This window comes from Ascaphus truei, chromosome 9, assembly GCF_040206685.1.
Source record: "Ascaphus truei isolate aAscTru1 chromosome 9, aAscTru1.hap1, whole genome shotgun sequence".
In the NCBI taxonomy this organism is placed as follows: domain Eukaryota; kingdom Metazoa; phylum Chordata; class Amphibia; order Anura; family Ascaphidae; genus Ascaphus; species Ascaphus truei.
This window is the reverse complement of record NC_134491.1, coordinates 40069295-40141383: the sequence shown is the minus strand read 5'-3', so window position 1 is coordinate 40141383 and position 72089 is coordinate 40069295. Positions and strand designations below refer to the sequence as shown.

The 72089-nt window shown below is 43.3% G+C and overlaps 1 protein-coding gene across 1 annotated transcript; it reads left to right on the top strand.

The window, feature by feature from the left end:
- Positions 1 to 38717: 38717 nt before the first annotated feature.
- Positions 38718 to 48593, top strand: LOC142503233 (uncharacterized). The gene is made up of 4 exons (XM_075615393.1): positions 38718 to 38766; positions 39130 to 39537; positions 41727 to 41975; positions 48589 to 48593. Exons 1-4 carry the CDS (start codon positions 38718 to 38720, stop codon positions 48591 to 48593), a joined length of 711 nt encoding a protein of 236 aa, XP_075471508.1.
- Positions 48594 to 72089: the final 23496 nt, after the last annotated feature.

Sequence of the window (72089 nt, the reverse complement as noted above, 5' to 3'; positions counted from 1 at the left end):
CAGCAAAATGTATTGTTTCTCACACATGACACAACTGTGCAAAGAACAAATAGAGCCGTGCATCATAACACACGCCCCTGAACCCCCCTGCACATCCTTCACTCCCCTGCACCCCCTTCACCCCCCTGCACTGCCTACTCCCCTGCACTCCCCTGCACCGCCCTGCACTCCCCTGCGCCCCCTTCACCCCCTGCACCGCCTGCGCCCACGTGCACTCCTCTGCAACCCCCTGCACCCCCTGCATTTATACACAGATACTCGAGCATGAACAACATTTACCTTTTGTTTCTGTTTTTTCTTTGTAATGTAGCTTGGAAAGACCCTTTTGTGAGGTCACTGATTTCAGTGAAGTGGAAATTAAACGAGCATATTGTTACATAAAACGGTTTGCCTGGGACTCCAGCTCCTGTAATCATTAGGACTATTATTCCTAACCAACAGGTAGCCTGTGTATAAAGTGTGTCAAACAAAGGTAAATGCCAGGCATCAGAAATATAATGAAGTCTTGATAGAACTATCAACAAAAACTAAAATATTGCCAGAAGAGACAAAAACATTATACATAAGTGAAACCCTTGGATGCCATTATTAAGTGATAATTAGTAACATACAGTCAGGTGTAGACTTGTAAATTCTGTTGACAACACTTCAATTTGCCAAGTCGCTAACAAATTCATCCATTTATTTTTATGTGATATTAAAAAAAAGGGGTAGGTGAATTCCTGACATGTCGTTCTAGTTTGTTGGGGAACACTCATAATGAAACTGATAAATGATTTATATCTGTGTGGTTCCTGCAATGTTGCCTAATTTTATACAAAAATATTATTATTATTAGTTTTTTTATTTTTAAGGGAATACTCAGAAAAACATAAATATATTAAATGAGAATAAGTTTGGTCCGCATAAAATGTTGGGGTTTTGTTTTTTATACTTAAAAGTATTCTTCAGGTATATTAAAAGAAACAGTTAAAATGGAGGATTTGTGGGCTCCCAATTTTAACAGTTAAAGAATAGAAATATATATAGAGTGTTAAAATGCTACTCACTGTGTCCTACGCACAAAGTGGATTGATAAATAAGGGAGATCTATATAACGTCTTTAAATGCTAACACTACACTGTCTACTGTATGTGTATATGTCTAAAGGATAAATGCCCCAGAAGTAACACTATAATATAAACTCAAATGAGGATAGAATCCATCATCTGGAGATCTGATGCAGCTGATTGGTAGAAATGAGCTCTTCCACTTCAACGATTCCTAGAACAGAAACACAAGCTGCTAACAAGGCCTCTGTATTGTAGTATGCTTTAAGGATGTAATAAAGTAAAAAAAACAATGCTCAACTACTCACAAACATTGGTATTCAAAGCTGTGTGTTAGTATCTAATCTTATCTCTCAGCACCAGCGCCTTCCGTATCGTGGCTTCCGCGTGGCTGTCTTGGCATTTGCGGCTTCTGACTCGTCAGTAATAAATATAAAAGAAATAAGTCAAAACCAATGTGGCTAAATAAACAGGTAAGGGATGAAATGGACAAGAAGAGGAAGGCGTTTAGATACTTTAAGTCAGAAGGGACGGAGACATTGTATCAGAATTATAAGGAATGTAACAAAAACTTGCAAAGGGGCAATCAAATTAGCAAAAATGGATAATGATAAAAGATTGCAATAAAAAAGTAAGGTCAACCCTAAAAAGTTCTTTAAGTACCATAATAACAAACAAAATCAGAAAATAAAATATAGGACTTTCAGTGTGAGATGGGCAGGCAGATTAATGAAGATAAAGAAAAAGCAGAGGTATTAAACCTGCAGTACAAGCAATATCCTGCATGTTTGTTTTTTTTTTTAATAAATCAGTTTTGTAGTAAGAAAAAATACTTTTAACATTTTCTGTTTTAAAAACAACAACTTTGAAAGACCAATTTTCTTGTATTCTATTTTAACAAGCATGCTTGTTCCTATAGCAACCATTTACATTCCCCAGATCTAAAGATGTCGCCAAACTTCGCCAATCAATAGACGGAGAACGAATTGATCGGCAGCTATGCAGTTGTTTAGGTAAGTAGAGATTGCACACATGAAACTATTAAAGTAAAAACAACAACTAAAAAAAAAAAAAACGGGAGCTTGAACTTGAGCTTTAAACAAATTATTTGCCTCTGTGTTTACCAGGGAGGAATCAATTGCAAAAATTGTGCCACAAGAGGAAGCCACAACCTCTATTTTAATGAACAATTGGTTAACTGAGGAAGCAGTTCATAGGCGGCTTAATAAAATTCAAGTAAATAAAGCACCTGTCCCTGATGGCATACATTGAAGAGTTCTTAAAGAGCTAAGTTCAGTAATTGCTAAACCATTACATTTAATATTCAAGGACTCAATTTCCACAGGCTCAGTACCACAAGATTGTCTTAAAGCAGACGTAGTGCCTATATTTAAAAAGGGAGCTAAATCACAACTGGGGAATTACAGACCTGCAAGCCTGACTTCAATAGTGGGAAAGCTACTTGAAGGTTTAATACAGGATAATATTCAGGAATACCTAATGGAAAACTAAATTATTAGTAATAGTCAACATGGATTTATGAAGGACAGATCATGCCAAACTAATCTTATTATTTTCTTTGAGGAGGTAAGTTGGAATTTAGATCAGGGTATGGCTGCGCCAAAACAAATGCATGGGTCGCGATCTCTGGAAGTCATTTCAATTAGATTTTTCCAGTGACTGCAGCCTGGCGTCACCAGCACTACAAGCGCGGCCTAATGCTTATGATGTGGTCAACTTAGTGCTTTTTAACTTGTTTATTAATGACCTTTAATTAAATGGGGATAAATTGGGGGAATCCTTGACGGAGAAGGATTTAGGAGTGCTTGTAGATAGCAGGCTAGCAATAGTGCCCAAAGTCATGCAGTATCTGCAAAGGCAAACGAGATCTTATCTTACATTAAGCGGGGAATGGATGGAAGGGAAGTAAACATAATTATGCCCCTTTACAAAGCATTAGTAAGACCATACCTTGAATATGGAGTACAATTTTCGGCACCACTTCATAAAAAAGACATTATGGAACTAGAGAAAGTGCAGAGAAAAGTCACCAAATTAATAAAGGGGATGGAAAATCTGATTTATTAAGAGAGGTTAGCTAAATTAAATTGGTTTACATTAGAAAAGAGACAGCGGACAATACAAGGAGCTTTCGAAATAACTATTCATTTCAAGGACAGTACAAATGATAAAGGGGCAGCCTTTAAGGTTGGAGGAAAGAAGATTTCACCAGCAACAAAGGAAAGGGTTCTCTACAGTAAGGGCAGTTACAATGTGGAATTCATTACCCATGGAGACTGTGATGGCAGATACAATAAATATCTTCAAAAAAAGGTTAGACATCTTTTTAGAAAGGAAAGGTTATACAGGGATAAACCAAATATGTAAACATGGGAAGGATGTTGATCTGGGGTGTAATCTGATTGCCAATTATTAGAGTCAGGAAGGAATTTATTTTTCCCCTTACGAGATATCATTGGATGATGTCACTGGGGTTTTTAATTGCCTTCCTTTGGATCAATATACTGTAAGTACGGATATAGGATACAGTATTTGTCATCTAAATGTACACTGGCGACACACTTTATTCGAGCTTGGCTAGTCCCACGAATTCGGGTATACCCGGGTGTATTGAGGTTTGTGACTGTTTTCTGCCCGAGTGCATTGAGTTATTTTCCAAGCAGGGATTGAAGCATTTTATTCCCGCTGGCTGCAATACTGCACAGTATATATATATATACTGCATTACAATTCATGAATTTATGCCATCTGGTAGACACGCGAAGCATTGCAGCCTATTAAATCCTAATCATTATCATTTAACAGATCAGCCGCCCATCAGCCAGGCATGAACCCAGGCTGGGAAGGCAAATGCAACGGGGCTTGTCAGAGGTGAGGAGCGGCGCATTCCAGGTATCTGCCAGGTACATACTGGGTATTTGCTCGAATAAAGTGTGTCGGTGCAGTAGCACACAGTAGGTTGAACTTGATGTATGTATGTCTTTTTTCAACCTCATTTACTATGAAGCTATATGTAACGGGTATTCCCTGTGAATACAGACCCTACTGGTCCTCATTTACCTGTGTGGCCCTCAGGAGCCTAAGCCTCTGCATGGAGAGCCTGGGGTACATATATATCACAATATCTCGTGGTGCAACGCCTCCACCTGGGAGGGATCCCGACGGAGCGGGAGAGTCCCTCTCAGGACCTAACACAATAACACTCACTGGTATAATCAGAATGGTCTTTATGGAACACAAGCAAATATATACTTACACTCTATATGAATCACAACAATACTTGCTCTCGTTGAAAGTATTATCCTACCCAACCACCGTGTACCCCCACACCGTGTCCAACTGTACTATACAGGACCCTTGGCCACTCTACCACGTAAGTGTCCCCAAGTGATACCCCTGCCCTTTAGGCATGCTTCTTGCATTGCTGTACAGTGTTGGTGCACTTGTAGAATGATACCTGCCCGGGCCTCCGACCCCGGGTTCTGCAGACTACGACAGGGATTCCGTCCAGTCCGACGTCATCATCCTCCACCACGTGGGGTGAATTCCGGCGTGGATAATATCACCATAAGTCTCTGTGTCTTTGGTGGTGTTCTGAGCCCAGAACCCACCTTGCAGGGCTGCACTGCTTAGCACTGTGTCCCTGACTATCAAACAGATAATGGGGCAGAGTCCCTACCTAGGGCCTGTCCCCATAGCACAACATGCTGTTAATGTGGCTCAGGACCTAACTGGGGCCTAGGATGCTGCAGGCCTAATGCAGTGGGCCACAGACCCCTGCACTCACCTCCTACCCCTTGCTCTTCCTGGTCCTGACTAACGTGGGCTCTGCGAGCAAAATGTATCAATCCCTGAGAGCAGGGACATACTCCAGCCCTATTGGCCCCCTGGCGTCATGTGGTGCGCTCCTGGGCGCATGGGACATGTAGTCCCTTCCAAGAGCCTTCCCTGGTAGGCTAGTGTGGAACGCACGATCACTGCGCATGCGCAATGCGTCTGATCGCCGCCGCATCTCCTTCTGCACTGCGCATGCGCGAAGTACAACATGGCGGCGCCCTGCACTGCCGGGCCGCCGCGGAGCCTCCGGAGCACCGGAGCGCTTCCTGTTCGGCCCCCACTCTCCAGAAGTGCCGGCAGGTCCGCCACTTGGCTCCGGCGGCACTCGCCCTTGCTCCGGAGAGCGGAGGTAACGGGGGTCCAGGACTAAACACTCCCCCTGTAAAAAATCCCAACGACCTCGCTTGTGCCACAACTTAAGCAACTATATACAGAAGTTATATAATAAAAATGCATATCAATAAGAATACAACTTAACACATCGAATGGCTTTAAACGATGTTACACAGTTCTGTGAGCATTACAATTACAGATTGTATTTTGCTACGAGACCACTGCTGAGCCTCATAGTGGGGTGCCCCAACTTGATCATAGGTTACCCGATTTGGAGGGTACCTAACTCTTTGGCTCCTTTGGAGCTGTTCTTCAGCAATTCCCTCTGGGGAGTAATATGTACAGTCCTGAGGCTCAGCCTCTTCCCTTGAGGGGAGAAATGTCTCTGAACAGTTTCTGTTTGGCATAAAGCACGGGCTTTGTGGATCCAAAGGCTGGCCCGTTGGAGCCACCTTAGTAGGTGTTGGCCTACGGGGCTCTTTATCCGTAGCTCCTCTGGGAGATGCCCCTTTAGTGGGAGAGTCCCTTTGATAGGGCCCTTCCAAAGGATCCTCAGGAATTTCAGCATTGGTATTATTAGGTACAGTCTCTTGACCAATCTCTGATGAATCTGGCTCACCGTTCTGCGGTGTGGCCAGTATTTCTGCTTCATCGTCTCCCACTTGTGGAATGGGGAGAAGATGATTACGATGCCAGACCTTTACCGGCCTTCAGTGTCTTTGATTCGATAGACCGGGAGGCCAGGCATCTGTGACTCTACCTCATATACACCATCTCTCCAACGGTCAGCCAATTTATGTTTCCCTGGGACTCCCAGATTGCGAAGCAACACAGCGTCCCCAGGAAAAGCTCCCGATATTTGACCTTATGGTCGTATTGTCTTTTATTGTCGGCATTCAGCTTAGCTGTAGATTTCTCAGCCTGTTGGTAAGCCTGTTGCAAACTGTCCTTAAGTCTCTGCACATATTTGAAATGGGTAGCAGTGTGTATCCCATCCGTCGAGACTCAAAGACGTACATCCACTGGCAGTCTCGCCTCTCGTCCAAACATAAGGAAGTATGGAGAGAATCCAGTTGACTCGTGGCGGGAACAATTGTATGCGTGGACCAGGGCCTCCACGTGTTGACTCCATTCAGTCTTCTGAGCACCCTGTAGTGTTCCAAGCATGTCCAATAAGGTCCGATTAAATAATTCTGGCAAAGCGTCTCCTTCGGGATGATATGGAGTCGTCCGTGAATTAGCAATGTTCAGCATTTTTAGCAATTCCCGTATCAGAGTGCTCTCAAAATCTCGACCTTGGTCTGAGTGAAGTCGGTGCGGAAGACCGTAGTGGACGAAGTACTTCGGCAATCTGTAAGCGGCAGATCATTCACCTAGCAGAGCCTCCCTTACTTGGGGTTTTTTTTTCTGGGTCGTCTTTCTCGGGGCATTCCCTGGAGAAATGGCCCTTCTGTCCGCAGCCATAGAATACAACATCCGGGAGGTCGAATCGTCCTTTGTACGTGGGTGACGGTCTCTCGAATGTACGGCCCTTCCCGGCAGGCGACTTGTGTGTCACCTCCTCATCCCTGTTGGAAGATTTCTTACCCTTTGGGGTTGAGGCGACGGGGGTGTCACTCTTGAGGGATTCCTTGGTCTTTTTGGCATCATGAAAATGTAGCTGCACCTCATGTCTTCTGATATGCCGCAGTAATTCCATGTAGCTAGGTGGTAAAGCAGTGATCGGGGCGGCCCACATCACTATAGCTATGGGGTGGCTAGGCAACGAACCCTTTAGTAGCTGTTTGAGTTGGTACCGGTCCACTTCAGTGACTGAAACAATGTTTTTGCACAGGAGGTTCCCCAACGACAGCTGTATTTTGTGGACGAAGGCAGACAAATCCTCTCCTTCTTTTTGGCGAAGAGCCTTGAACTGTGCCATCAGCTCATCCTCGTCGTCTTCTCCCGTATAGGACTGGGTGAGCATTTCCACCAGCTCCTGTGCTGTAACTTCTCCTTCCACTTCACGATGTGTCCGTACCAGTTGGAAGGCTGGGGCTCGGAAACACTCAACCAATCTCTGTCTTTTGCTGGCTTCGGAGCATGACCACTCCGCTATTACTTGGAGGGTATGTTCCCGCCATGTCTCGATCCCTTCTTCTCCTGAAGGCGTCGGTAGAATTCCAGAAAAAACTTTTAGTTTCCGGTAGTTCTGTGATTGAGACGAGATGGTTATAGCTTCCACTAGTTGGGGTATAGTCATATTCAAGGATGGGGTAGCTCCCAGCCCAGCTGGTTGCTCCTACTAAAGCGATCGGGGTGAAGGAGACCTTGGGGAGGCCTACCCTGTAAGGAGTACTGCTCACCCTGTGGGCAGTAGATGGCCAAGTACTGGTGGACGGTTTGTCGGGAACCTGGGCATCGGGATATATCATGAGGCAGTCCTCTCCGGAGGGCTCTGGTAGGTTTAATACATGGGGAACAGTCTCTGAGCATATGTCACTTTCGGTGGCAGGAGGTAGGTAGTCCCCCTGCCATCAGCATCAAGTTTAAAGTCTACCACCCAGGCGGTGGCCAGTCACGGACAATTTCTTACTTGTCTGCGCACTGCAAATAAATCCGTGTCATTGGATACTCCCGCCACTGCAACCACGCGCCTTGGGGACATGCGGCACGCTAAGGCCAAGTCATTTACCTCTTGCTTTGATGGCACGTACATGATGGAAATTCGATCGGACAATTTAATACGGAATAGGGTACCCCAGGTCTGATCTCAGCAGTGCCTCAAAATGTAACAGGTATTTCCTTGTGAATACAAACGCTACTGGTGCTCATTTACCTGTGTGGCCCTCAGGAGCCTAAGCCTCTACATGGAGAGCCTGGGGTACATATATATATATCACAATATCTCGTGGTGCAATGCTTTCATGTGGGAGGGATCCCGATGGAGTGGGAGGAGTCCCTCTCAGGACCTAACACAATAACACTCACTGTTAAAAACAGAATGGTCTTTACTGAACACAAGCACATAAGAATACTTATACTCTATATGAATCACAACAATACTTGCTCTCGTTGAAAGTATTATCCTACCCAACCACCGTGTACCCCTACACCGTGTCCAACTGTACTATACAGGGCCCTTGGCCATTCTACCACGTAAGTGTCCCCAAGTAATACCCCCACCCTTTAGGCGTGCTTGTTGCGTTGCTGTACAGTGTTAGTGCACTTGTAGAATGATACCTGCCCTGGGCTCCGACCCCGGGTTCTGCAGACTACAATAGGGATTCCGTCCGGTCCGACGTCATCATCCGCCACCGCGTGGGGTGAATTCCGGCGTGGATAATATCACCATAAGTCTCTGTGTCTTTGATGGCGTTTTGAGCCCAGAACCCACCTCGCAGGGCTGCACTGCTTAACACTGTGTCCCTGACTATCAAACAGATAAGGGGGCAGAGTCCCTACCTAGGGCCTGTCCCTATAGCACAACAAGCTGTTTAGGTGGCTCAGGACCTAACTGGGGCCTAGGGGTCACAGACCCCTGCACTCACCTCCTACCCCTAGCTCTTCCTGGTCCTGACTAATGTGGGCTTCGCGCGTGAAATGTATCAATCCCTGAGAGCAGGGAGATACTCCAGCCCTATTGGCTCCCTGGTGTCATGTGGTGCGCTCCTGGGCTCATGGGACATGTAGTCCCTTCCAAGAGCCTTCCCTGGTAGGCTAGTGTGGCACGCGTGATCACTGCGCATGCGCAATGCCTCTGATCGCTGCCGCATCTCCTTCTGCACTGCGCATGCGCAAAGTACAACATGGCGGCGCCCTGCACTGCCGGGCTGCTGCAGAGCCTCCGGAGCACCGGTGCGCTCCCTGTTCGGCCCCCCCACCCTCCAGAAGTGCCGGCTAGTCCGCCGCTTGGCTCCGGCGGCACTCGCCCTTGCCCCGGAGAGCGGAGGTAACGGGGGTCCGGGGCTACATATATATCTATATAGAACCCTAATATTGGTCTCGAAAAAGTTATCAAAACCTACAAACAATCTAAAGTGGGAATACATACAGTATAATCCACATTCCTCTATCTGCTTTCTGAAACAATTATCCTGTTATGTTGAGTGAAAAGCTGCATTTCTCTATATTTCTATAGAAACATGATGCAATCTTTGCATTTTCTCAATCTGAGCCAGACTTTGTAAAAATCTGTTATAATTTGATAAATAGTTTTTTACCTATAATTCTTTCACTCTGATATTAACTTTAACTCTTTCAAAGCCAGAGAGGCCCGAAAAGTAATTAGTTGCTGGCCCCTCTGACAGCAAAGGGATTAAACGTTCTACTTCCTATCTGTCTTTCTGGGCAAGTCATCATAATACTCAGTGGCGGACTTCACTTTTTGCCGACCATAGTCTCAGAGGCGGCCCTCCTCCGCAGCGTAGCAACGTCATGACGTCACATTCTCATGTCAACACATCATCATGTGACATTGTGGCATCATTTAACGTCGGGTCGCCATGGCAACGCGACGCTGCAGGAGGAGGGCTGCTCTGGAGAAGGTAAGACACCCTCTCAACACACACACACACAAATTGCCTCTTCCCATAAATGCCTCTGTAGGCTATAGTGCCATCTGCCTGGTGGGAAATCCACCTCTGATCATACTGTAGTATAGGATAGAAATCATGGAATACATCATTAATTCAAATAAATATAAATTGGGATCTCAGTTTTCTTTTTTTCTTTTTTGTGTTTGTCTCCCATCTGTACCTGGGCTGCTTCAAGAGACGGGAATCGATAGGAAGCCATGCTTCATTTTAGTTTTGTATCGTTTTCATCCAAAAGTGCAAAATGATACATTTTGTGAATGCCTTTTGGACAGTTCTGCACATCTCTGCGAGAACATGGAACGTATCACTTTTTTCTTCCTCTCCTTCTCAGTAACTTTTATTTTTGGTCACGTCCCTTTTTACGTTCTCTTGTCTCCACACACTCTACAGAATAATATTTTAATAAGCAAGAGCGAGTTAACTGACTACATACCCCGTGCATACACGTCTGTTCTTAAACATTGCAGCTTTCACCTTAACAAGCACAGAATAAAAGGTTTCAGTGGTTTTTATGCCTTGTTAGGTCTATCATCTTTTTTAATTAATAGTGTTATTTTGAAGCCGTCTGAACTGTGTCATTCCCATTATCAAAAACCCATAGCCATTAATGAATCATTTTCATTTCTGATCCTTGATATCATTCTAGTTGATCTCCTCCTGTTTCCCTTGCCGGCGAATGATAGCATCATTTTCTGCCCACGATCAAACTTAATTTGGACTCTGATTATATTATGCTGTTGCGACTGAAGTGTCAATTTTTGTCAGGCAATTAGAAGCTATAACCTGTGAAGTTAAGTTTGATAGGCATTGTACTGTAATTGGATTGTTACAGTAATAGCGTGAAACGCTCCTTCTCCCCGCTCCACCCCCCTGCTTCTTTGAATCCTTATATATACTTTGGTTGTAGGAACAAAGTCCTTTTATTGTTATACAACTCTAGGATATTGACGAATACAAGAGGGTCCTGAGGTTTATCAAGAATTGATAGTTTGTATTTTGTAAACTTTAAACAAATTAGCATTTTCATTTGAATTCCTTGTCAACTTACAAGAGCAATTTTTAATGAAATACGGAAACGTTGTCTGCTAATATGTACTTAGAAAGTTAGAAATGTATATAGCGATATATACATAACTATATCTCTGAGTACTGTGTCCTTTCCCACATTCATTCATTCCACGTATAATATAGCAATGTATATTCAGAAAAAGTCAGAAAAAGAGTTAATCAACAAAGGATCATTCAATGATTATGTAGGAAAGATCAAAACAGATCCCCAAATATTGTAATCTGTGTTGTGCATTCAGTTTACAGATGCAACCGATTCCATTGGCAGTCGTGATAACGCAAGATATTGCATTATAACTTAGAACATCACAGATTTTCTATAAGATTTAATGTTAATGCTGGCAGTATATGGCAGTATATAGCAGTACATCCTCACACATCATGCCAAAATACAAAAATGCCTGCCTGCATGTGTACGGGACATGCTGTGCTTGTGAACTACACATGCTAAGAACATTCATTAGACCATCTAGAGATTCCAATTGTAAATGCCATTACAGTGCGAGAGATAAGTCAGGATGTAGTGCAGATGTAGTGTTTAGGTGTGTGTAATCATTATTCGGTTTAGTTTGTATTCTTCTGAGACATTATGACATCCTTTTTCACCTCCTGTATAATTCAGATTTTTCTACTGGAGGTGAAAAGATGCAGAGCAATGTACAATATATGTAGGAAACACAATACAATAATGGAACATGTTAATTAACATTATTGAATATGCTTATTGCTCAACACTGAAGAAATGGCTGATATACGGTTACATTATTTATGAATGAGGTAGTAGTACACTGAGAGAAAACTACCCTAGGTGAGAACAGTGATAGAGAGTGATGGAGAGTGCCACGGATCTGTTTTTTCAGTAATACCTATAACAAGTAATGAGAGATAGAACTTTGAATGTGCCGACTAGAGGCAAAGCTATCAAAACACTGTTAGTAAATGCGTAAGTAAGAACATCGGGGCCATTGCAGCACACAATAAATAAATATATCAGCGTTTACATTTTGGAATTATACTGTATAATGAATTCCATGGCCATATTTTATTGTGAAACAGATTCCAAGTGGAAGCAAGAGAGAAACGGTTAGTACGGATAGGAGGGGAGCGCATATGCAGTCTACTTAGGCTGAGGCCCCAGTACCTCCGCTGCACGCGCGCCCGCGAGACTGGCGGCGAGTGCAGCCGATTCCCCGGTCTGCAGTGAGCTGCAGGAAGAGAGACCGGGGGGCGGGGGGGGCGTGGCGGGGGAGTGACGGGGGCGCGGCCATGACGTCACCCGGCAGGTTCGCCCTCATTGGCTGAACCGCCGGGGGGCGTGGCTTAGCGCTCCGTCGCGAGTCCTGCTCTCAATAGAATTCTATTGAGAATATCTAGATATAGAATATCTATTCTATTGAGAGCAGGAGCAACTCTCGCCGCAGCGCTTCGGCCCCCCCCTCGCAGCGGGCCCAGCGCCATTGAGGGGAGGGCTCTCGTCCCTGCAGCGTCCGCCACAGCGGGCGCTGCAGTAGCCAGTGGGACCCAGCCCTTACCATGTACACGCTTCCACGTTAAAGAAGCAGTGGCCAAGAAGGTGGAACTATAAAAGAACATCCAGATATCACTTTGTCATTGGGGCAGGAGACTGCCTGTGTCATCACCCCCAACTAGAGGTGGGCAAACCCGTCCAAATCCATGTCCCAGAATTCTGCAGATTGTCTAGAACAAACCCGCCCCCCCAACCAAAATCCGTTTGCATATTGGGTACTAAAAAAGCAGAGCGGATTCATTCAGATACCTCATTGAATACAATCCGAATGGATTTTTAAGGATCAAAGCTCGGATTTCATATTGTTTGAGAGAGAGAATTTCCCAAAAATCCGAAATTATGGATTTGCCTTTTTGAGACTGATCTGTGGAAATCCGTGGATCAAAGGAACCGGCCGATCCGAGGCAGACCCAAATCCACACATTTATTCCGCCCTTCTCTACTCCCAGTCCCACCTCCCCTCAGCACCCGAATGTATCTACCTGGAGCTTCCTCAGTGATTCCCAGCTGGACAGGGTGGACAGCTGAGTGGACATGGAATTTTTAGTGCACTTTGCAGGGTGGGAGTATGGGAGTCCTCACTCAAGTCATTGGTTGTAACTTTGAATGCTATATAATGCATACTAACATATATATCCAAAAATCATAACAAAGATAAATCACATATAGATATGTACGGCACATCTGCTGTACCCATTGCATTGTCACCAAGAACAATATTTGCAACATTTCCATGATTTTCTCTTTATCAGTGTGTTTAGAACCACTGTTTCGTCACTGAGCTGGTCGTAGTGCAGTACCAATCTCGTTCAGCTCTGAAAACACCTAATGTTTCCAAGTTACAGGGTTTTTTCTGTTACTTTTACCATGCTGTCAAGTTAGAAATAGCGATCTTTTTTTCCCGCTGGGGGCGGAATTAGATGCTAGGAGACTGCAAAGTAATGCAAACATCAGAGATATTATCCCGAGTTCTGTCAGACATTTTATTTCAGCTATTACCAAAAGCTAAATAAAATTACATCTTTGTCATTTTTAAGTTATTAGCTTAGATTCATGTAAATATTTTGCTTGTCAACTGATTTATGCATTACAGAATTTGTATACATGTAATAATTAGAAGTGTATTTATGCATATCTGACATATCCCAGGCAGGTAGCACAATTGAGCTCAACTTATTTTTTTTTAGCTTCAAGAAAACGTTCGGCTCATTTATGCAGCGCGATGTAACCTGCGGTTTCTTGCTTTGCTTTGTAACAGTAACAGATGACAAAATGTCAGTATACAGTATATACAATTGAACAATGGAGCAATGCTATGTTTCTTAATGTATGTATGTCTTTATTTATATAGCGCCGTCTATGTACACAGCGCGTCACAGCGGCAATACACGAACATAATAATAATATAACATAACGGGAATACGCGCTTCAGACATAAAAGTAACACTAGAAACAGGAGTACCTGTCCCGAAGAGCTTACAATCTTAATATGAAATAAGTATTATATACTGTATGTATAAATACACCTATGTTTAAATATATAAGAAAAAATCAAAGCGCAACAATCCTTTAAATAAATAATATATAACTTTGTGACAGAGAAAAATTAGGTGAAAAATGATAATGTAAATAAATGATAAAACCCATGTTAAATTCTGGGGTGCTGCTCCATCAGAGAGACTTTCTTACAGGACTCCCCATATAGGGGAAACATAAATACAAAAAAACTCAAATTGTGCAATATGTACAAATCTTCTAAATGGAAGTGGAAAGTGGAGAATGGACGCAAAAATCCAGCTCATCCGTCAACCACAGGTCTGTTCAATGTCCAGGACGGGACTTTTTAAGCAGTTGCAGCTGGAACAGGTGATCTGTCTTCTTCCTCTTCTGTTTTCCCAAAACAACATCATTGGAAGTGACGCTGTGAGGAGAAACTCTGACGGGGAATGAAGGGCCCGTTGTCTGTTCACCCAGCCTTCGGGCGCCAATGCCTTTTAACTTTGATGTTTGTGAGTGTATCTGCTCTATTTTTTACTACAGTACATAAAATCTCTTGTATGGAATTATGCTCGGTTTCTACTTTATCTCTTTCATTCAAGATCTCTGAGAAGACCTGTGTTTGAATGATGAGCTTGATTTTTACATCCACTTTGTGAGTGCATCCCTTAAGAGCTGGATCTGCTGGGCAGTGGGTACAGGGAACTGCCTCAGTGTGGGCGATTAATTGGGAAGGAGACAGGTGCTGGGCAGTACCAGGTTAGGCGAGTGGATCACAGCTGGGTAGTATGAGGCAAGGGGATGGGGTCATAGCTGGGTGGTACCAGGTTAGGGGATGGGGCCAAAGCTGGGTGGTACCAGGCCTGGAGATGGGGTCTCAGCTGGGCATAACCAGGCTGGGGGATGGATCCACATCTGGGTGGTACGAAGCCAGGGGATGGGGCCACAGCTTGGTGGTACCAGGTTGGGGAATGGGGTCACAGCTGGGTGGTACCAGGCCGGGGGATAGGGTCCCAGCTGGGTGGTACCATGCTGGGAGATGGGGCCACAGCTGGGCGGTACCAGACAGGGGAATGGGGGTGACAGCTGGGCGGTACCAGACCGGGGAATGGGGGTGACAGCTGTGCGGTACCAGACCGGGGAATGGGGGTGACAGCTAGGCGGTACCAGACCAGGGAATGGGGGTGACAGCTGGGCGGTACCAGACCGGGGGATGAGGTCACAGCTAGGCGGTGCCAGGCCGGAGGATGGGGCAACACCTGGGGACTACCAGTCTGGAGGATGGGGTCACAGCTGGGCGGTACCAGGCCGGGGGAGTGGGTCACAGCTATGTGGTAACAGGTCGGGGGATGGGGCTAAAGCTGGGCGGTACCAGGTCTGGAGATGGGGCCACAGTTGAACGGTACCAGGCTAGGGGATGGGGTCACAGCTGGGCATAACCAGGTCGGGGGATGGGGGTCACAGCTGGGCGGTACCAGGCCAGGGATGGGGTCACATCTGGGCAGTACAAGGCCAGGGATGGGGTCACATCTGGGTGGTACCAGGCCAGGGGATGGGGTTACAGCTGGGTGATACCAGGTTGGGGGATAGGGTCACAGCTGGACGGTACCAGGCCGGGGGAGTGGGTCACATCTGGGTGGTACCAGGCTGGGGGATGGGGTCACAGCTGGGTGGTACCAGGCCGGGGGAGTGGGTCACAGCTTGGTGGTACCAGGCTGGGGGAGTGGGTCACAGCTGGGCGGTACCAGGCCGGGGGAGTGGGTTACAGCTGGGTGGTACCAGGACGGGTGATGGGTCACAGCTTGGTGGTACCAGGCTGGGGGAGTGGGTCACAGCTGGGCGGTACCAGGCCGGGGGAGTGGGTTACAGCTGGGTGGTACCAGGTCGGGTGATGGGGTCACAGCTTGGTGCTGTTGGTCTGTAAAAAGGTTTGAAGTCTGGCAGGTTAAGGTGGGGGTTACATGTATGTGTATAATATTATAGGTAATAAAGCTGTGTCTGCTTAACCTCCAGTTCAGTGTTTGTGCTTATCCCATATTAAGGGGGCACATTTTTGTTGGGAGGGAGAAGAATGGGGGGAGGGGGCTCGGGGCTACTAGTCAGGTACTGATCCCTGTACACTGCATTTTCTAACACAGGATCCGGAAGGCTTAGGAATGCTTTAAACTCTGTTCTTTCTAATAAAGAAATGCATCCTTCTTTGTAGCTCAAATTGCCCTTATATCTGTTAAGCTTTTATATCAGGTTGAGTACTTAAGTAATGAGTAACTATCTAGGATTGATTTAATAACTCCATGTATTTTACACAGCAGAAAAAAATCCACAGGAGGAAAATATGAGCTTGGATCAAACGATGTTATTCCGCACCTAATTCATCTTTCCCTGCTAAGCATCATGGGTTGGACACTTTTACACTCCGAGGGACACACATCTGTTATAGTGCGTTCCAGTACATGTTCTGTCCATTGCCCGATATCTGGCACCGAACATCTCTGTATCATTGAATATAATCCCGTGACATTTGATCCTGACGGTGGAGGATGTCCCATTGCACTTGCAGAATGATTTCTCTTTTATATACATCTATGTGTTTTCTGAGCATCCTGTGAAGCATGGAAAGTATTGATGCAAGATTAAAGCTTTCACATTGGGAACGTGTGTAAATTCACCTACACATGGTAAGTAGGCCAGACATTAAATGAGTTGTGACTTATGTGGAAATAAACACTTTTTATTACTATTCTACTTGGTTCTAATATTTTCATTTGTTGTTTAAGTTTAATAAAACTAAAGCGCAATCTATTTACCAATTATTTAGTATGTTTTGTTAACTAATATCTACTTGTGTTGACAGGAAAATTAGAAACGTATTTAGTACATAGATGATTATCTTCAAAAGTTTTAACTCTCTTTCCCCATCGTCGAATGAAAAGTGTGTAAAAGGATTTCATAGAGCCTTTTTCTCATTTTTCGTCGGAACATACTCCAGGAATGGATATTATATATTGTTTTACCAAAGCAATGCCATGTGCTAGCACAGTTTGCATTTCTGTGACCTGGACATTCTCTTTACAGTTACAACATTACGTTTCCCAACTAAAATATCAACTCTCCATCTATAAAAATATTTACAAGATGATGCAAAAAAGTATACAATTGCTTAGAGATTGACAATCACTTACAGTGACAATCACTTACAGTGACAATCACTTACAGTGACAATCACTTACAGTGACAATCACTTACAGCTGAGACAGATTTTATTGCTGAAATGTTGAGACTTGGACACAAAATCTTTTTGTTGCAAGGAGAACCTATAACAGGAGTGGCCAACTTCAGTCCTCAAGGGCAACCAACAGGTCAGGTTTTCAGGATATCCCTGCTTCAGCAGAGGTGGCTCAGTCATTATTACTGAGTCACTCATTGAGCCACCTTTGCTGAAGCAGGGATATCTTGTAAATCTGACCTGCTGGTGGCGCTTGAGGACAGGACGTGGTCACCCCTGCCCTATAAGTTCAAATAGCCCCCACTCCTGAGAGATGTGCTTAGGAGGTTTGTACCGTGGGGACTTATTTGCCCTCTTATTATTATTATTATTATTATTATTATTATTATTATTAGCTGTCTCCCAGTACAGATCCCCTCTCTGTCAGTGACATAAGACAGATGGTGGATCTGAGTTTCCTTGTAATAAGTTGACTACAGGGAAAATGTATTAAACTGTTAGCTCTTTAGACCAGTGTTTTACCCTACCTGCATTATCACACCGTATCACATGAATAAACATGACTACATATAACCCAAGCGTTTCCCATGATACCCATGTGCTGACGTCAGGATGATTCTTTCTTTTGACAATAATAAAAATTATTTTATTCGTGATGAAAAAAATGTTCCCTGGAAGAAAGAAATAACAGAGTTTTCCTAGTACCATTTATATAATGTACATGTAGGTACCATTTATATAATGTACATGTAGGTACCATTTATATAATGTACATGTAGGTACCATTTATATAATGTACATGTAGGTACCATTTATATAATGTACATGTAGGTACCATTTATATAATGTACATGTAGGTACCATTTATATAATGTACATGTAGGTACCATTTATATAATGTACATGTAGGTACCATTTATATAATGTACATGTAGGTACCATTTATATAATGTACATGTAGGTACCATTTATATAATGTACATGTAGGTACCATTTATATAATGTACATGTAGGTTCCATTTATATAATGTACATGTAGGCACCATTTATATAATGTACATGTAGGTACCATTTATATAATGTACATGTAGGCACCATTTATATAATGTACATGTAGGTAGAAGCAGGTTCCGTGTTGCCCGCTATATACAGTACCTTTAAAAAAAATATTTATGAAAAATGTTTTGAGGGCTGATATGGCCATTTCCCAAATATCAGCCAATAAAGATATAATGAATGTTTACGTAATTGTTCTTTTTGTTTTTGTCAAACCACTTCCCCGTTACTTCAAAAACTGACAAAGCATAAAACCGGTGCAAACAGTGCCCGTTCCAGAACTGTGTCTCTCTGTTTCTGGATAATTCAGACCCAATATATCATTTATGAAGCTTAATTACATTTTATTTGTACTAAAACCAATAAAGATTTATTGAAAAAAATTACCTCATTCATATGCAAATTAGCCTATTACGTGTATGTATAAACTCATTAGACATATGCTTGTATAGTAAGTTAATGGCAATGTAATTCTTATACACATATTCATCAAAACGATGCCACTATTTACCATCCCCCCAATAAAACAGATTTTACATTTGGCTTTACAGTAAAACACCTTTGCATATTTCAGAGTGAGTTAAAATAAAAACTGTAATTAAATATTGAAGCAAAATAAAATTGGGGCATTACGTTTTTAAAATAATGTTTTTACCATTAAAACGACATGGATTTTGTGAAGATTCGTCTTTTAACAGCAGTTTATAAAGGTACAGCACTGTACATTCCCCCAATATTTGGATCTGTGAACAAATTGGGGAGCGGTTGTGTGATAAGAGGCTTTAAGCAGAAGATACAAAGGCTGCGCTTATAGTGCCGGCGACGCGACGGTCAGGAGACGGTCGCTGGAAAATCAAATAGAGATTACTTCCAGCGATCGCGACCAATCCGTCGCTTCGTCGCGTCGCGCTTACTATAAGCGACAATGCATTTGTTTTGCCGCGACGTTGTGTCGCTGTCACCATCACCGGCACTATAAGCGCGGCCTTACACACGTGATATCAATTTCCATGTGCGCTTGCAACTGTTATACTGTATAAAAATCATTCATGCTCCGGGGTGGTGCAAACCAGTGTAACATTGTTACTGGCGCGATAACAGGGTAAGCCTGTTAACAATAGCCGGAGCGGCTGGGTGTCGGCCAGGTAATAGTTACTCCCCGCCTGGGGGAAGTCAGGGCTTTTAACGAGACCACGTGTGTGTCCTTGATGCATAGGGACACCAGGGCTTACTGACCACGTGTGTCCTTACTGCATAGGGACACCGGGTCTTACTGACCACGTGTGTCCTTACTGCATAGGGACACCAGGGCTTACTGACCACGTGTGTCCTTACTGCATAGGGACACCGGGTCTTACTGACCACGTATGTCCTTACTGCATAGGGACACCAGGTCTTACTGACCAGGTGTGTCCTTACTGCATAGGGACACCAGGGCTTACTGACCACGTGTGTCCTTACTGCATAGGGACACCAGGGCTTACTGACCACGTGGCAAGAACCAGGGAGTCTGTCGTGCGCTTCAGTGTATTACACAGGTCTGGAGGTATCAGACACTGGAGTAGGTATGAGGGAGCTATGCAGGGCCACAGAAATAACCGGTGCAGGGGGATAATATTGTTACATCACCTGCTCCTCCGGTTTGGGACCCACTCTCCTCGCCTACTCCTGCGTGCCACCGTCAGAAACGATTCAGGGAAATGGAGGAAGTTCGGCGCAACTGCGCATGTCTGAAAGAAGGCTCCCGGATGTCTCTTCAAAAAACTTTATTGTTCACACACCAGGGCTACACCAGCGTCTCCCCCTCAACAGCCCTCTGTGTAAGGGTGAATCGCGTTGAGGGGGAGACGCTGGTGTAGCCCTGGTGTGTGAACAATAAAGTTTTTTCAAGAGACATCCGGGAGCCTTCTTTCAGACATGCGCAGTTGCGCCGACACCAGGTCTTACTGACCACGTATGTGTCCTTACTGCATAGGGACACCAGGGCTTACTGACCACATGTGTGTCCTTGCTGCATAGGGACACCAGGGTGTACCGACCACGTGTGTGTCCTTGCTGCATAGGGACACCAGGGCTTACTGACCACGTGTGTGTCCTTACTGCATAGGGACATCAGGTCTTACTGACCACGTGTGTGTCCTTACTGCATAGGGACACCAGGGCTTACTGACCACGTGTGTCCTTGCTGCATAGGGACACCAGGTCTTACTGACCATGTGTGTCCTTGCTGCATAGGGACATCAGGGTGTACTGACCACGTGTGTCCTTGCTGCTTAGGGAAACCAGGGCTTACTGACCACGCGTGTCCTTGCTGCATAGGGACACCAGATATCTATATGGACTTTCAGAACCTGCGGAGAGGAACTTTGCTTGGGAAAAGCCTGTATTTTTATGTTGGTGAAACTTCGGCTGAATGAAAGGCACATTTCTGGGAATGCATATGGTACGTAACCAGATAGAGGATATCTAGTCTCATGGAGAAAAGAAGTGCAGTTACAGTCTGCTGATAAAACTAACACATCTTGGTGACTATGTAAAGAGTGAAGATAATGCAACCTGTGCGTGGTCCACTCACGGCACACAGAATCACTTCTTGTTTAAATTAGGTTGCTGAGAATCTTCTATCGTACGTAACACACGTCGTGTGTGACCCTTTGACCCTTACTCTATAAGCTTTTCCTAAATACATAACCTAACATGTATCTGTATTAAACCTCATCTGTCATTAATGACATCCTGCTCTGATTTTACTACCTTACATAATTTAGACTCGTCAGCAAATACGTACACTTTGCTCTCTATGCCAACCTTACGCCCAACCTGAAAAGGTTACATTTATTACAACTCTCTGTTGTCTATCATTCAACCAGTATTCAATTCAGGTGCATATCATAAATATTAGCCCTTAATAAAACTTCAAGTAGCTTCCCCGCTATTGATGTCAGGCTTACAGGTCTGTAATTCCCTGGTTGGGATCTAGCTCCATTTTTAAATATAATCACCACATTTGCTTTATGCCAATCCTGTGGTTCTGAGTCTGTAGAAAGAGAGTAATTGAATATTAAATAGGAGTCTGGCTATGACTGAACTTATATCCTTAAGAACCCTTGGGTGTACAGTACATGCTATGTGGGCCAGGTGTTTTATTTACAGTACCTTAATTTTATCAAGCAGACTATGCACTTCTTCCTGTGTTAACTACATGGTAGTTAGTGTTGAGCTTGTAGCTTATAATCTTAACATTGTTCCATACAGAAGCAAACAATCTGCTACATACCTCTGCCTTCTCCGATTCCCCAATAATTTGTGGACCACGTCACACTGAAAAGACCTTATATTCTAAGACAAATAGTCCCCAGCACTCTGACAGAGCACCCCGACACTCCGAGAGAGCACCCCAGCACTCCAATAGAGCACACCGGCACTCCGAGAGAGCACCCCGGCACTCCGAGAGAGCACTCTGGCACTCCAAGAGCAAACCCCGGCACTTCGAGAGAGCACCCCGGCACTTCGAGAGAGCACTCCGGCACTCCGAGAGAGAACCCCGTCACTCCGAGAGAGCACCCGGCACTCAGAGAGCACCCCAGCACTCCTAGTGAGCACTCCGGCATTCCAAGAGTGCACCCCAGCACTCCGAGAGGGCACCCCGGCACTCTGAGAGAGCACCCCAGCACTCCTAGAGAGCACCCCAGCACTCCTAGAGAGCACCCTGGCATTCCAAGAGCGCACCCTAGCACTCTGAGAGGGCACCCCGGCACTCCGAGAGAGCACCCTGGCACTCCGAGAGAGCACCCCGGCACTCCGAGAGAGCACCCCGGCACTCCGAGAGCGCACACGAGAACACAACATTGTTGTGGCTTATGTTAGATCGTGTTAAATACAGACTCATGTTTAAGACATGTTATAATCTCTCTGTAGAATAACAACATAGTCTCTTTTCAAATCACTATGTTATTAATGTACTTGACAAACTTTTTAAGATTGATTTTACTTTCCATTGTAATATTTTTTCTTTTTCATTTTATGTAATTTTAATTTGTTTCTTTTATTGTATTGTATTGTATTGTATGTCTTTATTTATATAGCGCCTTTAATGTACATAGCGCTTCACAGTAGTAATACACGAGGTAATCAAATAAATAACAGATAATATAAATAACAGATCATGGGAATAAGTGCTTTAGACATAAAAGTAACATTAAGGAAGAGGAGTCCCTGCCCCGAGGAGCTTACAGTCTAATTGTTAGGTAGGGAGAACGTACAGAGACAGTAGGAGGGAGTTCTGGTAAGTGCGTCTGCAGGGGGCCAAGCTTTATGTATCATGTGTTCAGAATATCCACAGTGCTATTCATATGCTTCTTTATGCAAGTGTGTCTTAAGGTGGGTCTTAAAGGTGGATAGAGAGGGTGCTAGTCGGGTACTGAGGGGAAGGGCATTACAGAGGTGTGGGGCAGTCAGTGAAAAAGGTTTAAGGCGGGAGAGGGCTTTAGATACAAAGGGGGTAGAAAGAAGATATCCTTGAGAAAAACGCAAGAGTCTGGATGGTGCATAACGAGAAATTAGGGCTGAGATGTAAGGAGGGGCAGAGGGGTGTAAAGCTTTAAAAGTGAGGAGAAGAATGGAGTGCGAGATGCGGGATTTGATCGGAAGCCAGGAGAGGGATTTCATGAGGGGAGATGCTGAGACAGATCTAGGAAAGAGTAGAGTGATTCTGGCAGCAGCGTTTAAGATAGATTGTAGGGGAGATAGGTGAGAGGCAGGAAGGCCGGACAGCAGGAGGTTACAGTAATCAAGACTGGAGAGAATGAGGGCCTGAGTCAGAGTTTTAGCAGTCGAGCAACAGAGGAAAGGGCGTATCTTTGTTATATTGCGGAGGTAAAAGCGACAAGTTTTAGAAATGTTTTGAATGTGAGGGGCGAATGTGAGAGAGGAGTCGAGTGTGACCCCTAGGCAGCGTGCTTGGGCTACTGGGTGAATGATCGTAGTTCCAACAGTAATGTGGAAGGAGGTAGTAGGGCCAGGTTTGGGAGGAAGTATGAGGAGCTCTGTTTTAGCCATGTTGAGTTTAAGGCGGCGGAGGGCCTTCCAGGATGATATAGCAGAGAGTAATTCAGAAACTTTGGTTTGTACAGCAGGTGTAAGGTCGGGTGTTGAAAAGTATATTTGTGTGTCGTCAGCAAAGAGGTGATAATTAAACCCAAAATATGTTATTAGGTCACCTAGAGAGAGTGTGTACAGAGAAAAGAGAAGAGGTCCCAGGACAGAGCCCTGGGGTACCCCCACAGAGAGCTCAATAGAGGAGGAGGTGTTAGCAGAAGAGACACTGAAAGTACGATGGGAGAGGTAGGGTGAGATCCAGGCTAGAGCTTTGTTCCGAATACCAAGAGTATGGAGAATGTGAAGGAGAAGAGGGTGGTCCACGGTGTCAAATGCTGCAGAGAGGTCGAGTAATATGAGAAGAGTGTAATGACCTCTGTCTTTGGCAGCATGGAGGTCGTCAGTTATTTTAGCGAGGGCTGTTTCCGTGGAGTGAGCAGTGCGGAAGCCAGATTGTAGACAGAAGGTCTAGGAGAGAATAGGTGTTGAGAAAATGGAGCAAGCGAGAGAATACAAGACGTTCAAGGAGTTTAGAGGCAAAAGGCAGGAGGGAGACAGGTCGATAGTTAGAAAGACAGGTAGGGTCAAGCTTGCTGTTTTTGAGTAATGGTATGACTGTTGCATGTTTGAAGGAGGATGGAAAGGTTCCAGAGCAGAGGGAGGAGTTAAAAATGTGTGTGAGCATAGGGATTATAGTAGGAGCAAGAGGTTTTATGAGATGGGAGGGAATGGGGTCAAGAGGGCAAGTGGTAGAGGGAGAAGAGGCGATAAACAGCGACACATCCTCCTCTGAGACAGTGGAAAAAGAGTCAAGGAAGGCAGGAGGAGAGTTAGGAAGAGGTGTAGGATGGGAGGAAGAAACAGAGGGGATGTTCTGACTTATGGATTCTACCTTTTCCTTAAAATAGTCAGCAAAGTCCTGGATATTATATAGTCAGTTTATATTTATTACCCAAGGGTATACACTGATAAGTGTGCTCATCGAACAATGCTTTAAATATTTCAGATTTATCTTCCACATTTTTTCCAGCAAGAACTTAATCCCAATTCATTCCTTGTATCATTTTCTTTTATTGACTAAAATCTGCCTTTCTAAATGTAACCCCTCTTTGGGATTACTAAGGTTTTAAGGGATTAACTGTCTGGGCCCCCAGCCTATCACATGGTGCTGGGGTTCTTCAGCAGAAGTTACAGATACAGTGACATCATGATAGGCTATAAATAGAGGGAGGGAGCTTCTGGAAGGCAGATCCCAGTAGGAGTTCAATAAGAGGGATCCCAATGTGAATAGATATGTAAGCCCCTATGTATAGGATAGGTTCCCCATCCCTTTTATTGTTTTCAAATAGGGATAGTACGTTGTTTACCTAGAGTCCGATGAAGATGATCTGGCATTACTCCCAATATATCTTGAGAGCCTGAATAATCCCAGAGGGAGCTTCCCAAACAGCAGCCCCTAATTATAGTTGGACATCTTTACCGGCTAGTCACTCAATGGCTCTCACCCAGAAGGCCACGCGGTGGCAGACCGCCCTAAAATGAGGAAGCTGATCAACAATGGAGTGGTACTAGACCACCCAGGGGCCCCATGGAAATGGAAAACTATCAGCGCCATAAGGCAGAAGGATTCTATTGGCTGTTTGGTTGATTTAAAGCTGTAGCACATTCCTAGCAGGCTGAGATGGGGGCATCTAGGGAAGCCGCGCAAATAGCATAGGCCACAGAAACGTTATTGGAAGTACAAAAGGACCTCTGTATATTTCTTGTGAGACTGTGCCTATAGGACAATAAAACTGCTGTTTGAATGAATAAAGTTCCTGGCGCCTATCATTGTGTACCAATGCCCGGCCTACACTCTGACCAATGCCTGGCCTGCACAGAGCCTGCACTCTGACCAATGCCTGTCCTACACTCTGACCAATGCCTGGCCCACACGGAGCCTGCACTTTGACCAATGCCTGGCCTGCACGGAGCCTGCACTCTGACCAATGCCTGGCCTGCACGGAGCCTGCACTCTGACCAATGCACGGCCTGCACGGAGCCTGCACTATGACCAATGCCTGGCCTGCACAGAGCCTGCACTTTGACCAACGCCTGGCCTGCACAGAGCCTGCACTTTGACCAACGCCTGGCCTGCATGGAGCCAGCACTCTGACCAATGCCCGGCCTGCACTGAGCCTGCACTCTGACCAATGCCCAGCCTGCATGGAGCCTGCACTATGACCAATGCCTGGCCTGCAAGGAGCTAGCACTCTGACCAATGCCCGGCCTGCACTGAGCCTGCACTCTGACCAATGCCCGGCCTGCACGGATCCTGCACTTTGACCAATGCCTGGCCTGATCGGATCCTGCACTCTGACCAATGCCCGGCCTGCACGGATCCTGCACCATGACCAACGCCCGGCCTTCATGGTGCCTACCAACATCCTGACCAACGCCGCACCTGCACTCTGACCAATGCCTGGCCTCACCCTGACCAATGCCCAGCCTGCACCCTGATCAACACCCAACCTGCACCCTGATCAATGCCCAGCCTGCACCCTGATCAATGCACGGCCTGCACCCTGACCACGCCCAGCCTGCATGGTGGCTGCACCCTGACCAAAGCCCGGCCTACATGGTGCCTACCTAAATCCTGCACCCTGACCAAGGTAATACACCCTGAGAAGCCCTAACACCGACATCAATGTGACCGCCCTAGGAGCCGGGCAGGGAGGGTACATCATTTTTTTGATAAACTATTTAAAATGAAACCACGTTATGATCACTATTTCTGTAAGGTTTCCTTACCCGATTATTTGTTATTACTTCTACATTGTTTAATATTTCTCGGTCGAGTAATGCATTTTCCTAGTTAGTTCTTCAATAGTTTGGGTCATGTAATTGTCTTTTCCTGTTTGGCAGATAATGTTCCTTAAATGTGATCAGTAATATTTCACTTGTGTAACTCATACTTACACCTTCTTCAAACTTAAAGTTATTATAAATATCCAATGCTTGCTCCCTCACAACATGCCCAGGTATTGGTGATCTGACTTTATCATGTCTCTGCTTCTATGGCCACAAGATACTGTGGAAATGTCTGCTTTTTCCAGCTCTTTGCCACATTGCCAGACAGCTGCAGGATGGATGGAGTTATTATACATCCATTACTTACAAACTTTCTCGGCTGCACTGCTCCGTACAGTATGTGTTCTGCTTCCTGCAGCAATGTTACCTCTTTCTTCTTCTCATTCGGCACTTCTGACATACAATCAATTTGATCTTTGTGTGTTTATAAAGGAGTAAAGTATACAGTATGAATGAGAAAGATAACCAGTTTAATAGCTCTTTACACACTCTCTCTAGGTGACCTAATCACATCTCTTGGGTCAAAATATCACCTCTATGCTTATAACGAAAATGTACTTTTCAACCCCTGACCTTACACCTACTGTACAGACCAAAGTCTCTGAATGTCTTCTCGCTATTTCATCCTGGATGGTCCTCTGCCGGCTCTAATGTAACATGTCCAAGACGGAGCTCCTCATACTTCCTCCCAAGCCTGGCTCTACTGTCCCTTCTATATTACTGATGGGGGCACTATCCTACACCCAGTATCACAAGCCCGCTGCCTAGGGGTCACACTTGACTCCTCCTTCACATTCACAATGTAGCTAAAACTTGTCGTTTTTTCCTCGGTAACATCGCTAACATACCTTTCCTCTGTTTCTCTACTGCTAAAACTCTAACATAGGCCCTCATTCTCTCCCGTCTCGACTGTTGCAACCTTTAACTGTAGGCCTTCCGGCCTATCACCTGTCTATCCTACAATCTGTCCTAAATGCTGTTGCTTGAATTCCTTTATTCTCTCCTTAATCTGTTTCAGCATCTCTCCTGCTGATATTTCTCTCATGGCTTCCGATTAAATCCCATATTACTTTCAACAAATAAAAATATCACTTATGAGCACATTCACGTCCCAGACAGGTCTGCAAACCTGCCTTTTGCGAGTATCTCTTAGCATGCAGTGATTCCACTGCAGCTGTGGATTCTGGGTAATGGCATGCAAATGAGCACACAGTATTACTTGAAAAATTCTCCTCACTTTTTTTTTAACTTAAAGGTTTATTGGGTTTACACAAAATATACAAAATATTCAGATAATATTACATTTCATCTAATTTTTTTAAATGAACAAACAATATCCAGTGATCGCAACCCGTCAAAATCCAGGGTGTGGGGGGAGGAGGGGTGGTAAGGGGGAAGGGGGCAGGGAGGGGGCAGAGGTTCTCTCATCTTTTTGGTCCATGTCTTCAATCTTTTGTAATTTCCTTGTAGTCTTCTTGTGTCTTATCCTCTCCCGTGCCATCTCGAACACCTATTATCATCACTAGGGTCTGGTTTTGCCCCCTAATCTTCTATGTATTTTTAAACTATGATTCTGTCAGTCAGAGGAGAACACAATTATTTCTATCAAAGCATAACTGTGGCACCGTTCACCCCTGGAATATCTGTTTGGCCAGCCATGGATGCCAAACTTTTAGAAACTTAGCGCCATTGTCATTAACTAAGCTGGTGCGTTTTTCTATATGGCTGACAAACCAAATTCTATTTCAAATTGCAGCAATGGATGGCATTTCATTTTGCTTCCATAATGCTGCGATCTCGCATCTCGTTGCTGTTGCAAAATGAGCAACTAATTTATTTTCGAGACTGGCTAAGCCCTGAGTTTGTCTGTTCAATAGGAAGAGCCACAGGTCCATGGGAATGGTGAGGCCCAATATCCTCTGTAGCCAATCTCCAATCTGCGCCCACAGGGGCACAACCCGAGGGCAAGACCACAGCATATGTAGCAGATCCGCTCTTTCTCCACATTGTTTAAGGCAAAATGTTGAGTAACCCGGGATCAATTTTGATTATTTTAGTGGGGTGAGGTACCATCTCATTAACACCTTATATGCGTTCTCCTTTAACGTTGTGAAAATCGAGCCCGTAGCCACCGCCAAAAAAATCTCATCCCCTTCCTCCTCGTCTGATACCTCTCCCAAGTCCAACTCCCATTGGGACATACAGTATACTGTAACTTTCTGGAATACTCTGAGCTTGAACAGGTCACTTCCTTGTACATTTGAGAGATTAGTCCTCTAGTGTGTTTCCAAAATACAAAGCTTTTTGAAATGTGTTAATGCGGGACGGGGCAACTTGTAGAATGCCCTAATCTGAATTGGGGATGTCTGTGTCCAACTTAATTTGCTCAAATGTTTTAATATTGCTTCTACCCTCTAGATGTTTGAGTCTTAAAAACCCTTTTTGTTTCCAAATCGAAAAATCCCTACCATTCAGACAAAGTCAGGGTTGTCAAATAGAGGGCTCATTAAAGAGTTGTTGGTAGTCAGTGAGAACCCTAATTTAGCAGCCCCCCAAACTGCTAATGAGCAGGTCATCGAGGAGAGCGGTTCTCGTGTGGACACATGGGTCCTTATGGGTAGCCAGATTAAATCATGAAGCTCCCGAGAGGCACACATATCCCTCTCTATCGCCACCCAACGTTTAAGTGCAGGGCCGTCATGCCACTGTGCAATTTGACATAATTGGGCCACATTGTAGTATGCTAACAAGCAAGGTACCACTAGTCCCCCTGCTAATGTCGGGCTTTGTAGGATCTTCCTCCTCACTCTTGGTCCTTTATAATTCCAGATGAATTTTGCTATTAAGGACTGTACCGAAAGTATGTTCATCCCCACTACTGGTGCTGGGAGAGTGTGCTAACACTTAATGTCGAGTTGCAGGGCTGGTGGTGCATATCATTCAATGTTGGTTATGGAACAAGGATTGGCACACCGCGCAGGTACAGTACCACTGGTGGCTGGTGTACAGGTTTTAGGAACTCTACATACTGTATAAGTGGTGCTGGCAAATTACTCTTAACCTATGCATATTTTTTTATCACATTATGTGGCCTTGGTCCCCCCCAATTGTATTTTGGTGTTTTATGTGTGGGATTAAAACATGGGACGGTAGAGTATGTGGGACGTCAAGAAGGAGAAGGGACAATTAGGGATTCCACCAGTCAAGGATATGTCACATCATTATTGAAGACCTATTTATTATGAATATCTCAAGGTCCTCTCCATCTATTCTGTCTCATTGCATGGCGTGTGTGTTGGTTGTATACAGCAATCAAAAGAATTGGGAAAGATATCATGTTACTGTCATTTTCCCAGGCCCACCATGGGGTTTGCCAGGGGCCCGATTGGTTTAGTTGACTGAGCAGTTTAATACATGGATGTTCGGGCCCATTAATACACCTGGCAGCCTCCCCCCCCCCCACCCCGCCTGTTCTTCTCCACTTCCTGTGTGTCAATGTAAATCTGTTATATCTGAAGTGGTAGAAATGTATCTCCCTAAAAGATCTGCATTACACGTAAACATTGCTAAAATAATAACATTCATGACAGATGCTTACAGAGAGAATATGAAATCTTTGATGCACTTCAAAGTACACGTTTCCTTCAGTTTGCATGTAGAGTTTTATGACTTAATTCTATAATGCCAGCCTGATAGAAATCAGTCCCAGATTCTCAGCCGTGCCATTCTCTCTGCCCCCACTTATACCATGTGCCCTCGCGCTCCTTACTTTAACCCACCTGGAGCAGGGACTTCCCTTATACAGAATGTTAATGTTATAATATTTATATACAGTATGGTATATCGCTGTTGTCTTTCACATCCACTGTACAGTGTTACACATTTTTTTGGTACCTTATAAATGTCCATAATAATATATCACCTATTTTTAAAGGCTATAAAAGAGTTACATGTACAGTATATTGGTAGGGAGAATCTTTATGAATGCCAACATTTTAATATTCAATTTACAGCCCACAAATTCTGTATTTTCTTTCATTCTCCATATTTTTTATAACTCTTTATTTAAAAATGTCCACATTTTCTTTAAAATAAAAGGGTACAGAAAATAGAAAAGGGGGGTGGGGTACATACAGTAAGATGAATAAACATGAAGCAGCACCTTTCATAAACTAGTATGAACAAAATGAAATGCTGAAAAAGGCCAACCGGGTTATATCTGATAACAATATGTTTATCTCTGTATATTTTTTCCTGATAGAACAAAACTTAAATATACATAATAACAGTAATGAAAGACATGAACATAACAAAATACATGTGTCTGTATGAAATATGCTAACATTTCTATACTTTTAGTGTATAGTTTGCCAAAGAGCATCACTATTTATGGAAAATTATTCGAAATTCCACCCTTTAATCTATCTCTAAAACAATTTTCCTTGCTCTTAAAATGTTCTAAAGTACCACTTACAGGCTGCTATTGCATATGACACCACGGAAGTGATTTGTAATTTGGCAAATGTACCATTACTAAATAGTAGTATTAATGTTCCATTTTCTCATGTCAAAATCCTCCCGTCCCCGACCCTCCCCTCCCTGGCCCTCCCCTCCCCGGCCCTCCCTGGCCCTCCCCTCCCTTGCCCTCCCCAGCCCTTCCCTCCCCGGCCTTCCCCTCCCCTCCCTTGCCCTCCCCAGCCCTTTCCAGCCCTTCCCTCCCCGGCCTTCCCCTCCCCGGCCTTCCCCTCCCCTCCCTTGCCCTCCCCTCCTTGGCCCTCCCCTCCCCGGCCCTCCCTGGCCCTCCCCTCCCTGGCCCTCCCCTCCCCAGCCCTCCCCTCTCCGGCCCTTGTGAAGTATGGAGCATATTCTGCACAGATGGTCCATAGGTGCTCGCGTTGTACAATAAGTGTTGGACAGTATATGAAGGTACAACGTTTAGAAGCGCTGTTCCTTAGTATCAGTATCTTTGTACCCCTTCTATATTCCTAAAAAGTGAAATTCCCACATACTCTTTAATTTATTCCTATTGACATTTTTTGTGATTCCTTTTTCTCCCCTGGGAACGTTACATTTTTCTCCTTTGCTAGATGTATACATCTGTACTGGATGAGTACAATAAAAACGTATTAAATAATAGCACAGTGTGCTAAGTACTCATAGAGGCGATAGGTAACCAATGGAAATTAGCTAGGGCAATGGGCTACTATGCCTTCAGCCAATTTTTGGCATGCTGGGCCACTATACCCTTGCCTATTTTGGCTCGCGTGACCTCTCTAGAGGCATATAGTGGTATTCATTGCCCTAGCTAATTTGCATTGTTTACCCATCACCTCTAGGAGTAATTAGCACACTGTGCTATTATTTAATACGTTTTTATTGTACTCATCCAGTCTGGGCGAATTATTTAAATGCATACGAATAAATAGTGTTTTTAACTCTTTAATTATGCAATACATCCTGGACCAGTACCACTGTTTTCTTTGGCTTCCAATACTTTTGTTTAGGTACTTTCCCTTATACAGATATTGAGTGCACGCTACAGGAACTTATCCGGTTGGTAGTGCCTATACTCCACCGGTGTTTTCGTTCTCTCTTGTAATCAATTACCCTAGTGCACCTGTCTGTATATGTGACCTTGTGTCATACCTGGTTAAGCGGGTTCCCCCAATTCTCTTAGACATCAATAGCAACAGTCAACTAACAATATATGTAGCGATGTTTCAGTGATTTATTTTTTGAATGCAAACACATGGTAAAAGTACATATTGATCAGCTCTCAGGCAGCTACAGATTAACTTGCCTCATTATTGCTTTGCAGTTATCAGATCTCCAGGACACGGGGGTCTACGTATCAATGTGTATCTGTGCGGGGTCTATGTATCAATGTGTATCTGTGCGGGTTCTACATATCAATGTGTATCTGTGCGGGTTCTACGTATCAATGTGTATCTGTGCGGGGTCTACGTATCAATGTGTATCTGTGCTGATGGATCTGTGTCCCAAAAACATGTTTCTGTCTGAAACGCATCATATTTATTGGGGGTATTTCTGCGTGTTGTATGTGGAATTAGGCACATGCTGCTCTGGTGTTCTGTGCTGAAAGAACATCTTATGCCACCTAACATGATGGTGAAAATGGAAGGCTGAAAACCGTCACGAAAAGTAACACAAGACGCACATTTCCTAACACACAGACCTGCGCCAATAAGTTAATGTAACTCCGCACCTAACTTCGCCCCTTGTTCGATAAATCCCTCATCTCATCGCAGACAGGCGCAAACATATCAATAAATGGTGCAACTAAGATTAATAAATAGATACATTTCATCGCAAGTTGCAACAAAGTAAGGACTTTGTGCCAACATTTTGCCTTTGATACATAGAGCACTGTCATTAACAAATGTTCCCTAAATAAAGGGATTTAAATAAGTAATTTAAGCTTTGGGGGCTATACTGGCACCCACTTAATGACCAAAGAAAAACACCTACTAAAAGATTCACTCACATGAGAATGATTTAATAATAACATTATAATGGTGATGCCTATGTTGGGTTTGCTTATTATAAAATTACCAATGATTAATTTTGCAACACAAATTCTGACAAAACACATTATTAGATTATTTGTTTTTAAAATTGAGAACATCACGATCAGTTGTAAAGACAGTGTGTACTAATTAGATGAATAATATACTGAAATGTTAATCATCTCATACAATGAGTTGCTCAAAATCTTCTTTAAAAAATGGACAATTTTTCTAATCCACCATTACATGTTTTTGATTTGCTAATTGGGGTGAAACTCACACAAACTGTTACTTTTATGTTACTTTTACACATTTTCTAGCAACATTAAGGCTCTGACAATAAATAGTTTCTATTGTGGGAGTTTTATTTATTTATTTCACCAAGGAAATTTACTATATAAACAAATTAATTAATCAGCTCTTCATTTACTTAGCTTTTAACTTAAACATTCCTGCTTCTGTGAACCTGAATTGTATTAGTGCAAAACCTCTTTTTCTGTCTTCTGAAATATCGCACATTAGTAATTATTTGTCAGTGTCCTAGCTGTAAAAATAGGACACAAAGTCATTCACAAAAAGCACTGGAATTACTGTAGCAGAAATCAAGGCCAGTAAACCTAAATAAAGTTGTTGCTACTTAGAGTAGGGATAAAGATTGTATAAACACTGCTCACCTTAATAATCAAATGCTAGGGTAAAAAGTGGTGCATGGGATTATTAACAAGTAGATAGGATTGGTCAAAAGATGACCAACAGAAAGAGATCCCATAGGTTTGCACTCAACTGATATATACCTCTGAGTGTAGATTATATATATATATATTTTAAACCATATGGGTACCAGGAGGTTAAAATACAAAACAAAAAATTATTTATTAAATACTAATGGGTACACATCTAATCAAAAATAATTAACTAATTTAAAAGTAATCTAAAATCTCTAAAGAAAGTGATAACGGAGTAGGTCGGCAAACACAGTGGGGTGTATGGGTGTATAGCATTAGGGGTATATGCAGTACAATCACGGAGGTACCATATGTAAGTGACCCAATTAGGCGACGCACAGACTGATGACATCAGCCGGTTCTTTTCGTGGAGCGTGAGACGGAGCATGAGGCATCCCCGGTGATCTAAGAGCTACAACTCGGATATGGGTAATATACGGCGCACTGTTTACACACAGCATACTCATTAGAGTACTATCCCTCCACTATGAGGAGTATATAAACGAGGGATATTTAGCTGCTATTTGTCCAGTGACGCCAATCTGATAGTCCCTGTGATACAGATGCTTGTGTGCACATAGGCTAATTTAGCTAGCACACCGCCGAATTACACTATACGGACCTATATTATATAGTCTATAGGCAGTGTCACTTACATATGGGACCTCCGTGATTGTACTGCATATACCCCTAATGCTATACACCCATACACCCCACTGTGTTTGCCGACCTACTCCGTTATCACTTTCTTTAGAGATTTTAGATTACTTTTAAATTAGTTAATTATTTTTGATTAGATGTGTACCCATTAGTATTTAATAAATAATTTTTTGTTTTGTATTTTAACCTCCTGGTACCCATATGGTTTAAAATATATATATATATATATAATCTACACTCAGAGGTATATATCAGTTGAGTGCAAACCTATGGGATCTCTTTCTGTTGGTCATCTTTTGACCAATCCTATCTGCTACTTAGAGTAGTATCAACTGTAGGTAGAAAGGGTAGAGAAGAACCCAGTATAGCACTCAAGTTCACCCTCTGGTGATTAGTGTATGGTTTAAAATAAACTTTATTGATACAACACATATATAAAATAATGGGTGTTAAAATGACGTACTAGAGGTCGTGGGATCGAAATACTGACAGCCATAGGGCTCGCAATCAATATAATAGGTGTCTCCTGTTGTGTATCGATATCACACAGGAAACTAAGTCCTTATAAAAAAAAAAAACCTCAGTGAGGGTAAAGGTAGGGTTAATACGACGATGTACTATATTACCAGGTCACAATAGGCAATATATGCATACAGTAAACCATAGGTGGTAATGGAGTGACTGGTAGTGACTGGTGTACTGAAACAAATATATTGTGCACCAGTAGATCTCAATATGCAGTCTGGAAAGCCTTCCTCATAGGGTATATATATATGCACGCAGTGTTGTGTGGAGCTGTTCACAGTAAACCCTCAGGGGTTAACAATGTAGGCATATAATACCCTATAGAGACCTCTGCAACACTGTCACAATAGGTAATAGTAGGTAACAGTACTTAGAGTGAAAAGGTGGGCACCCTCATGTGACCAGCTATGCACACTCATAAACACTGCATGTGAGGAAGTAAATGCTGTATGTAATAGTGATATTAGCTTGATAGCAGTATTTAACAGCACATATCTACCAAGACTGCAGAAGTACTAAGTGGGGAGCAATAACCCTAACATTAGAGCATGATAGGAGGCTTTAGGTGTCCGTCGGGGCACCAGTAGCCTGTGTAACAGCGCGGGCAGGACACCGCATTAAACCGCGATCAGAGCCATTAATGCGGAAATGATTTCAGCCCTGCGCGTGCACGTGTGGAAAAATAGTATCAACTGTAGCCTGGTTATTTCATAACTATTTTTATACTAAAAAGCAAATGTTAAAGCAGCATAAATATCATATACATGTATTTAGTTACAGGTGTTCTACCTGGGTACTTAAAGAGACATCTGCATCAGATTGTGCTGCGGCTTCCTATTGGCCCATGGGAACAGTGAGGCTTGACTGCCATATTCATTTACTGAAAGGGGAGGAGAACATTGGTAAGTAAATCAGTATGGGCCTCATGCAGTAAGCGACGATTATGTGAAATCGGCAAGCTTATCGATTAGTCATGTTATTGGCGTTTTTCCCTCTCCGTATGCAGTAAGTGCCGAATACATTCAAAATCAACCAGAAAACAAATCCGCCCACTCTCACGATGATGAGCCGATCACACACAGGTGTATCGGCGTGCGTGGCGGGGTGCTGTTAGGTTGCACAATCACAAATCTTGCTGAATCAGGCGAAACAAGCATGTTTTTGATTGCGCGCCATATTTAAAGGCAACGTGTACTGCTAATCATTCTCTGTGTTGTTGGGAGTGAGAGAGAGAGAGAGACGCACAGAGCTGGACGATTGAACATTTGCATATTGACTGAGAGACTTGTTGTGTATTGGGTGAGCTTTGTCCTTTGTTGTTTTGTTTACATCTTTGTCTTGTTTTATATGTGGAAGTGGGTCGTGTGATTGCCTGTACATTTCTTGTCTGTTTTTTGTGAGTGCTGGAAGTATGCCCGCAAAGCGTGGGAAGAGTGATGCTGGTGGGAGTGGGAGTGCTACTCGTGGGAGTACGCGTCGGAGTGAACGTTCTGTTCAGGGGAGTGATGTTGCTGGTGCACCGAGTGGTGTTGCTGGGAGTGGGAGTGCTGTTGTTGGGAGTGGGAGTGCTGGTGCTGCGAGTGGTGTTGCTGGGAGTGGGAGTGCTGTTGTTGGGAGTGGGAGTGCTGTTGTTGGGAGTGGGAGTGCTGTTGCTGTGAGTGGGAGTGCTGGTGCTGGGAGTGGGAGTGCTGTTGCTGTGAGTGGGAGTGCTGGTGCTGGGAGTGCTGGTGCTAGGAGTGTGAGTGCTGGTGCTAGGAGTGGGAGTGCTGGTGCTAGGAGTGGGAGTGCTGGTGCTAGGAGTGGGAGTGCTGGTGCTGGGAGTGCTGCTGGTGGCGCAGTTGCTGATGGGGTGGATGGTGGTGGCGTGCTTGCTGGTGGCCAGCTTTTGGAGGCTCTTCCATTGGAAGAAGGAGAGTCCAGTCAGCACCAGCCAAGCTCTGACCCTAAACCTGCTCGGAAAAAACGTGTGGAGAAGCCACGTAATCCTCGCTTCAATGACCAGGAAAATAGGGCTCTTGTCACTGGCATTCTGGAGCACTATGACAGTATATATGGACATTTAGTAGGTAAGTGTAACTTTACATTTATTATTCAAATACATGTGATCCTAGGTCATCTGAGTTTTGTTCATATGCAAATATGGGTACACAATATCTTTCTATGTTCATTAGTGTGGAAACACAGCTTTTTATCATGCCTTACAAGGACAAATAAACACAGGCGGTCAATTTGCCAGAACTGCATACAATATGAATGCAACCTTGCTTACATGTATAGGTTTAGTAGTGAATGCTCATGTGCTGCACATATTACACATAAAACAGCATGTTTGCTATCACTTGGAACAGCTAGCAGTGTAGGAAACTGGTGCTTATATTATTATTCATTTACCTCATATCTTTTATATGTTTTTCAAGGGCGGACAAGTGCAGCAAGCAAAAAAGAAATGTGGGACACAATAGTCATTGGTGTCAATGCCTGTGGGAATAGTGTCAGGGACAAGTATCATTGTCGGAAAAGATTTGATGATATTAGGTCCAAATTGAAAAAGAAAATACAAGACCAACGCGTGCATGCTACTGGCACTGGAGGTGGGCCCACACCACAACGTCTCATATTGACTCCATTGGAGGAGCTGCTTCGGCCAAAATTACTTACCGTCGTCGTGGAAGGCTTGGCTGGTGACCGTGACATTGGAATTTATCCGTCACAATTTCCAGCAGGTGATAAATATTACTGTACTAGGCGTGTCGTTGCTTACAGTTATTTTGCATAGTTACACTGCTTTTTATACTGTCTTCACAATATAAGCATACCTGCATCTATATATGTATATGTCTGATTCTGTATATATATATCTCAAAATAGACATATATGTAGTAGTCCTACTAAAAGCAGTAACTAATATAGCACGTGCCATTGCGTGCTCATTTACATGTGAATTCCCAAAATGCATAGCTGCAGTGGAAGCAATTGATGGTGGGCGAAGATGGGGAACAACAGGGTAGTACACGTGTAACACATGTTCATGAGAAATTATTAGTAGCTACAGGTACAGAACAGAAATATGTATCATGTTATTGTGTATTTTATTGATTTTACTCCGACAAACATGACATTACTGCCTATTTTAAGCATGCATCAAAGAAATTGCATGTAACGGCCTACAAACATCACTGGCACTAACACATCTATAGTTGCTTATGAAAAGGTCCATTTTTGCTTTATGTCATATACAGACAGCATAATGAGGCACACGTAGCATATGTTATGTCATTGTTTTCATAACTTAAACACTGCAGATGACTACTTAGCTCATCTACCATTGTGTTAAAGCAGCTGCAATTAATATCTCATCACAGCATACACTTCAACAGAGGGGGTGGGGTTCAGCACACACACTAATTACAGCCTCATTTCACGGTCAACTTAGTTCACACCATTTGCACCTGTTTCAAGTCATTGAAAGGTGTGGCTGATTAGGCTTTTTGGGGAAGGGAATACCTTTCTTACAACCTGAATAGCACAACTGAAGTTAATCACACTCATTTGAAAGCTTAACTCTAGCTACTAAATGCCCCAACAACTCATTACTTATCAAAGCGTACGTCACACATTAGTTCACTCATATCTATAGTTGAACTACTATCAAAGACACATTATCACACACTGCATGTGTTGTCTTGTTGAGTCACAGCCACATTCAGGTGTGCCACATCTTCGATTAATGTACCACACATATCCTCTACCAAAAACAACACTTTTTGCAATATGACCACCTTCATGATAACCATTGTGAATGGTCATCTCATGATAGTTATGTACATTATGATACTGATATCACTACACAACATATGATTTTTATGTACTCATTTAATCTATTTATCCTCACGCATTACTGCAGCAACATAGTATGTTGTATGTTAGGGAACTCAAAAATTCTAAGTACACAGGCATGTACAGTGTTATTACAACTATTTATGTTCACTTTCACACACATTTTCGGTTAAGGAACTGATGTTGTTAGTTAATCATAAATACAGAACATACAATAAGTGTTTGTTCAATATTTACACATGTAAATGTAAAACTTATGTTATTGTTATATATAGTTGCCCCTGGAGGACATGTGTCACCTGAGATGGAACAAGTGTCTTCACCTGGGTCAGCCAGCTCAACACTACTAGAAGGTGAGTGTATCATTTGCTGGCCATATAATATGTGCTCTTCTATATGTTATGTTGTCATGTGCATTATTTGTTTTGCACATCTTCTTTAAATAGGATTACTTAGTGTCAGTGAAAATTAAGTGTAAGGCAACATGTATTGTGTTAGTGATGTTAATTATCATGTAGGACTTCTGAGTTTAGAGCAACTTTTCATTCATTCATATTTCATACTGAGTCCAAACATTATTCGTAAGTCAAGGTAGTTTTTAATGAGGTTATAAAACGTATGCTAACATGTTAGGTGTTACTTAGGACATAGTACAATTACATAGTAACACAGCATACATTAACATGCCATTTAATAATGTGTACATTTCTTTTTAGAACATCATGGTGATGAGGATGATGAGTATGATGAGGATGACGCCACAGAAGAGACTGAAATACAATCATGTGACCATGAAGAGGTGCCAATAGAAACTGTTGTACCGCCAAATCGTCCATCAACTTCCACATACGATGCAATTGTAGCTTCAGAGGGAAAAATAGTGGACGCAGAAAATCGTCGCCATTCAGACATGATGACAGTGCTGGAAAGGATGATTGGACTGCAGGAAGAAACAGTATCACAATTGGCACATCTCCACAGAGTCTTCATTGAAGTGCCTAAACAGTTGCAAAAAATCAACACCTCATTCGAAGCATTAGTTGTTCAGCAAACACAAGCTAATTACTGGAGAATGACTAATGTACCACAATTCAACACCTCCCAGCCAGGATCTGTTCATGCAGGTCAGTTTTCACCACATTCATCTGATATTCATTCACCAGGCCCAAATGTTACCGGTCAAGTAGCAGAGATTGCTGTGCAGGTTCCTGACGACATACTACCACTGCCATCTGTACAAAATCAGCAGCTGACACCTACAAAGGAGCCCACAAAAACAAAATACAAGCAGTTACTACTGACCAGTTTTTGGTCAAAAACAACAAAAGACACACATGAAACAGACCAACCATCACTTGTGCAGTGTCTACCAACTTGCTCACATGTGTCACTGGGCACAAGCCCTGTCCGTGAACAGTCACTACCCAAAAGCCCTGTAGGTGAATCGCTGCCCAAAAGCCCTGTAGGTGAGTCGCTGCCCAAAAGCCCTGTAGGTGAGTCGCTGCCCAAAAGCCCTGTAGGTGAATCGCTGCCCAAAAGCCCTGTAGGTGAATCACTGCCCAAAAGCCCTGTAGGTGAATCACTGCCCAAAAGCCCTGTAGGTGAGTCACTGGCCACAAGCCCCGTAGGTGAACAGTCACTGGCCACAAGCCCTGCCCGTGAAGTGCCAGAGGCCACTCAAAGTGGCTCTGTTGTGCCTAAAGTTGGTGGCAAAAGAAAAAGGAAAATTCAAGAGACAACAAGCAGGCCTGTTACTCGCTCGCAAAAGGAACAAAAAAAATAAATGTTATAATTCAGAAAATATGTCTTTGGCCTTGTTTTGTTGACTTCACATTATCTAATTACTATTGTATGTATGCTGAAGACTGTGTTGTTTCCAAACTTTCAACTATGTTCTTGTACACGTGAAGTTTTGGAAATGTTAACACTCATAATTAATTGTGTTATAAATATTTATGTTGTAATCGTCTGTTCAGTAATGGTCCACCAGGAGCCAGTTGCTAAGTTTAGAGAAGCTGCCATTGACTTTGCAGCAAAACATTGCATTTGGGTGTGTTAATTGATGTAAGAATTGCATATGCATATTAGTCACATGCAATTATTAAAACACCTAAGTAAGTGCAAACATCTTTCTTGTACGTGTACAGCAGGATTATGTGTAAATTATTACTTACCTTTGCCTTGCTTGGCCATTGTAATTTTGTCCTTTAATCAGTTGTGTGTTCGTTTCTATAACATCTCAGAATGTATAATAATATATATACACACACACACACACACACACACACACACACTGAGTGAGTGTGAGTGTGAGTGTGTGTATATATATATATATATATGTATATATGTGTATATATATATGTATATATGTGTATATATATATGTATATATGTGTATATATATATGTATATATGTGTATATATATATGTATATATGTGTATATATATATATATATATATGTATATATGTGTGTGTATATATATATATATATATATATATATATATATATATATATAGTACTATATAAACTGGTATACACAAACTAATACACTTCATGCTTCCTTGTGAAAGCACACTATTTTAATAATACAGGCCTAATGTTTGAGAAATATCCTAAGTATGAGACTCTAACAGTATTGTGCTTAAACAAATGTTTATTACTTAATTCAATCATGTTTCTCACCATTTAAATAGGTTTCATACAAGGTATACTTAATGCCATCAATGTTGTGTGTACTCCTGCAATATAAAAAAAAAAAAAATATTATATATAAATATATATATATTTTTATAAGAGATATATTTATATATATATATATATATATATATATATATATATATATACACACGTATTTAAACTCATGCAGACAGGGAGTTAACCAGACTTTCACATACACACAGAAATGTAAGCGGGGAAAAAACATTTCTTTTTGCAGGTGTGTTTTTACTGATATGCCTGGCTAAGAAATATTTTCACACACTGGTCTTTGTTAGTTTTCAAAAAAACACTATGTGAACGCATTCACAGTCTAGGGATGTTTTTCACAAACGAGATAAAAGAAGGAGAAATGTTTCTCCCACAGTCCCATATCACGAACCACAACTGTTAACCCAATTAGACAAACAAATCCAATTGGCGTTTGAAATAAGGAGTCAAAGTAGTTACTTTTGTTGACCTTGACAAGGAAAAACAGGAGTTTGTTAGCCATTCAGCACATTCATTTTGATGAGCAAATAACACAGACCTGCACACAGCTTTTGTGCTACTCAGACATGGCTGATGAATTCGTTAACAATATTAATCCCCTTTTAGGGTATAAGTACATGATCTGTGAAGCCATCTTGAACAGTCGCGGACAGAAAGCAAGCACACGCCAAATCGATGATTTCATTCGAGCAAAATATCCTTATTACCAAGACCGTAAGCATGCACGGAATTTTAATTCCTCAATAAGATTCACTTTATCAAGTAATGACTTTTTTGAACGTGACCAGGATAAGCTACAACACACCTATGGTTTCTGGAAGATTGCCCCGGAAAAACAATTTCTCCTGAAAGACGGCACTTATATTGTCGTGAAAGGCATATTTATTCCTAATGGCAATAGCAATGTATCCGCTACTACTGATCCGTTTGAATCGATACGTGCTGCAATATCTGCAGCCTCCATTCCTGAAACCCACATTGTACAAGAACAAAAGTACTATGATTATGTACCAAGCCTTTCAGCTGAAATTGCATTGGAATGGGAACCGGAAGAAATGAACCTACCTCCCGACCAATTATTTGAAGAAAGCAGTGGCGATTCCTATGAGCGCATCCTGGAGGAGATATGTGCCATACTGGATTCAGCGGTTGGGTTAAGCGTGGATGAAAATGGCTTGCATTTCTGGAGCGACCAGTTGCAGCCAGGCGAAGAGTTAATTCTAGAAGAATGGTAAATATAACAATCGTTATGCGTTGACTCTGCGTTTAAATTTTTTTTTTTTTTGTAACCACCATTTTCACTTTCAATGCGTGGATACAGCGTAACATTGCAGACTGCATAACATGTAGCGATCACAAACAAATTGTTTCCTAATACAATATAGTAGGACCTGAAAGAGTAGTACACATTGCTGACGGAATAAATATACGTACTTTCCTATCCCTTTAAACATATTAGCAACATTTTACCATTACTCTAACACATACCTGTTTTGTTATCATGCAACATCTACAACATTGAAAACCGGGTCCACCACGTATGACGTGGGACCCTTGTCATGGGCCAAGGCGTCCTTAAAAAGGATTAGTGATGTAAGTCCCGCCCCCAAGCGACGTGCGCGCCTCAAAGCCTATTGGCTGTCATGTTTTGTTATAGTAACGGTAACTGCAGTGTGTGATGCGTGCGGCTCAGTGTTTGTAGGCGTACCCTGGGCGTTAGCCGAATGTTAATTGAGTGGGAGGAGTGTTAGCGTGCGTTTCACGCTGGCTTAACATGACGTCACACGTATTGCATTTGCGCATTGTGTTATCGGCCGTGCTTTCTGTTCAAACACGTCTGTTTAAAAAGAATACAGATGTACTCGTTTAGAACGAATGTAGTTTCGTCTTCATTGTATTTGAAATAAAGATGTTATGTTTACTGGTATTTTCAACATGTATTGAACGCACAACGTACGCTTTGTTTTGCGCATGCGCTAACAGTTAGTGGAGCCAAGCGTGAAGTGCGTGCGCACACAAAGATGTGCGCGCACATCTTTCAGTATACAGGCAACGTTCACTTCTTATACATAGTTATGCCTGCTACAAATTTAAAGAAACATTACATACTGATGAACAGTTTTACTTCTAACATATAAGTGAGTGACGTGTGTATCTACACAATCATATAGAGCTGCGTAACGCGTTGTCACGGATGCATATCTAGTAAGGTGCCATCTTTGACCATCATGTGTTTGCTGTATTTCAGAGATGTCGGGGAAGATACAATCGGATCAATGTATGATTTCAGAAGAGTCTACCTTTATATGAGATGATTGTGAGGAGGAGCCACCGACTACTATACTACATATGGAACTAATTTTATATTGCTTGCAGCGCTTATTAACAAACAATTAAAAATGTGATACCCTTATGCCTATATTGCATAAGCACTTAATTAACATAATGATGTTGCAAAAGAGTGCCTCATGAATTTTTATTGAGTGTTCTTTAATGACTACTAACATTTTATGACATGGTGTGTTTTATATATAACAACCATTCCCACTCTGCTAACACATTTGTGTATTCTAATATGTAATGGAACGTATGACTGTCGAAACTATGTAACAATAATAATAATAATATGAGCATGTTCATGTATAGGGCTGCTAGTTGTACGCAGCGATTTACAGACACATGTTTCAGCCTGAGGTCCCTGGCCCGTGGAACGTACAAATGTTTTTTTGCCGCATGAGGCACAGGGAGATAAAGTGACTTGGCCAAGGTCACAAGGAGCCCACACCGGGAATTGAACCAGACTCCCCTGCTTCAAACTATCAGTGCCAGTGTGTGTCTTTACTCACTGAGCCACTCCTTCTCCCAATGTAAAGGACACTTACAACCAAGTAGCCATTTATTTTTAAAATCTCTTGTTACATGGGTATGTAGATAAAATGGTTTGGGACTGTAGCAAATAATGTTACTGGCCAGATGTTATGGTCCCCTCCAATGCATGATGTTCTGAATATGACATCACCATCATGTTATGAAGTACGTTTCTGTGTATATTTCATTAACCTAACTAACTATAGTTTACTGTGTTTATTAATCGTTTAGAAATACATAGTATAGTCAATATGATGATATAAGCTACCATAATAAAGCTGGTGTTATCATTTGTCGGTGTTATACATGGATCCTACACCAATTGATAGAGACACAAACAGTTGTCTTAAAAAGTGTGTCTATGCTAGTGATGAATGTGCTCCCGTAAGTAAACAAATAAGTACAGTTATCCCCTTTTCTCCAACCACCTCTATATTACATTAATGGAAATTATAAGGAAACATACATAAAATGTGATGAAATGTGAGTAATCATTTTGTAATACAATGCACATGAAAGCTCAAGAGTAGCTAAATGCATATACATGATACAGAAAGTACATATATGTAACATTTGTGTTTAAACCAATATGTTGGGTTTTTAGTTCCAATAATTATAGGAAGATTGAGGTAGCCACATCTTATGAGAGATGTCAGCAAATATACATACCATGATCAGTCATACTGGAGATATACCTATAATGCAAAGGAACAATATATAAATTGCAAACATTGACATGCCATCTTCAGTACCGTAAACAACACAGCAAAGTGTGTATTTGGTGTTAAATGTACAACACCATGTATATTTCATGACATTCAAAATGTAAATCAGCCTGGTGTACACATCATATGGATGTACATGTTACACTGCACCAATAACATTGTATGTAAGCATACTAGAAGCATGAATGATTATGGGCATAATATGTGTTTTGTCTTAGCATAAGGAATAACACAATGCTAAAATATTATTGCTTTGTTACCCAAGTTGTATTCACATACACACAACTAAAGTACAATTGAAGAGGGATTATATAACCTGTGCAACAATAACATACCGGTGCCACATCCCTTTGTGCACACAGCAGAGAAAAGAAAGGTGTGCAACCCATATTCATCTGTGTCCTAACAGAAGGTTATATAAAGAAACATTATTGTTAATATAACATAATTAAACTATAAAAGTAGTACTAGGAACATATGAGTTTGTACTTACAAGAAAAAAATGAATTGATGAGATTCTGTCGTGTCTGGCCACCACTGGCTGTTTGTTCATTTTCAGCAGCTACATGGGTGGGATGCTCGTCTACCAAAGCCTCAGCTAGGTCTGACTGTACATTGTGCCTGAGTGCAACATTGTGCAAAATGCAACAGGCAAGGATAATATCAGACACTTTTTGAGGCTTGTATAGAAGAGCCCCACCAGTTCTGTCCAGACACCTAAACCTGGTCTTGAGTAGGCCAAATGTCCTCTCTATAACAGATCTTGTAGATATATGGGCTGCATTGTACCTGTCCTCTGCTTCAGTTTGAGGGTTTAGCACCGGAGTCAAGAGCCACGGCCTAATTCCGTATCCTGAGTCACCTATAATGAATGGAGCACACATAAGCTGACATTAGTGATCAAATTGTACAATGCCAACATTCCTAAATCAACATGTGTTTTGTGTTAGAACATGTAAATATGTACTCACCCAGCAGCCAACCAGGTTCAAAATGTCCCTCTTCGAACGCATGGAAGACTGAAGAGTTCCTCAGGATAGAGGAATCGTGACTGGAACCAGGGAACTTGGGTACCACATGCATTATCCTCATCGTGGCATCACATACCACCTGTACATTGAGTGAATGGTAGTGCTTCCGATTGCGGTACACATGCTCACTCTGACTAGGTGCAATCAAAGCAACATGTGTGCAATCGATTGCACCCAGCACACATGGTATCCCTGCTATATTATAAAAGCCAGTCCTGACTTCCAGCCACTCTGTCGCCTCTGTAGGAAAATGAATATAATTCCTAGCGCGTCTATTGAGTGCATAGAGAAACTGGGTCAAGGCCCGCGAGAATGTAGATTGCGAGACCCCGCCCACTATGCCCACAGTTGTCTGGTATGACGCGGAAGCAAGATAATGTAATGAGCACAGCATTTTAACAAGCCCAGGGACTGCACGACCTCTGGCTGTGAAAAAATCTAAATCCCCCCTTATCTCCTCATAAAGAGCTAAGATTGCTGCTGAACTCAAACGATAGCGACTTACAATCTCCTCCTCACTCATCCCATCTAACAGGGTTCTCTCCCTGTACAGACGCGGACGAGGCACAAGTTGTCTCCTCTGTCTTCTCCTCTGATCTCCTGTCCCTCTACCTGTCCCTCGGCCTGTCCCTCTCCCTGTCCCTGTCGTATCCGCGTCACTGTCACTGTCCCTCGGTGTGTCCCTCCCTTGCCCTATATGATTGTCTTCATCATCAAGCATGTCATAGAAAAGAATGTTCCTCCGTCTCCTAAACATTCGCAACATTTTGAAATGAGTAGCTGTGAATGAGCAGGTAATGTGCGTCCTTTAAATAGGTATGTGATGATGTCAGGTGACATAGTAAAATGCAAGGTGTTACATTAACATAATAAAGTACTTCTGTGGCAAGCTGTGTGCACTTGTTGTTCTAAGTATTTGTTGTGTGTATTCTGCAGGGAATGATGATATTTGGCAATGATGTGACGTGAAGCTTTGTACAAAGATTGCTTGCAAATAAATAGTTGCATGTGCAATGCATGTAACACTTGTGAACGCAAGAGTCAGTCATGTAATGAGACAAAAAGGCTGAGATTGACGTGGGAAAAGTTTTGTGTAACATGTGTAATTATCCATGTTATTGTGACATGTTGGCAACAATGAATAGTCGTGTGCATATGCATGCATTTGTGTAAGGAGGATAGTTGGTATAGAATGAGTTTACAAGGTGTCCCAATGATGAATTACTGTACATGTGTGTATAAGTTAGGTTGAAGTGCTTGTAATGCAACGGTTACAATGTAAACATGCAATGTGATTGAGCGTCCAATAAGTGACGTCATGAAAATAGGGAGGACCCAAAAGTATATGTAAACATGAGAATACAGATGTACATGAACGTTTAAAGATGCGTGTCACATTACAAGCATTGTGTAATGTAAAGGAAGATGAATATACTGTGTATGTGTGACATGTGTGACATGTGTGACATCATGTAAATAATTGTCGCTGAGTTGAGTAAAATGTGTGATATGATGTGAGGTTCTCCTTTAAGAGTGTAGTATAGTATTTTCCCTTGCCACATCATCACATGATGAGTAATGTGACCCGCAAATGCTGAAAACATGTAAAAGTCGAATGTTATGCAAATAAGACACGTCAGCTGTGACACAATGCAGGGAATGCCCCCACACTGTAATGCAAATCCCCCTTGTATTGTGAGCAATGAAACGTAAACAGTACTATACTGTTATACGTCCCCGCTCCATTGACTTCCATTGATGTACAGAAGATGTTTTTTGTTCTAAGTGCCGTTCCGGCAGCCTTAGCGATCGTTCTCCCGTCCAAAATGCCAACTTTAGTTGGCGGGAGAAATCGGCCATAACATCTCAATTTCGTAGTGCCGATCAGCCCCGATAAGCTGTTTTTTTTTGTTGAATCCAGCCGATTTAAAAAAGTGGCGATCAGTGTCGAAAACAGGCTTATCGGCAGGCGACTGGCCATAACCAAATTATCGGCTCCGAAACCTGGCGATATGAAGCACTTATCGGCGCTTACTGAATCTCAAACCCAATTTTGGCTATAACATGGCCATATTTCCCTTATCAACGCTTACTGCATGAGGCCCTATGTCTCTTGGAAACCATGGTGTTCCTGAAGCCAAATCTTCAGCTACACGGCTGTATAAAAAAAATCAACAACATTTTTATAAAATTCAACTATATCTTACCTACCACCTACCACCTACCACCTACCACCTACCACCTACCACCTACCACCTACCACCTACCATCTACCACCTACCATCTACCACCTACCACCTACCATCTACCACCTACCATCTACCATCTACCACCTACCACCTACCACCTACCACCTACCATCTACCATCTACCACCTACCACCTACCACAGAGAAGGAGTGGCTCAGTGACTAAAGACACTGACTCTGGCACTGAGTTTGAAACTGGTTCAATTCACAGTGTTGGCTCCTTGTGACCTTGGGCAAGTCCCTTTATCTCCCTGTGCTTCAGGCACCAAAAACATAGATTGTAAGCTGCACGGGACAGGGACCTGTGCCTGCAAAATGTCTCTGTAAAGCACTATGTAGAACTAGCAGCGCTATACAAGAACATGCTATTATTATTATTATTGTTTACCAATGTAAAGAATAAGAACAATACTACGATAAATCTCACCTATTGGTCTAAATTCCCACTTACAGTAATAGAGACAAAAAGAAAATGACTCAACATAATGTTCTAGAATCTTTAACTCCTAAACTGACCCTTCAAGCTCCATATTAACATATTAACTTATTGCATGTGGTCTTTTGGCTCCTCCAGCCCACTGTGATATATCCAACAGCATGACAACAAAATCACTAAGCTGGGACAGAGAAAGCAGTCAGCGGAACGTCTATGTGCTGATACAAGAGAGCGCACATACTAATGTGCAGTACTGTCTGATAGACCACAAGAGAGCGCACATACTAATGTGCAGTACTGTCTGATAGACCACAAGAGAGCGCACATACTAATGTGCAGTACTGTCTGATAGACCACAAGAGAGCGCACATACTAATGTGCAGTACTGTCTGATAGACCACAAGAGAGCGCACATACTAATGTGCAGTACTGCCTGATAGACCACAAGAGACCGCACATACTAATGTGTAGTACTAAAAGGTGTTTACCTTGACGAGGTAATACCGGTATACACATACACTCCCAGAGAGGTAATACCGGTATACACATACACACCCAGAGAGGTAATACCGGTATACACATACACGCCCAGAGAGGTAATACCGGTATACACATACAGTACACTCCCAGAGAGGTAATACCGGTATACACATGCACACCCAGAGAAGTAATACCGGTATACACATACACACCAAGAGAGGTAATACCAGTATACACATACACACCCAGAGAGGTAATACCGGTATACACATACACCCCCAGAGAGGTAATACCGGTATACACATACACCCCCAGAGAGGTAATACCGGTATACACATACACGCCCAGAGAGGTAATACCAGTATACACATACACGCCCAGAGAGGTAATACCGGTATACAGGTACACGCCCAGAGAGGTAATACCGGTATACACGTTCACACCCAGAGAGGTAATACCGGTATACACATACACGCCCAGAGAGGTAATACCGGTATACACGTACACACCCAGAGAGGTAATACCGTTATACACTTACACGTCCAGAGAGGTAATACCGGTATACACATACACGCCCAGAGAGGTAATACCGGTATGCACATACACGCCCAGAGAGGTAATACCGGTATACATATACACGCCCAGAGAGGTAATACCGGTATACACATACACTCCCAGAAAGGTAATACCGGTATACACGTACACACCCAGAAAGGTAATACCGGTATACACATACACGCCAAGAGAGATAATACCGGTATTCACATACACGCCCAGAGAGGTAAGACCGGTATACATATACACGCCCAGAGAGGTAATACCGGTATACACATACACTCCCAGAGAGGTAATACCGGTATATACGTACACACGCAGAGAGATAATACCGGTATACACATACACTCCCAGAGAGGTAATACCGGTATACACATACACACCCAGAGAGGTAATACCGGTATACACATACACGCCCAGAGAGGTAATACCGGTATACACATACAGTACACTCCCAGAGAGGTAATACCGGTACACATGCACACCCAGAGAAGTAATACCGGTATACACATACACACCAAGAGAGGTAATACCAGTATACACATACACACCCAGAGAGGTAATACCGGTATACACATACACCCCCAGAGAGGTAATACCAGTATACACATACACCCCCAGAGAGGTAATACCGGTATACACATACACGCCCAGAGAGGTAATACCAGTATACACATACACGCCCAGAGAGGTAATACCGGTATACAGGTACACGCCCAGAGAGGTAATACCGGTATACACGTTCACACCCAGAGAGGTAATACCGGTATACACATACACGCCCAGAGAGGTAATACCGGTATACACGTACACACCCAGAGAGGTAATACCGTTATACACTTACACGTCCAGAGAGGTAATACCGGTATACACATACACGCCCAGAGAGGTAATACCGGTATGCACATACACGCCCAGAGAGGTAATACCGGTATACATATACACGCCCAGAGAGGTAATACCGGTATACACATACACTCCCAGAAAGGTAATACCGGTATACACGTACACACCCAGAAAGGTAATACCGGTATACACATACACGCCAAGAGAGATAATACCGGTATTCACATACACGCCCAGAGAGGTAAGACCGGTATACATATACACGCCCAGAGAGGTAATACCGGTATACACATACACTCCCAGAGAGGTAATACCGGTATATACGTACACACGCAGAGAGATAATACCGGTATACACATACACGCCCAGAGAGGTAATACCGGTATACACATACACGCCCAGAGAGGTAATACCGGTATACACGTACACACCCAGAGAGGTAATACCGTTATACACTTACACGTCTAGAGAGGTAAAACCAGTATACACATACACGCCCAGAGAGGTAATACCAGTATACACTTACACGCCCACAGAGGTAATACCGGTATACACATACACTCCCAGAGAGGTAATACCGGTATACATGTACACACCCAGAGAGGTAATACCGGTATACACATACACGCCCAGAGAGGTAATACCGGTATACACATACATGCTCAGAGAGATAATACCGGTATACATATAAACGCCCAGAGAGGTAATACTGGTATACACATACACTCCCAGAGAGGTAATACCGGTATACACGTACACACCCAGAGAGGTAATACCGGTATACACATACACGGCCAGAGAGGTAATACTGGTATACACATACACTCCCAGAGAGTTAATACCGGTATACACGTACACACCCAGAGAGGTAATACCGGTATACACATACACGGCCAGAGAGGTAATACCGGTATACATATAGACGCTCAGAGAGATAATACCGGTATAAACATAAACGCCAGAGAGATAATACCGGTATACATGTACTCGCCCAGAGAGGTAATACCGGTATACACGTACCCACCCAGAGATGTAATACCGGTATACACATACACTCCCAGAAAGGTAATACCGGTATACACGTACACACCCAGAAAGGTAATACCGGTATACACATACACGCCAAGAGAGATAATACCGGTATTCACATACACGCCCAGAGAGGTAAGACCGGTATACATATACACGCCCAGAGAGGTAATACCGGTATACACATACACTCCCAGAGAGGTAATACCGGTATATACGTACACACGCAGAGAGATAATACCGGTATACACATACACGCCCAGAGAGGTAATACCGGTATACACATACACGCCCAGAGAGGTAATACCGGTATACACGTACACACCCAGAGAGGTAATACCGTTATACACTTACACGTCTAGAGAGGTAAAACCAGTATACACATACACGCCCAGAGAGGTAATACCAGTATACACTTACACGCCCACAGAGGTAATACCGGTATACACATACACTCCCAGAGAGGTAATACCGGTATACATGTACACACCCAGAGAGGTAATACCGGTATACACATACACGCCCAGAGAGGTAATACCGGTATACACATACATGCTCAGAGAGATAATACCGGTATACATATAAACGCCCAGAGAGGTAATACTGGTATACACATACACTCCCAGAGAGGTAATACCGGTATACACGTACACACCCAGAGAGGTAATACCGGTATACACATACACGGCCAGAGAGGTAATACCGGTATACACATACACGCCCAGAGAGGTAATACCGGTATACATATACACGCCCAGAGAGGTAATACTGGTATACACATACACTCCCAGAGAGTTAATACCGGTATACACGTACACACCCAGAGAGGTAATACCGGTATACACATACACGGCCAGAGAGGTAATACCGGTATACATATAGACGCTCAGAGAGATAATACCGGTATAAACATAAACGCCAGAGAGATAATACCGGTATACATGTACTCGCCCAGAGAGGTAATACCGGTATACACGTACCCACCCAGAGATGTAATACCGGTATACACATACACCCCCAGAGAGGTATTACCGGTATACACGTACACACCCAGAGAAGTAATACCAGTATACACGTACACGCCCAGAGAGGTAATACCGGTATACATATACACGCCCAGAGAGGTAATACCGGTATACACTTACACTCCAAGAGAGGTAATACCGGAATACACGTACACGCCCAGAGAGGTGATACCGGTATACACATACACACCCAGAGAGGTAATACCGGTATACACATACACTCCCAGAGAGGTAATACCGGTATATACGTACACACGCAGAGAGATAATACCGGTATACACATACACGCCCAGAGAGGTAATACCGGTATACACAAACACGCCCAGAGAGGTAATACCGGTATACACGTACACACCCAGAGAGGTAATACCGTTATACACTTACACGTCTAGAGAGGTAAAACCAGTATACACATACACGCCCAGAGAGGTAATACCAGTATACACTTACACGCCCACAGAGGTAATACCGGTATACACATACACTCCCAGAGAGGTAATACCGGTATACATGTACACACCCAGAGAGGTAATACCGGTATACACATACACGCCCAGAGAGGTAATACCGGTATACACATACATGCTCAGAGAGATAATACCGGTATACATATAAACGCCCAGAAAGGTAATACTGGTATACACATACACTCCCAGAGAGGTAATACCGGTATACACGTACACACCCAGAGAGGTAATACCGGTATACACATACACGGCCAGAGAGGTAATACCGGTATACACATACACGCCCAGAGAGGTAATACCGGTATACATATACACGCCCAGAGAGGTAATACTGGTATACACATACACTCCCAGAGAGTTAATACCGGTATACACGTACACACCCAGAGAGGTAATACCGGTATACACATACACGGCCAGAGAGGTAATACCGGTATACATATAGACGCTCAGAGAGATAATACCGGTATAAACATAAACGCCAGAGAGATAATACCGGTATACATGTACTCGCCCAGAGAGGTAATACCGGTATACACGTACCCACCCAGAGATGTAATACCGGTATACACATACACTCCCAGAAAGGTAATACCGGTATACACGTACACACCCAGAAAGGTAATACCGGTATACACATACACGCCAAGAGAGATAATACCGGTATTCACATACACGCCCAGAGAGGTAAGACCGGTATACATATACACGCCCAGAGAGGTAATACCGGTATACACATACACTCCCAGAGAGGTAATACCGGTATATACGTACACACGCAGAGAGATAATACCGGTATACACATACACGCCCAGAGAGGTAATACCGGTATACACATACACGCCCAGAGAGGTAATACCGGTATACACGTACACACCCAGAGAGGTAATACCGTTATACACTTACACGTTTAGAGAGGTAAAACCAGTATACACATACACGCCCAGAGAGGTAATACCAGTATACACTTACACGCCCACAGAGGTAATACCGGTATACACATACACTCCCAGAGAGGTAATACCGGTATACATGTACACACCCAGAGAGGTAATACCGGTATACACATACACGCCCAGAGAGGTAATACCGGTATACACATACATGCTCAGAGAGATAATACCGGTATACACATACACGCCAAGAGAGATAATACCGGTATTCACATACACGCCCAGAGAGGTAAGACCGGTATACATATACACGCCCAGAGAGGTAATACCGGTATACACATACACTCCCAGAGAGGTAATACCGGTATATACGTACACACGCAGAGAGATAATACCGGTATACACATACACGCCCAGAGAGGTAATACCGGTATACACATACACGCCCAGAGAGGTAATACCGGTATACACGTACACACCCAGAGAGGTAATACCGTTATACACTTACACGTTTAGAGAGGTAAAACCAGTATACACATACACGCCCAGAGAGGTAATACCAGTATACACTTACACGCCCACAGAGGTAATACCGGTATACACATACACTCCCAGAGAGGTAATACCGGTATACATGTACACACCCAGAGAGGTAATACCGGTATACACATACACGCCCAGAGAGGTAATACCGGTATACACATACATGCTCAGAGAGATAATACCGGTATACATATAAACGCCCAGAGAGGTAATACTGGTATACACATACACTCCCAGAGAGGTAATACCGGTATACACGTACACACCCAGAGAGGTAATACCGGTATACACATACACGGCCAGAGAGGTAATACCGGTATACACATACACGCCCAGAGAGGTAATACCGGTATACATATACACGCCCAGAGAGGTAATACTGGTATACACATACACTCCCAGAGAGTTAATACCGGTATACACGTACACACCCAGAGAGGTAATACCGGTATACACATACACGGCCAGAGAGGTAATACCGGTATACATATAGACGCTCAGAGAGATAATACCGGTATAAACATAAACGCCAGAGAGATAATACCGGTATACATGTACTCGCCCAGAGAGGTAATACCGGTATACACGTACCCACCCAGAGATGTAATACCGGTATACACATACACCCCCAGAGAGGTATTACCGGTATACACGTACACACCCAGAGAAGTAATACCAGTATACACGTACACGCCCAGAGAGGTAATACCGGTATACATATACACGCCCAGAGAGGTAATACCGGTATACACTTACACTCCAAGAGAGGTAATACCGGAATACACGTACACGCCCAGAGAGGTGATACCGGTATACACATACACACCCAGAGAGGTAATATCGGTATACACATACACGCCCAGAGAGGTAATACCGGTATACATGTACACACCAAGAGAGATAATACCGGTATACACGTACACACCCAGAGACGTAATACCGGTATACACGTACACACCCAGAGAGATAATAAAAGTATACACATACACTCCCAGAGAGGTAATACCGGTATACACGTACACACCCAGAGAGGTAATACCGTTATACTCATACACGCCCAGAAAGGTAATACCGGTATACACATACACACCCAGAGAGTTAATACCGGTATACACATACACGCCCAGAGAGGTAATACCGGTATACACATACACACCCAGAGAGGTAATAGCAGTATACACATGCACGCACAGATAGGTAATACCGGTATACACGTACACGCCCAGAGAGGTACTACCGGTATACAAGTACATGCCCCGAGAGGTACTACGGTATACCCGTACACGCCCAGAGAGGTAATACCGGTGTACATATACACGCCCAGAGAGGTAATACCGGTATACACATGCCCGCCCAGAGAGGTAATACCGGTATACACGTACACACCCAGAGAGGTACTACGGTATACACGTACACGCCCAGAAAGGTAATACCGGTATACATATACACGCCCAGAGAGGTAATACCGGTATACACATACACGCCCAGAGAGGTAATACCGGTATACACATACACGCCCAGAGAGGTAATACCGTTATACACATACACTCCCAGAGAGGTAATACCGGTATACACATACACTCCCAGAGAGGTAATACCGGTATACACATACACACCCAGAGAGGTAATACCGGAATATACTTACACACCCAGAGAGGTAACACCGGTATACACGTACACACCCAGAGAGGTAATACCGGTATACTCATACACGCCCAGAGAGGTAATACCGGTATACACATACACACCCAGAGAGGTAATACCGGTATACACATACACGCACAGAGAGGTAATACCGGTATACACGTACACACCCAGAGAGGTAATACCGGTATACACGTACACATCCAGAGAGGTAATACCGGTATACACATACACCCCCAGAGAGGTAATACCGGTATACACATACACACCCAGAGAGGTAATACCGGTATTACACGCCCAGAGAGGTAATACCGGTATACACATACACTCCCAGAGAGGTAATACCGGTATACACATACACTCCCAGAGAGGTAATACCAGTGTAGCCATGTGTAAAATTGGTGTACATATCTCTTTCTCATGCTGGCAGTAAACCTGGTAAGTATGCAGGATTGCCAGTAGTCATCATGGAGGTTTGCCCTCAAACCCTGGTGAGGTGTCATATGTCCCAAAGGAAGTGACAACATGCTTGATGTCCACCCTTAGTGACATCAGAGATGTGCCTGTTCCTGAGGTGATATAAGACACAGCACTGCCTAAAGTTAGTGGTTCAGTTCAGTTGGTGTTTTGACTCTGTTCAGGAGAGTCATGTGGAGGTCTGCAACAATGTTGCAGAGGCTGATGCAAGAGCTGTGACTGTGTGCAGCTCAGAGCAGACAGAGAGAAGCTGGTGAATCTCCCTAAGGGGAGAGGTGGAAAGCAACTCCATTAGGAGAAGGAGGAACTTTCCGGATGGAGTGCAGCAAGAACATGAGCGGCTAAATACGACCTCTATGAGGGGCAGACTGCCTGAACCGTCAATAAAGATGACCTTGATCAAAGATACCCTCGTGTGTGAGTCTGGGATTACTCTGCAGAGGAAGGCACCACAGAGGAGTTCCTCATCAGAACCATCCCCATGCGGACGCAGGGATCCTGATGAGGTGGAGGCGCTGCACTGGATATAGGTAGGACTCGCACACACTACCTCAGCTGCCTGTCTGGGTTGGCATTCCCCACACAACATCATGCGGGAGACTCAGGAGTCCTGTTGCCAACAGGTGCATCACCAGACACTACACTGTAATGGAGACTGGTTAGACCACAGGGGCCAATGTGAGATTGGGTGGGTCAGGCTAGGTCAGAAAATCCGTTACACCAGTATACACATACACGCCCAGAGAGAAAATACCGGTATACACATACACGCCCAGAGAGGTAATACCGGTATACAGATACACGCTCAGAGAGGTAATACCGGTATACACATACACTCCCAGAGAGGTAATACTGGTATACAGTACACATACACACCCAGAGAGGTAATACCAGTATACACGTACACGGCCAGAGAGGTAATACCGGTATACACATACACACCCAGAGATGTAATATCGGTATACACATACACGCCCAGAAAGGTAATACCGATATACACATACACCCCCAGAGAGGTAATACCGGTATACACATACACTCCCAGAGAGGTAATACTGGTATACAGTACACATACACACCCAGAGAGGTAATACCAGTATACACATACACCCCAGAGAGGTAATACCGGTATACACATACACACCCAGAGATGTAATATCGGTATACACATACACGCCCAGAGAGGTAATACCGGTATAGACATACATGCCCAGAAAGGTAATACCGATATACACATACGCCCCCAGAGAGGTAATACCGGTATACACATACACCCCCAGCGAGGTAATACCGGTATACACATACACGCTCAGAGAGATAATACCGGTATAAACATGCACGCCCAGAGAGATAATACCGGTTTACACATACACACCCAGAGAGGTAATACCGGTATACACGTACACACCCAGAGAGATAATACCGGTATACACATACACACCCAGAGAGGTAATACCGGTATACACGTACACACCCAGAGAGGTACTACCAGTATACACATACACGCCCAGAGAGGTAATACCGGTATACACTTACACCCCCAGAGAGGTAATACCGGTCGGTATACACGTACACACCCAGAGAGGTAATACCGGTATACACATACACGCCCAGAGAGGTAATACCGGTATACACGTACATGTCCATAATTACCTGTAATTTTGTACTGGACTGAGTGTCCAAATACAGGACAAACCAGTTCAATACTGGACACCCGGCAACCCTATTAGACACAACAAGAGTGTGTACATACTAATGTGTAGTACAGTACTGTCAGATACAAGGCCGCCGAAAGAGGGGCACAGCTGGGACTTCTGGCCCGGGCCCAGACAGTTAAGTAGCCCACCTCCCTGCCAGCAACCCTACATTTCTCTCTGTATGTATGTATATCTTTATTTATATAGCCCCACAAGTGTACTCAGCGCTTCACAAAGAATACAGTACAGGGAATTATAATAATAAATTATTAATTTATAAGTAATATATAAGTTTTTTTCTTGGGCCCCCCATCTGTCCCTCCCCTCCCTCCTCTCCTGCAGGACTGCAGGGCCCTCCCCTTTCCCCACCACCTTCCATCTGTCCCTCCCCTCTTGCAGGACTATAGGGCACTCCCCTTTTCTCGGGCCACCCCCATCTGTCTCTCCCCTCCCTTCTCTCCTGCAGGGCCCTCCCCTTCCCTCAGCACTGCCCATCTGTCCCTCCCCTACTTCCTCTCCTGCAGGACTGCACGCCCCCCCCCCTTCCCCCGGCACTGCCCATCTGTCCCTCCCTCCCTTCCTGCAGGACTATAGGGCCTTCCCCTTTTCTGGGCCTCCCCCCTCTGTCACTCCCCTCCCCTTCCCTCAGCACCGTCCATCAGTCCCTCACCTCCCTCCTCTCCCTTCTCTCCTGCAGGACTACAGACCCCCCTTCCCTCAGCGCCGCCCATCTGTCCCTCCCTGAGGCCCACAGGGCTGTGCCTTGTACTGGCCATGCTGCTCCAGCAAGCCCATCCAAGGGCCCCAAGTAAGCATACGCGTACCCCAGGACCCCCTTATACCACCCTCTCAGGCCTACCCCAAAGGTGTGTGTGTGTGTGTAGGGAACTTATATTGTGTGTGTGTTTGGGAGGGGGCCTTATAGCGTGCGTGTGTGTGTCTGAATTTGGGGCGGGGGCTTATAGTGTGTGTGTGTATTTGGGGCGGGGGCAGATTGTTATTATTAACACACACATTGTCAATTGGATGTAGTATTGGGCTCTCCTATCTTTTGTTTTATATACATATATAATATTGGGGGGGGGAGGGTGATGGGGTGAGAGTGAGGAGATGTGTAAAAAAAAACAGGGAGGGGGGTGTTTCTCGCAAGGTCGCCGACACGTGGGGGGGGGGGGGGGGGGTGGGGGGGAGGGCATGGACAGATAAGCCACATATTGTATGCAATGATTCCGTCTTCAGGAGCATAATGGGATGGGCAGCTAAAAGGTGCACACCAAGGATATAGGCTGGCAGAATAATTGGCCTTGTGTTATTAACTGGCCTCTGAAGTGGCAAAACGTGTTGCCCTGTGTCAATTTCCTGCGAGCAAGTCCCTGCCTCAAGTACAAAACTTGCCATATCAGCGGTATTGTTCATGCTTTGCACAGCACTGTATAGTTGGTCAGTGATACGTTAGTATTCTATTCTAAACTGCACCCAGAAAAGTTCAGGGGAGTCTTGATAGATTGATCCTAGGTTTGGACCACAAACACGTATAAGCTTATATACTGCACACACAATATATATATATATATATACAGTGCTTGACAAATCACCCACAAATCTACTCGCCGAACCAAAAAATCTACTCGCCACCTAGTCCCGCCCCAACCCCGCCTTTAGTCCCGCCCCTAGTCCCGCCCCCAACCCGCCTCTAATCCCGCCCCCAGCCCCGCATTTAAAAAAACCATAAATGAAAAAAATTGAATAAATTCCTAGTAAGAACATTCGTTTTTGACATAAGTTTATTTATTGTATTACATTATACTACAATTAGTCCTTGTGTATAAATGTCAAGTCTAGAAAAAAAGCCAGATGTGAATGACTAGTTTCCTGAACCCCTTAACCAGTGTCTGGACGTCCCCACTTCACAATATTTAAAGCAGCAATCCCGCCTGGGATCTTACCTGATCTGCAGTCCGTCAATGTCCAGGTACCCTCATTCCCGCAATGTTATACATTGGAGGGGATGTGTTCCCTACCTGTCTTCTGGGTTAGGGGGGGTTCCGATGTCTCCCGTGTGAAGCTTGAGTCAGATCTGGAAGAAAGCAGAATAGGTTATTTCGGTGTAGTGTAGGGCAGTTAAGATATACAGGGTAAATAAGATATCCAGATCCAGATTGTAAGACAGAGAGACGGAGAGAGAGGGTGAGAGAGATGGAGAGAGAGGGTGAGAGAGACGGAGAGAGAGGGTGAGAGAGACGGAGAGAGAGTGTGAGAGAGACGGAGAGAGAGGGTGAGAGAGACGGAGAGAGAGGGTGAGAGAGACGGAGAGAGAAGGTGAGAGAGACGAAGAGAGAGGGTGAGAGAGACGAAGAGAGAGGGTGAGAGAGACGGAGAGAGAGGGTGAGAGAGACGGAGAGAGAGTGTGAGAGAGACGGAGAGAGTGTGAGAGAGACGGAGGGTGAGAGACAGAGAGAGGGTGACTGTGGGGGGATGGGGTGACTGGGTGGGGTGATTGGGGGTGTGGGGTGACTTTGTGGGGTGATTGGGGGTGTGGGGTGACTGGGTGGGGTGATTGATTGGGGGGTGGGGTGATTGATTGGGGGGTGGGGTGATTGTGGGGGTGGGGTGATTGTGGGGGTGGGGTGATTGGGGGGGTGGGGTGATTGGGGGGGTGGGGTGATGGGATGTCTGACTTGGTGGGGATTACTGACTGTCTGACTGGGTGGGATGACTGGGCAGGGGGTGGGATGACAGACTATGACTGACTTTTGACTGACTGGGTGGGGGGGTGACTGACTTTTGACTGACTGGGTGGGGGGGGGGGTGACTGACTTTTGACTGACTGGGTGGGGGGGATGACTGACTGACTGGGTGGGGGGTGACTGGGTACCTCTGGTGTCCTACACGTTCTCTCTCTCTCATACACACACACATACACACTCTCTCATACCCATACACACACTCTCTCATACCCATACACACACTCTCTCATACCCATACCCTCTCTCTCTCTCTCTGTCCCATACCCTCTCTCTCTCTGTCCCATACCCTCTCTCTCTCTCTCTCCCTCTCATCACACACACACACACACACACACACACACACACACACACACACACACACACACACACACACACACACACACACACACACACACACACACACACACACACACACACACACACACACACACACACACACACACACACACACACACACACACACACACACACACACCAGCTGGAGCACCGGAGGGAGGGGAGAGAGATACCCGAGCCGCGCGGACACCGGAGGGAGGGGGGGGGAGAGACACACGGGCCGCGCGGGCACCGGAGGGAGGGGGGAGAGACACACGAGCCGCGCGGGCAGCGGAGGGAGGGGGGGGAGAGACACACGAGCCGCGCGGGCACCGGAGGGAGGGGGGAGAGACACACGAGCCGCGCGGGCAGCGGGAGCACAGGAGGGAGGGGGGAGTGACATCCGAGCCGCGCGGGCAGCGGGAGCACAGGAGGGAGGGGGGAGTGACATCCGAGCCGCGCGGGCAGCGGGAGCACAGGAGGGAGGGGGGAGTGACATCCGAGCCGCGTGGGCAGCGGGAGCACCGGAGGGAGGGGGGAGTGACACCCGAGCCGCGTGGGCAGCGGGAGTACCGGAGGGAGGGGGGAGTGACACCCGAGCCTCGCGGGCAGCGGGAGCAACGGAGGGAGGGGGGTGAAAAACCCGACCCACGCGGGCAGCACCGGAGGGAGCGGGGGTGAAGCACCTGAGCCGCGCGGGCAGCGGGAGCACCGGAGGGAGGGGGGTGAAGCACCAGAACAGTACAGTATATATAAATATTTATTACAGTGCATTAAATTCCCCCCCACCTCAAGCATCTGTCCACAATCCTCTCCATGACCAGATCAGTGCAGGTCTTGTAAGCAGGAGGTGACACAATTATACAGGAGGATATATAGGAGGAGCAGCAGCAGCAGACACACGCGCGCGCGCACCTCCAACCCCCCCCCCCCCCCCCTTCATTACTTACCCGTGCAGAGAAGGAAGGGCGGTTTGAAGTCCTGGCAACTCCAAGCCGCGTCACAGCCAGAGGGTTTTTTTTTTTTTTTCGAGCAGGGGATTTTGTTTTTGCAGAGCAGGGGAAAAGCTACTGGCCACGAGCCAATATCCGATCGCAGCTGGCGAGTTGGCGACCGGGTTTGTCGAGCACTGTATATATATATATATATATATATATATATATATATATATATATATATATATATATATATATATTGCAACAAGACAAACTGCCTACAACAGACTAAGCAAATAATGAGTACTTAAATTAGTAATATAATAACCACTAACGGTGCTAGGGACTAGAAGTAATATAACAACGAAAAGAAAAAGAAGAGCGTCCCAACTCAGCACACAAGTATACTCAGAACAAATATCAAAGAAAAATATGATTAAACGGCACAAATAATCACACATAAAATACAAAAAAATATTAAACAAACCCTGACATCCTCCTGTGATAGAATGTGTATCAGACAGGGGAAATCCCCTATGAAGATACTGATGGGCCCCTAATACCCAAGGCAAGGGGAAAAAGCCTATAAGCACAAAATATATGTAGAACAAGGGGTTAACAATAACCCATTGAACCTACAAGGCCGGCCCCACCCCTAGTAAATATAAAACCACACAGCAAGCATAGTTCTACAAATATTTTGTGCTTATAGGCTTTTTTCCCTTGCCTTGGGTATTAGGGTCCATCAGTATCTTCATAGGGGATTTCCCCTGTCTGATACATATTCTATCACAGGAGGATGTCAGGGTTTGTTTAATATTTTTTGTATTTTATGTTTGATTATTTGTGCCGTTTAAGAAATCATCATTTTTTTTATATTTGTTCTGAGTATACTTGAGTGCTGAGTTGGGACGCTCTTGTTTTTATTTTCGTTTTTATATATATATATATATATATATATATATATATATATATACTGTATATATATATATATATATATATGTATACATACACACACATACAGTATACAACTGCTTTACACCTTTTTTTTGGTTCTGTTTTGAAAAGATATTATACTGTACATGTGCTCATTTTCCTTCCTAACCAATTAGGAACCAAACTTTGGGGCAAGGCGAAGTCCTGCTTTAAAGAAAGATTTCTCCTATTAATATCTGTGCCTTTTATTCCTGAAAAATGTATTTCTGGAAATCTGATTCCGCAATTCCTAATAAATGTGTTCCATTGCTCAGCTTAGGTAGATGGAGTTTATGTTTGTTATAATGAAGGAAGAGAACCATACAACACTTAGGAATTTATGAGTGATTTACATCTGCCTCTAAAGTTCATAAATGAAATGTGGGAGAAGCAGATGCTTCATTTCTTGACGGTGCCGTGTCTGCACATACTGATGGTGAAGTGAAAACAAGAATGTCTCATAAATCAGTCAAATCTATTCTCGCACTCTTGATTTCCATCTTGAGCATCCATGCAGCCTCAACATTCGTGTGGTAAATGGGTTTCTTGAGAAGGCCTTAATGCTTTGAAACATTGTGGCTGCATTTTTCTGGTTTCAAATGAACAGATCTCCATAATAAATGCTTTAAGAAAATGTCTCCATATGGAAAACAATAAGAACGGCGGCACTAAGCAGAACAGATGGACTAGCTGGATCTGACCAGCTTCTCCAGAAATTATTAGGACACTTTCTAGGTTCCAGATAGAGGGCACAGCTTGTTGCTTTTCCACATTAATTAATGCAAACAGAAGAAGCATAATCCTTGAGGTGTCTTGTTACCATGGTAGTAAAGTTATGCAAAATGATTGAAGTAATAATTTCACCAGCACTTTCTGACAGGTCTTCGGAATGTAGCTCTGGCTTTTAGGTCATGGTGCTAGAGAAGGCACGGTGAAATGTTTCTAATATCATTAATATTGGCTTAGTCCTCTGGGGATTTCTGAGTAGCTGTGTCCTCGCAGGTAAAAAAAGAAATAACTCCCAATTATTAATGTCAGCTTTGATAAGTGCATGTCCTAGCCATGCCGTACCTAGCCATGCCGTACCTAGCCATGCCGTACCTAGCCATGCCGTACCTAGCCATGCCGCACTTATTTACTTGTTTCTTTTGTTGCTGTGCCAAAAGACCACACTACATGGGCATCTTCATGTCGTACTGGGATTATTTCCAATGGGAAAACATGGAAAGTTTACACTTAGTTGAGACCTTTCTGTAGTCAGGCAGTATGAAAACCACAATATAATGTGAACATGTTGTAAGTAACCCTATGACATTTAAATGCACAATTCATAAAAAGATGTTTGAGAAAGACACAAAACTACTGTACTTCAAAAATATTCAACATCCTGTTTTCTTTTTCTGCTTTTCAAATGGACTGTTTTTACTTACTAAACTGCATTATGCCATAAAACCTGTTTCTGCGCTGGGATATCCCTTATGGCTCATAATGTTAACGGGCTTCTAACCATAAGGTGTCTAACAGTATCTTATGACACTACATTGCTTAGGAAACATGTACCTGAATGTGGTCAGGACTGATTGCTTGTTATCTAAGTTATATACAAGCATCAGCCTAATTAATTGACACCACCAGCACTCTAACAACCACCAATAAATTGCAGTGGAATGCGTTGGGAATCCTTCCCACCCTGACTGGGCCAATGAGAGATTAACACGACATCCTTCCAATTAAGGGAGTGACGTGACGAAATAATATTGCTGAAATGAAGATACTGTTGATATATTTCTGAAATGGACTGGGGGTGTCTCTGGAGAAGGATTGAAAGTGATGTTCAGTTTCCATTTTGTAAAGTCAGTTATGTCTAGTATCCATTTTGTGAGTAAGAATGTGTCTGGTGTAAATGAGAGATTTCGCTTCTAAGTTGATTTACGACTGTGTCTAAAGTAACGCCCACATTCCTAGTGAGAGTTGGTACCTGGAACCTATTCATAGCTGTTTTGAGGCAAGTTTTAACCAGGTTTAATGAGCTGTAAGATGATTGGTTTAAGAATTAAGGAGTGGTTAGTATAATCTGCCTAGTAACAGTTTTAGACAAAGGAACCAAAAATGTATAAATGTTGCTGCCTGCACACTCCCTGGCAGAGAGAGTCTTGTAGATTTTTGAATGAGTATGATGATACTGTACAATAAACTACTTATTATCAATTGAACCCCGTTTGTCAATTTGGAACATTGACAGGTGTATCAAGGGAAATTTGGAGCAAAATTTATACAAGTTGCATCACTTTCATATTGCTCTTTGTGTATACTTTACAAACCAAAGTCCTTGCTCCTTCACGCAAAAAGGTAGCAGAATAAACAATCAAACGCTAACAAGTCTCTGTTCTTTTTTCCCCCTAAAAGCATGCGTAATACAACAGAACACGCACAGAACACGTACAGAACACGCACAAAGGAACGCTCATGGCAGTGCCAAATATTAGAAAAAGTACCCTCTCTCTTAAAAATGCAGCAGCAGAAACATAAACGATGTCTTCATTTTAAATTCCATTCATGTTATCCCTAATAAAAGCCATTATAAAAAAACAATTGTGTGAGAACAAAAAGAGAGATAATATCAGCACAGCGCAATGTAAATTGTAAGTAATTAAGACATTCAAACTATTATACAATTTACTATGAATGCTGTATGAATAATTAATTGTTAACCATTTTATTTCGGAGGCTCAATTACATTCGCAAAAACACTTGTAAAAAATAGTGTGTTGTTTGCATTTCAGTATTTGTGCGAGTTTTAAATGTTTGAAGCTCACAATTGTGAATATTCTGAGATGATTTATTGCATAAAAATATGTTAAAAGACGTGGCGGGGGCAAAAAGACCCTAAGGAACACCATTGCCTGGCACCTTTTTGTGACACCGTGTTACTCCCTCTAAGGAAACGCAGCATTGGGTGGTATTTATTTGCCAGGCCTGAACAGGCTATCCCTTTCAAAGTGTTTTTTTTTATAGAATAAATATGTTTTGCTATTGAAGACGTCTGTGTCGCGGGTTTTGAAATTCTGGTTTGTAGCCTGTTTGGACCCTGGCAGCAGCAAGCGCTGGAGCTGGAGTATGAAAGAGTAGTATATATTCTCCCATTACTTACGATAAAAACACATACAATAATGTATCAGTAACTGGCATTCTTTTGTGACATTTCTAACTAGAGAAGATTTTATAGGCTTTTTCTTTCATAAGCAATGAAGGCCAGTTAATAAAGTGAGGGTAAAAGTTCCCTTCTCTCACTGCCCATTTGGGGGGATATATAGCACTTGGGACTCTAATAAAAATCGGTCTCTCTCTCTCTCTCTCTCCTCTCTCCCCCTCCTCTTCCTCCCTCCCTCCCTCCCTCTCCCCTCCTCTCTCTCCCTCCCTCTCTCCCCCTCCCTCTCTCCCCCTCCCTCTCTCCCCCTCTTCTCTTTCCTTCCCTCTCTCCTCCTCCCTCTCTCCCCTCCCTCTCTCCCTCCTCTCCCCCTCTTCTCTCTCCCTCCCCCTCCCTCTTTCCCTCCTCTCCCCCTCTTCTCTCTCCCTCCCCCTCTTCTCTCTCCCTCCTCCCCCTCTTCTCTCTCCCTCCTCCCCCCCTCTTCTCTCTCTCTCCCCCTCTCTGCCCCTCTCTCCCTCTCCCCCTCTCTACCCCTCTCTCTCTCCCCCTCCCTCTCTCTCTCTCTCCCCCTCCCTCTCTCTCTCTCTCCCCCTCCCTCTCTCTCTCCCTCTCCACTCTCTCTCTCCACAATATACATTTCAGTGTAGTAAAAAAAATAAACTAAAATATCTAATTCATATAAAAAGAAACAACAACACTTATAACTCAAATGCTTCAGGATCGGAGCCTGACACACGACCATTGCAAATTAACATGTTTGTTGTATATGATCATATAAAATGTGCTCAAAATGTCATTGAATTCTTTTACACAGATGAGTCTCGTAGGGAAAAAAAATGATAACATTATGAAAAAGCAACCCTTCTCCAATAGTCCCCCAAACACAGTGACATTGGGAAACTCCAAGGAAGTTATTGACTGAAGCCTCATGGCTGCAAAACTGGTGCAAAAACGGCACTATATTTATCAAAGAAAAGTAATCACATTGAAAGCTGGTGCATTTCTGGTGCATTTCTTGTGCATTACTGGTGCATTTCTGGTGCATTTCTGGTGCATTGGTTTTGCCAATCGGAAACTTTAGTAAATAATTAAATCCAACAAATTGTGTAGTGCTCAAAACAAGAAAACAGACGTGGGTGGGGAGATACCTCAGTTTTTTATACATACAAATAGCTTTATTTGGATGGGAACGCACTCTGGGGTTTTCTGATTGGCCGCTTGTAGGGTTCTCCGTTTTTCTCCATTTTTCCTTTTGTAAATAAAGTCTCATGTTTTATGTATTATCATATTATTGGTTTTCCAAATGCACCTTTCCCCTGTAAATACATAGAAAACAGGTATACAAAGATACCGGGGCTGTGTGCCTGTTTAGGATGTCGATACCTGGAGGTTATTAACGGAAGCCTCCCGGCTGGATCCATTGGATTCCTTTTTTCGTTTATGAATATAGCTTTTTTTGCCGTACTTTTGCATCAGGGATACTTAGGAACTAGGCCTCATTGTTGGAAGAGAGAGAAAAGTGACATTTCCTCAAATGTATCATTTTTACCCTGGAACAATCACCATTTGATTTATTAAAAAGGATCGGATATTATTAGCTTTCCAGGACACCCCATCATTTTACCAGAGGGCAACTCAATCACCTGTAAGCTCATTTTTTATTTTTACAACTGACTGTCCTCCTAGCTACAAATCAATGTATCTCATTGTAAAATATCAATTCCAGAGGCACGTGATAGTGAATAACTCAGCTGAGAGTAGGTCCTCTCTCGGTGCTTTCAACACTGACTAGCCCCAAGAGCGGCACCCCCCTGCAAAGGACCAGTGTGCTAAGGGTTAACATTTGCTTGTTCTCTGTGTAACGTCAACCCCACCCACTGGAATGTTAATGAGCTATGAGGACACAAAGAGCTTTTGTTCACAGCTGCATTGCATCTCAGCCACCCACCCCACTGTGCATCTGCTTTGCCCCAAAGGCGCACAGCCTTTGGCGCAGCCGAAGGGCAGCCAAAGGGTGTGAACCGTTTGCTTCCGTTCGCTGATGTTGGTTGATGTTAAAGGGATGTTAAAGCTGCTCTATTTCTATCTGAAACTCATATGCCCTTTATCCCCTGTACCCAATTTTCCAACTCTATCTGTCCTATGAAATGTCTGTGAATTCACTGTATAACCCTGTTCTTTTAATGTAACCATGTATTTTTTATAACTCTGTGCCCAGGACATACTTGAAAACGAGAGATATCTCTCAATGTATTACTTCCTGGTAAAACATTTTTATAAATAAAAAAATAAATATTCTCAGACAAAGACTCACAATTTGCCTCAGTCACTGGAACTGCCCATCCTTCCCAATCTGACCACCATGCATACATTGAGTTCATTGTGTTCCGCTACAATGTTTAGTTACATGTGAAGCTCAAGTTGTCAGTGAAATCTTCTCTCCCAGTAGGAAACGGTAAAGTTACATAGTTACATAGTTACATAGTAGATGAGGTTGAAAAAAGACGTAGGTCCATCAAGTTCAACCTATGCTAAATTTAGACAACAGATACTTTATCCTATATCTATACTTACTTATTGATCCAGAGGAAGGCAAACAAAAAACCCCATTAAGGGGAAAAATTATTTCCTTCCTGACTCCAAGAATTGGCAATCGGATTAATCCCTGTATCAACATCCTTCCCATGTATACTTATTTGGTATATCCCTGTATACCTTTCCCATCTAAAAAGATGTCCAACCTTTTTTTGAACAAATCTATTGTATCTGCCATCATAGTCTCCATGGGTAATGAATTCCACATTTTAACTGCCCTTACTGTAAAGAACCCTTTCCTTTGTTGCTGGTGAAATTTCCTTTCCTCCAACCTTAAGGGATGGCCCCGAGTCCTTAGTACTGCCCGTGGGATGAATAGTTCTTTTGAAAGCTCCTTGTATTGTCCCTGAATATATTTGTATATAGTTATCATATCCCCTCTTAGACGCCTCTTTTCTAATGTAAATAAATCTAATTTAGCTAGCCTCTCCTCATAAGTTAGATTGTCCATCCCATTTATTAACTTGGTGGCTCTTCTCTGCACTCTCTCTAGTTCCATAATGTCCTTTCTTAGGATTGGTGCCCAAAATTGTACTCCATATTCAAGGTGTGGTCTTACTAATGTTTTGTAAAGGGGCATAATTATGTTTACTTCCCTTCCATCCATTGCCCGTTTGATGCAAGATAAGATCTTGTTTGCTTTTGCAGCTACTGCATGACATTGGGCACTATTGCTAAGTCTGCTGTCTACAAGCACTCCTAAATCCTTCTCCATCAAGGATTCCCCCAATATATCTCCATTTAATTTGTAAGTCGCCTTTTTATTCTTGTATCCCAAATGCATAACCTTACATTTATGTGTATTAAACCTCATCTGCCATTTACCCGCCCACGTTTCCAGTCTCTCCAAGTCCTTCTGAAGAGAAATTACATCCTGCTCTGATTCTATTACCTTACACAATTTAGTATCATCAGCAAAGATGGAGACTTTGCTCTCGATCCCAACCTCAAGGTCATTAATAAACAAGTTAAAAAGCAGGGGTCCCAGTACCGATCCCTGAGGTACTCCACTCACGACTTTAGCCCAACCTGAAAAAGTTCCATTTATGACAACCCTCTGTTGTCTGTCCTTTAACCAGTTTTCAATCCAGGTGAATATATTATTACTGAGTCCAATATTCTTTATTTTGTACACCAACCTCTTGTGTGAAACCGTATCAAAAGCCTTTGCAAAATCTAAGTAGACCACATCAACTGCATTTCCCTGGTCTAAATTCCTACTTACCTCCTCAAAGAAACAAATAAGGTTAGTTTGGCATGATCTATCCTTCATAAATCCATGCTGACTATTACTAATAATTTTGTTTTCCATTAGGTATTCCTGAATATTATCCCGTATTAAACCTTCAAGTAGTTTCCCTACTATTGAAGTCAGGCTTACAGGTCTGTAATTTCCCGGTTGTGATCTAGCTCCCTTTTTAAATATAGGCACCACATCTGCTTTACGCCAATCTTGTGGTACTGAGCCTGTGGAAATGGAGTCCTTGAATATTAAATATAATGGTTTTGCTATTACTGAGCTTAACTCCTTGAGAACTTTTGGATGTATGCCATCGGGGCCATGTGCCTTATTTACTTTATTTTTTTTCAAGTTGCTTATGAACTTCTTCCTCAGTTAACCAATTGTTCATTAATATGGAGGTTGTTGCATCCTCCTGCGGCACTACTATTGAACTTGATTCTTCCCTGGTAAACACAGAGGCAAAGAATTTGTTTAATACCTCAGCTTTTTCCTTATCTCCAATAATCTGCCTTCCCATCTCACACTGAAAGGATCCTATATTTTCTTTTCTCATTTTTTTGTTATTAAGGTACTTAAATAATTTTTTAGGGTTGACCTTACTTTCTATTGCAATCCTTTTTTCATTATCCATTTTTGCTAATTTGATTGCCCTTTTGCAATTTTTGTTACATTCCTTATAATTCTGATACGATGTCTCTGTCACTTCTGACTTAAAGAATCTAAACGCCTTCCTCTTCTTGTCCATTTCCTCCCCAACCTATTTATTTAGCCACATTGGTTTTCACTTATTTCTTTTATACTTATTACCCAAGGTATACACTGATAAGTGTGCTTTTCTAACAATGTTTTAAAGACTGCCCATTTATCTTCTAAATTTTTCCCTGCAAAAATATCATCCCATTGTATTACTACTAGATTAGACCTCAGTTTATTAAAATCTGCCTTTCTAAAGTTTAAAGTCTTTGTTGAACCCAAGTAATCTGTTTTTTGATCATTTATTTCAAATGAGACCATGTTATGATCACTGTTACCCAAATGTTCCAGGACTTGAATATTTGTTATTACTTCTACATTGTTTGATATGACCAAATCCAGAACTGCCCCTCTCCTGGTTGGTTCCTCAATAATTTGGGTCATATAATTGTCTTTAAGCACCCCCAAAAACCTGTTTCCTTTTGTTGTAACGCTAATCTCATTGCCCCGGTCTATGTCTGGATAATTAAAATCCCCAATTATGCAAACATGACCCAGTTTTGATGCCTTCTCCATTTGCAAAAGTATTTTAGCTTCCTCAATCTCACAGATATTTGGTGGTTTATAGCATATTCCCACAAACATTTTCTTTATACTTTTACCTCCACTGCTAATTTCTATCCACAAAGTCTCTACATTTTCATCATTCCCTTCATAGACATCATCCCTTATAATAGGTTTTAGATCCGGTTTAACATATAGACATACTCCACCTCCCCTTCTATTTGTTCGATCCTTCCGAAAAAGAGAATACCCCTCTAAATTAACTGCCCAGTCATGAGTTTCATCCCACCATGTTTCAGGAATGCCTATGATATCATACTGCTCCCTTGCAGCTATTAATTCTAGCTCCCACATCTTATCTGTCAGGCTTCTTGTATTAGCAAGCATGCATATAAGTTTTTTTTCAGCCTGTGCTATTATCTTATCTGCTCCTTCCTTTCTGCTGCCACTTGGTTTAGTCTTTAGAAGTTTTCTAGTATTATCTGTTTTTACTATGGGTGTCTCACTGCTTGTCAAACTTGCACTTGCCCCCATTCTACCTCCATACCACCTTGTATCCTCATCTATTCCATTTAGTTCATTATCTGTTTAATTCCCCTCCCCCTCCATTCTAGTTTAAAATCTCCTCCAACCTTTTTAGCATTCTCCGCCCTAGCACAGAAGATCCCTCTTCATTGAGGTGCAATCCGTCCCTAGAATATAGATGGCACCTCTCAGAAAAGGAGTCCCAGTGCTCTAAAAACCCAAACCCTCCTTCCTGCACCACTTTCTTAGCCATGCATTAACCTCC

What these genes read in the sequence shown, in the direction of transcription:
- LOC142503233 (XM_075615393.1), top strand. Translation starts at nt 38,718, where the DNA reads ATGGAACAAGTGTCTTCACCTGGGTCAGCCAGCTCAACACTACTAGAA. An exon ending in CAGCTCAACACTACTAGAAG is followed by an intron (nt 38,767 to 39,129) that starts GTGAGTGTATCA and finishes ATTTCTTTTTAG; the next exon opens with AACATCATGGTGATGAGGAT. An exon ending in GCCAGGATCTGTTCATGCAG is followed by an intron (nt 39,538 to 41,726) that starts GTCAGTTTTCAC and finishes ATCCCCTTTTAG; the next exon opens with GGTATAAGTACATGATCTGT.